The sequence below is a fragment of the Triticum aestivum genome, chromosome 2B (assembly GCF_018294505.1).
Source record: "Triticum aestivum cultivar Chinese Spring chromosome 2B, IWGSC CS RefSeq v2.1, whole genome shotgun sequence".
NCBI lineage: Eukaryota > Viridiplantae > Streptophyta > Magnoliopsida > Poales > Poaceae > Triticum > Triticum aestivum.
In genome coordinates, this window is record NC_057798.1 from 229,441,066 (window position 1) to 229,513,154 (window position 72,089).

Consider the following 72,089-nt stretch of genomic DNA (forward strand, 5'->3'; position numbering starts at 1 on the left):
AAGAAATTGTTGTGGTCAAGTACAGCCTCGAGAACACGCCTGACAACAATGCTACAGGAAAACACTAGTTCAGGACACGTGGCGACAAGGACACAGCAGCTGGATAGTTCAGCAGTAGAACTCATCATCAGGTCTTCCAGTTCACACGGCATGACTTTGAGAACTTCATCTCCACCGCGGACATGGTTCTAATTCAAACAGAAACCATATTTTATTACTACCTCCATTCAGAAATATAAGATGATTTTCGATATTATACTCCATATATGACTACATATACGCACAGAAATGAGTGAACAAAGACACTAGAACATGTCTTCAAAGGCATGAGAGCAGAGGGATTACATGCAATATCCATAACACAAGTTACTGAGGCAAATATACCCTCTTAAAAGGTAGCATTGATGTTCATAAAGTACTCCCTCCGTCCCAAGATTCTTGTCTTAGATTTGTCTAGATACGGATGTATCAAGTCACATTTTAGTATTAGATACATCCGTATCTAGACAAATCTAAGACAAGAAATTTGGGACAGAGGGAGTAGTTGAAAGTAATCTATAAGAAATCAGTGTCAACCTCTCGCATGTTTTGGTCAAAAGAGGAATTTAGAACTGTCATTTGGCACACTAAAATCACATGCAAGATCACCCAGAAAGTTGTACTACTAGTACTAGTACTGCGTGTTAGATGAAAAAACACGATCAAGATCGAGAAAAAGATCGTCAACAAGAGACATTACCTGGACTTGCTTAATGAGGGATCCTGGAGAGGGGGGCTTGGACAGGGCGATGGCTTTGAGCTTGTCTGCGGTAGTCTCGGCGGGAGCTTGCGCTTCTTTGTACCATGAGCCTCGACAGTTTTGGCCAGAGCCATAGACATCACATCGGCCGGTGCTCCGGCGTCCATCTAAGAGAGGAAGCTGAGAGAGAAGAGTGAAAGGAGGAACGGGATGAGGGAGAAGCGAAGCGAGTGGGGGTTTTCTTCAAGAGAGGAAGCTAAGAGAGAAGAGTAAAATGATGGTTGCTTCGTCCGTCCAACTTACTGCTGGAAAGGAGGGGGTTTTATGATTTGACGGCTCATTGGGCATTACTGTGGCGGTTCGATCGGGGTAGTCTACCGTCACTCTATTACGGAGTAATTTAGTGCATGGCTGGTGGACCCAGGTGCTGGTTGTCCCACACGTCGGCGAAAGTGAGTAATTTAGTGCATGGCTGGAGGAGGATCCGCATGGTAGAGCGTGTCCACTGTTTTTCATTTTGAAGAAAAAAATGATTACAGCAAGCGTTTCCACTCTTACGACGGAGGAGTGCGAAACACGGCAACCACTTGAACATACACAGTGCTCCTACTACTAGGCATGTGCAGTGGTTCCTACGTCAGTACTACACAATCTTGTTGCTAGTGTAGTAAGATATGACGATAACAAATGATGTTGTGCGCATGTCAATTACTCCTATATGTAACATAGTACCGCTTTTTTGACTGTCCGGTCGAGAATGAACGGTGAGATCAATGTTAACAGAACTAGGTCCACAGCGCACGGAGAGTACGATGCTACAGTACTCCACGAAACATAAACCATATGAAGCACATCCAATAGTGTTAGACAGGGTGTATGAAGGGTGCACAGGATGGGAGCAAAAGTTCCCTTCTTGACCCACTTTTGGGTGTTTGGCAGAGTGCATGAAGGGTGCATGAGTCCACACTAGTAGGTTGACAAAAATACACGAAGAGGAAACAACTATATTGAGATGAGAATGCAACCAAACACACCCACATGCTTTGTGCTACAGTGACTGATCTGCACCATCTGAGTTTGATCCAACAGTCATGTTGCGCCGAGACATGGACATGCCCATGCAGAGGGCGCCTAAACACCACCGAAGTCCCTCTGCTTCTCGAGGCGCACGACGTTGGTGATGCAGGGTGCAACCACCCGCAGAGCCTGCTCCCGGACGATGGGAGCCAGCTCGTTAAAGACGGCGTCCAATGGCACGAATGGATTCCGGTGACGGAGCCCTAAAAGGATTCGCCCGGCAACGGCGATGGCAGCCCGCAAGCCCTCCTTGTCCAGCTCAGCCCCCACCATCGCGCGGAGACGTCTCAGCTCCTCGGAGATATAGGTGAAGAAGGAGACCAGGTCAGGAAGCCGCAGCTCATTAAAGTCGACCAAGTGGTCGAACGGGTTTAGCCCGACGGCCAGCATCGTCACGCTGGCACAACGGTAGGCATCACGCAGCTACAACACATGCGTGGCAACTTGGTTCACCAAGTGGCTGAGGCGATCCTGGACCTCGTCACGATTGGCCCGCTCACGCTCCAGCCGGCTCCCCTGACGGCCTATCGTATCTCCCGCTTTCTGCAGCAACATCGCCGATGCCTCGAGCATCTTTGTGGTGGACGCCTGCCGCTTTTGAAGCTTCGTGAACTCCCGCACATAACGAAGGAGCATGGCACTCCTCTCCTCCTTGAGCTCACGAAGCTCCACGTCCTTGGCCCTGAGCTCCGCATCCTTGGCATGGAGCTCCTGTGTCAGGCGCCTCACCTCGGACTCCATGATCTGCTTGCCGCCATGGCACCAGGTAGAAGCAATGGGGAGAGGAAGCAAAGGGGGAGAAACGGCTGAAAGGCAATGCAATCTACGGGAAGGCGGAGGGAGCCAGCCGAGGAGCGGGGAATCTTTTGGTTTTCACCACGGTAAAACACTAGTCGACGACTTCTCACATCATGGAGCAGTGGGTTTTTACAGGCGGAGTCATCGTGACTAATTGCTGCCGTGCCTGCTCCCATCAATCAAAAAGTTAAAATCCTGTCGCGCCTGCTCTCGTCAATCAAAAAATTAAAAATCCTGCCGCACCCAAACACGAGAGCAGTGCCGCGGTGGATATTTAAATTTACCTGCCGGCAAGTAGATAAAAAAAGGGGTGAAAAAACAAATGTGGCGGCGGCCTAGCTAATCGGTCGAACTAGCCTGACTAGCTAGCCACCGTGCTTCACTGATGTACTCAGTGGAAAAGGTGGTCTTTCGTGATTTGATGACTCATTTACTTGCTTCGGCCTACGACCGAGGAGGACCCAGAAAACGCGCGGTAGGGCGTCCCACGTCAGGAAGAATATATGCGTGCACCACCCGGGAGGACCCTGATACCGCGCGGTAGGGTGTGCCATGTCTCGGCACGGAGGAAAAATGTGCGTGTAAAAATATATTGTATCAGACGTAGTACCTATGGTTCGACCTCGGGACCCAGCCAGTCGGTCGAAAACAGCCCACTAGCCATACAGCTTCATCATGCAAACGTGGCACGGTTAGCTCTGTCTCGACCAGCCACAATGTCTCTTGTTCTAGGCGATTCTTCTATTTTCCAAGCTTTTTTTTAGTTGTAATAACACCACGACAAGCTAGCGCCGCTCTTCGTGTGTGCCCGTGCAAAGGTTAGACGATGGAGAGAAGAGAGATTTAAATTGCAGACCTGGGACCCACCAGTAAGCGAGACAACGGTCATGCACGTGTTGACGAGGCACTCCCTCTACTCTACTCAACGCAAGTGTGCTGTATAAAATCAAGTTATGGGACAAAGCCAACAACCGTTCGTTTTTTCAGGCTATCGACTTACTCTTTGTAGTCCAGGTTGCCAGATCGAATCTCGTCTTTCAGATTTGTTAGTTTTAGGTCCAAATTTGATTAATGACAAGTGGGACCCCCGTGTGTTGTTCCAATATTTCAGTGTAGGATGGTTTTCTTGAACAAACACTTTGCGCGGTTAGACAAGTAACAGCATGAGTTACACGTATTTTGCAAGTTTACGAACAAAAATGACAGCGGCATAGAATATCACATCCACCCTGCAGCTTACATACTATGGTGATACGAGTTTTTACACCGTTGCAAGTGAGATCCAATGGCTTGGGAGTAGTCTTTGTAATTATGCACAATTTCCAAACTCTCCAAAGGTTTTTTTGCAAATAAAACATTCAGGCCTCATGTGTGCCGCTGCATCTTCGATCCAATGGCTCCCCGATGCTCATATTAGGTGCTCCCCATAGCTTCCGCTGCGGTGATATGAGCATCTAGGTCGTATGACCAATGATCAGATGGCACATGCGTAGTACTTGTACTTTCTGCGCATTTCCCAAACTCTATCAGCCGTATATTGCAAAAACATTCAAACCTCCTACTGTGGGCCGTTAGATCTCAGTGAACTCGTATCACCATAGAATCTACGGTGCGGGAGCACCTCATACTCTCCCGTGCGAGAAAACATAAGGTGCTATCGCAGCTTGGATGCTACGATGATACAAGCTTGGAGGTCGTTTGATCTGAGATCCAATGGCATCTGAGCAGTCTTTGTGCTTGTAAGCAGTGGTTGAACTCTTTTGGGGCTTTTCTGCAAAAAACCATTCGAACCATTGAGGAGGTGTTGGGTCATAAATCCAACGCCTCCAAAGAGCTTGTATCATCAAAGCATCTAAGGTGTGGTGGCACATGATACTCTTACATACACAAGAATATGATGTCCTCCTTCATCTTAGATGCTACGGTGATACGAGCTTCGAGGTCGTTGGACATGGGATCAAAGGGCATCTAAGTAGTTTTTGTACAAATTGTGTGCAATTCTCAAACTCGTCAAGGTTTCCTGCAAAAAAATTAAGACACATCATGTGAGCTGCTATATCTCAGATCTACAAGCTCCAAGCAACTTGTATCGGCATATAGCATCTAAGGTATGGGGGCACATGATATTCTCCCGGGGAGGAGGGGTGGGGGTGCACAACCAATCGGTGGTTGGGAGGGTGGGGACAAATATAATCCAAACAACCCTAAATAGAGATCCACAATTTTATCTAAGGTCGAGCGGTTGACCCTCGACAATCATAGCTCCGCCTAAACACAACATTTGCATGAACTGTAATACTAGACTTAATATTCATGTTTCAGAGCCTCAGCATTTCAAGTCGAAATATCTGGCGGCCAGAATTCCAGCCCTAGGAAATTCCCCTCATGTCCCCGGTCCATAGTGACTACCGATGAACAACGGAGGGATGCTTTAGTAACTAGACAATGTTACCTACCGTGCCAAGCACGGTTCAATTCCCTCGGTCGCCGCTCGTCAAGGTCACCCGTCAACTGCATTGCCTAGTACTACTACTACTACACCAAGATGAGCACAGAATTGAGCCCGTTTGTTCGTGCCTAGTACTTGAGTTAATATATCAGGCAATGCACTGGTACGGAGGGATTATCCTTTTACTCAAAATTTGGTTGTTCCTTTACGGTTTATAGGGCTTATCTCAAAATTTTAGTTTTCCCATTTTATAAGTCTCAATTTGGTTGTTCCCCATCACATGTTCAGATTTCAAGGTGCAATAAATCATTACATGCAAGTATTAAGAGAAAATATGAGAATGCGTGTACTTTATGCATGTATGCATTGCAATTAATGCATTTGTAAACACAATTTTTGAGGAAAACAAGCGCATTAATTGAGTGGTTTTGCAAACTACAACAATTGTTCCACCACTCACCATCTACTTTGGTTGGTGAGATTTTGAATTGAGCCCTATAAACCGGAAAGGAGGTTCAACTAATCAAAATGTTTGACCAAATCCTTTCTTAAGAAATACAACAGGACAGATGTACGGCTTGAAAATTTATTGCATGATGCAGGTTATGATATTGTTTCGAATCCTGGATCTTAAATTTCAGAAAATCCAGAAGTGAGCATAAATTCTTGAAACTGAGCATGGTCACGTGATATGGCACAAATATTACTTCGTAAGTTTTTTCTTCAATCCGAGACAAGCTGCTTATGACAAGTTGCACAAATGAAGAGCCAAGGTATTTTGGAACAAAGACATGTCACATTAAGGCGAACGCTTTCACTATTGAAACCGTGGGTGTTTACGTGCCGCCACGAGTCCTCGCTTCTCATCGGCAGGTGCCGTCCCAGCAAGCGTGTGAGTCGATGGGAGGCGTGCGAGCAGACCGTTGCGCCGGCTGTCAGGGAGGCGTGCGAGCAGACCGCTATGCAGACTCACCGGGAGGCGAGCCCTTTGACCAGGCTCCGCCGCCCATCGTCGTCCCAACTGCTCCTACTTTTAATGTCGCCAGCGCCGCAGTTTAAAATCAACCCCGCACTACCCGGTATCGCTACAATCCTCTCTCTTCCTCTCCGATTCTCCTGTCGTCTACTTCCAACTAGCCTGACCTAAACGTACGCCATGCCGCATCATGATGGTCTGCCCTTAGTGTTCCAGTTTCATGAGGAAGACACCCAGCCGGAGTCTCAAGAACATAAGGCGCTTTGGGGACGAGCTTGAACTGGCCTTGCGGGAAGACACCGCGCCTGTCCTCGCTCCCGTTCCGGCTCCCGTCGCCCCGACTGTGCCAGCGCCCATCCTCGTGGCATTGATGGGCTGGGAGCCGCACATTGTCGCCGAGCTTGATGCCACGGGGTTCCATGAGGTCCCCGCCGACTTTCACGCGCCCGTGCACCTGCCAGCGCATGCGCCTGTGCGTGCACTAACGCGCATGCCCATGTCGGTGCCCGTGCACCTGCCAAAGCATGCGCCTACGCGTGCACTGATGTGCGCGCCCGTGCCGGTGCCCGTGCACACGAACGTCTCCGCCGTGCCGTTGACAGCGCATGTCCCCGCGCGGGTGCCAGTGCCCCCCTCAGCGGCATGGATGGCCGTCGTCGACCGCTTCCTTGCACCAAAGCCAGTCGCCTCCTCCCGCCAGTTGACTCGCTCCGAAGTCCAGAACATTTTGGCCTTCCTTGAAGCTAGGCCAATGTCTAGGAGTACGCAAACAACGGTGCAAGACGCCGCCGTCGCCGTCGATCAGTGGCCCGACGACACACAGAGCACGGCAGAGGAGCCGCTTGCCACCGCGAGACGCCGCCGCCGCCGCCGCGTAATCTAAATTTGCCATGAAAAACATTCGGATTTCCATGCTTAAAATCCGAACGTTTATCATTTCCGTTTATTTTATATCGATCGTCGTATAATTTAAAGTCGGAGTCAGACTGAACGAAATGTATGGTTTGATCGATTGAATGTTCTGATAGAGCCGTATCAAATTAAATATAAAACGTCATCAAGCCACATGTATTCCTTGTCATCCAACGACCTAGACTGCTTCAATGTCGAGCGCTCAACACGTTTAGCGTGCAGTTAATTTCATGCCAAAAATAGTGTTAATCACATGACAACACGCAAATAATATTCTAGTAGTTAATATCCGCATGCACTTAATATACTTCCAAATTAACGTGCATTGCACGTACACACTGACTAGTGCTGCTAGTACGTGAAACTGGTGCCGTGACTTGTGAACGCGTCTAGATATGGTCAACGGCAACATCGCCCGCGAGTTCTTCCTGTTTGCCCGTGTGTCTAAACGCAGAAGGGGAGGAGAGAGAGAGAGCACACATGGAACCCACCAGTAAGTGAAGGCAAATAGTACTAAAAATAATATTACATGTTATCCATTAATTAGGCCGTGGTAATATAAAAACATTATGTGAACAAAGGGGGTACAACAAACATTGCTATTCTACGTATATGTTGCCTATTGACGTGCGGCTTGAAGGCCCGGTCGCATGTTCAATCAACGTCCTTTATTTTTTAATTTGTATATGGGTCCAAATTTGTTTCATGACATGTGGGCCCCTCGGTGTGTAGTTTGTAGCACTTTAATTTGTGGGTCGAAATTTGTTCCATTCCAAGTGGACTATCGGTGTGTAATTTTGTAGCTTATTTATAATAATTAAAGAGAACAACATAGTTTTTTTAATAATACCATGGTGCGACGTTGAAGGCGAGAAAGGATGTGCGAGAGAGCGATGACCGAGCCAGAGGGAAATCAACTAGGGGAGTTGCATGGGTTGCGACGGTGTTTGGAGTAGTTGTGGGCCGAATGCAACGAAAATATAATCTAAACCGACCGGAATAAATGCCTACACAAATTAATCCAAGGTTGGAGTGCCCCTCGCAATGTAAATATCTCTGGCTTTGCGAGGGATGGAGAGGTAGTAGCTTCAACATGTGGAAGATACGGTGTGAGAAAGTGAGGTCAGTCGAGAGACATATAGATAGAGGGACAAAGTGAGTGTGATCCGACATTCATTGAACAAATATATATGCTCCGGAGAGATATTGTCCGATTGAGCTTTTGGCAAGGGTGAGGGCTGTAATATAGAGCTTGAGATATGATCCAGTCACAGACGTGTAGATATATTTTGTGCATGGGAGGAAGCAAGGTCAACCGATCACATAGGGTCGCCGTGCGATCGAAAGAGTGAGATGGGTTGGAGAGAGTGACCTAGATAGACGATGTGCATGAGAGAGTATACAATGTGAATAGGTCGAATTAAGCTCAAACATGGTGATATATCGTTTTTGTCCGAGAAAGAGCGAGGTCAATCAAGACATACAGAGAGAGAGAGAGAGAGAGAGAGAGAGAGAGATTGAGTGAGCGTGGCCCACCATGAGGTCGAAAGAGTGGCGGCGGCTTGGATGGACTGACCTAGATAGACAATCTGCGTGAGAGAGTATAGAGTGTGTCGATCGAGGCCCGAACAGGGAGATATATCATTTGTGTGTGAAAGAAAACGAGGTTAAACGAGACTCAGATAAAGAGAGCTAGATTGAGCGAGTGTGGCCCGCCATGCGGAAGAAAGAGTGAGACAGTCTCGAGGGAGTGACCTAGATATACAACGTGCGTGCATGCGCACGAGAGGTTGGGGGGCTAGATAGGCAATGCATGTATTTAGCGCGAGAGGGTGAGAGGGAGAGGGGGAGAGAGAGAGCTCGGCATGGGGTGCAATGACAGGTGTGTGAGGTAAATACATTTGGTAACAGGAGTGGAAAAGGGGGTTGTGTAGTTGAGAGACTTAGAGATCGAAACATGGAGAGAAAGAATGAACGTGTGTTGGAAACCGATAGCTTCCTAAGGTGGTTAGGAGAGGAAGGCTGACCGATACAGGAAGTATGTAGTGTTTGTGCGGGGGGGGGCTAAAAACAACATTTGAATGTATATAGTACGAGACTTAATATCGATGTTTCAATTCGGTGTACATTGTAAGATTTGAACCGAGGACCAGGCATACGGGTAATTATTTCGAATTCGTGCCATACTAAGTTTCGAAAAGTTGACATTGACTCAATTTGTTGTGCTATTTTGTAGGTCATATGTTTGAATCCATCCAAAAGTTTTCTCACTACCATGGTGTTCATCATATACATATGAATTTGTATTAAAAAAGTAGCATGGATATAGTGAAATGCGAAATCCACGTTAGAATTGGAGATCACCACGTGACACACACTCTAATTCAAATAACTAACTACGTGACACACACTCTAATTCAAATAACTAATTATGTGACACACTCTAATCCACGTTAGCGTGGGTACCATTTTGATTTTTTTTCAAATAACTCATTAATTAATTTATAGTACTCCCTCTGTTCACTTTTATAAGACCTTGAAAACATTTCAGACAATGTGCAAAACAGTTCATTTTAAGTTGTCTGAAACGACTTACAAAAATGAACCGATAGAGTATCTCGTTTCGAATGACTAATTATTGCAAGGAAAACACGGGCATGGTAATACATACAGATTCGTTTGCAAATGAAAGAAGATTCGTTTGCATTCACAAATGTAGGCGCACCAGGCAGACCAGGGTCGTGTCGGGGTGGACGCTACTTCGGTGCCTTAAAGGCAACTGCCCTTGGGTGACTGACATGTGGGCCAGCCACCTGTTGGGCCCACATGTCATGGACACAAAGGCAGGTGCCTTAAGGCACCGAAGCATAGTCCTGTCGGGGTGGTCGCGTGTGTCGGACGGACGCGTAGCACCCCCACCCCCCCAAAAGGACGACGACAATATAAGTTCGCGCTTCCACGTTTCGGATTGAAATATCTGGCGGCCCCAATTCCAGCCCTGCAAAATCTCTCTTCTCCACTGTCCCCTTCCATGCCCAGATTGCTCAAATCCCTAATTCGCCGCCATCCCTCAAATCACCCCTTGTCTCGTCTCTTTCCCCACCGTTCCCCACCTCTGTGCCGGACGACGATGACGAAGACGACGGTCGCGCTTCACCACCGTACCGGAGCTACCTCATCTACGCCCTCATCCACCGCACCGGTGGTCCACCGACAATGTCAGCCGCCGCAACCGACGTGCCTCGCAGACACCATTTTCCACCGCATCAGGTGCGCTTCACCGACGCCGTCTCCCAGCTCACCGGGGCTACTTCACCGAGCACATCGTCGCACCTCCGCCCCCCGAGGCCGTTGGGGCTTCACCAACGGTCTCATCCACTGCATCATAGCGCTCCGCTGCCACTCAAGATCTGCATCCGTGCGCAGCCAGCCAACGCCAGCGCATCACCCTCAACGGCTCTGAAGTGACCCGCACTCTAGCTAGGCGAGCATGCCCAAACGCCGACCCGAACTAGGTATCCACACATCACTCCCTTGTGCACTATTCCGACGATGTTTGGATATCCTTTCACTACTCTCTTAGCTTACACGCCTATGCAACTCTGACTTTAACTCTTATTTCTTCTAGAGATATCATCTGAAACAAGCAAATCCATTTTTTAGTGAAGCATGACGGCGCTACGGGATCTGGTACACATCCTGCACACCCGTATAACCTTGTAAGTATCTGTCCTCCGGTACAACATCAAGGTCGATTCCTTTTATTTGATCAACCATTCGCCGTGTCAAAAATGCAGAGGGGGATGCAAGGAGCACAAGGCATGCACATCCAAGCAAGTGGTAACATGGACTTGTACATGGAACATCCCAAGCGCAAGCAGAGCTGCAGTGAGCCTGTACAATGAGCTAGTGTAAGTCCCTGCATTTCATTTAGTTCGTACTGGCATTCGTGTATGATTTGTGTGCAGTGGCTGATCCATGAATTCAAGTTACCAGGGGCGAACATTTAACTTAAAAAATATGAAGGCACTTGCACTCCGGAAATCAGCATAACTTGAGAAATGTGAAGCTACATGCACTTTGAAAACCAGCTAATGATCCAAAGTAGTTCAGATTATAAACACTAAATGATGCAAGCACCAAAAAACACAAAATGCAACATGGTGTACAAGGACTACAAACATGGTCTGTACCTGTTTGAATTATTCGTTCTCTAGCTGAAAATATCGAAGTGTAATTGCACGTATAACCAGTGTGCAAACTGCATATCAATATATCTATCCTGCACAAGTATGCCAATAGTTTCAAACAACAGATTAGAAAAGTATTTATGCTATGTTTTCATGATACGGGGACTTTCTGGTAGATGGCCTCGATGTTTCCTCAAGCTATGAAAATGCACTATAATTTGCTTGTCATCAATGCCTGCAAATCTCTGTCTCTCTCAACATAGTAGATCATCATTAGACACTAAATCCTTCAATGAGCTTGCAAAATGCTTGCATTAGATCCCTCATTAGACACTATATGTTCATCACCAGGAGCATGTAAAATGTTTGCATCAAATCCTTCATTAGCAGTTTGTTCATTAGACACTTCAGGATCAAGAACAACATGAGCTTGCATGTTTGCACCGGAAACTTGATTAGATACATCAGATTCAGTCAGTTCATTATTGATTGGGGGGGTTATAAAATAAGTAGAAATTGGTTTCATTTTCTCATAGATTCCCTACAAACAAGCAGTTTTACAACACCGTCAGGTTTAACTATTGGCCAGAAATTGAAGAGTTGAATTAGATATAATCAGGGATGTGATGTACCTGCTCGTTGCGCATGCTACTCTTGCAAGCTGCGACTGTCCGTTTGCGCAAGCTCGATGCCATGCCCGTGCTACCGCCGCTGCCTCCCACGCAGGCTACACCCAGGGTTGGATCTTCATCTTCTTGTCCTTCCATTCGCTTGAAGCCCGGCGATCTCCCTCCAACGAGGGCGCGAGGAAGTGCTGTGTCAGTCTGTCCATCGGCGGCTAGGTTAGGAGCGAACCAGACTGGAGGCTGGAGCGAATGAATTGGGATTTTTCCTGCTGTCGATCGATATGGGAGGCGCTCATTTGGGCCACGAGCCTGCTATAGGGCCCGCCTTGCACTTATGTTATTGACCCATCCAAATTGAAACATTTTTCTTCATTTTTTACATTGCCTTCTCGTGCGTTGGGACGAACAAAACTAGCCTGGGCCAACCTGGACGACTCATAGATTCATCAAAATAAGCAAACAACACATAGAAAACAGAATATGTCAAAAACAGAACAGTCTATAGTAATCTGTATCAAACGTATAGTTCTGGAACTACAAAAATCCTGCCAAATTAGGAAGTCCTAAGCAATTAGTGTACCAATCCAGAGCAAAAAGAATCAGATCAAGAGCATGTTTCTGTGAATTAACAAAACTAATTTACTGGGTGCAAAAGTTTCTGATTTTCAGCAGGATCAACACAACTATCACCGTAAGCTATCCTAAAGGTCTTACTTGGCACTTTATTGAAACAAAAGCTATAAAACATGATTACTACAGTAGCATAATCATGTGGACACACAAAAACAGTAAGGATAAATATTAGGTTGTCTCCCAACAAGCGCTTTTCTTTAACGCCTTTCTAGCTAGGCATGATGATGACAATGATGCTCACATAAAAGATAATAATTGAAACATAACGGGAGCATCATGAAGCATATGACTAACACATTTAAGCCTAACACACTTCCTATACATGGGGATTTTGTGAGCAAACAACTTATGGGAACAATAATCAACTAGCACAGGAAGGTAAAACAAGCATAACTTCAAGACTTTCAACACATAGAGAGGAAACTTGACATTATTGCAATTCCTACAAGCATAAATTCCCCCTCATAATAATTTTCAGTAGCATCATGTATTAATTCAACAATATAACCAGCACCTAAAGCATTCTTTTCATGATCTATAAGCATAGAAAATTTACTACTCTCCACAGAAGCAAAATTCTTCTCATGAATAGTAGTGGGAGCAAACTCAACAAAATAATTATCATGTGAGGCATAATACAATTGAAAACTAAAATCATGATGACAAGTTTCATGGTTATCATTATTCTTAATAGCATACAAGTCATCACAATAATCATCATAGATAGCAACTTTGTTCTCATAATCAATTGGAACCTCTTCCGAAATAGTGGAATCATCACTAAATAAAGTTGACACTCTTCCAAATCCACTTTCATGTTCATCACAATAAGATTCAACATCCTCCAAAATAGTGGGACTACTTCCTAAAGTTGACACTCTTCCAAACCCACTTTCATCAATATAATCATCATAAATAGGAGGCATGCTTTCATCATAATAAATATTCTCATCAAAACATGGGGGACTAAACATATCATCTTCATCAAACATAGCATTCCCAAGCTTGTGGCTTTGCATATCATTAGCATCATGGATATTCAAGGAATTCATACTAACAACATTGCAATCATGCTCATCATTCAAAGATTTAGCATAAAACATTCTATAGATTTCTTCTTCTAGCACTTGAGCACAATTTTCCTTTTCATCATACTCATGAAAGATATTAAAAAGACGAAGCGTATGAGACAAACTTAACTCCATTTTTTTAGTTTTATTTTATAAACTAAACTAGTGATAAAACAAGAAACAAGAAGATTCGATTGCAAGATCTAAAGATATACCTTCAAGCACTCACCTCCCCGGCAACGGGGCCAGAAAAGAGCTTGATGTCTACTACACAACCTTCTTCTTGTAGACGTTGTTGGGCCTGCAAGTGCACAGGTTTGTAGGACAGTAGCAAATTTCCCTCAAGTGGATGGCCTAATGTTTATCAATCTATGGGAGGCGTAGGATGAAGATGGTCTCTCTCAAGCAACCCTGCAACCAAATAACAAAGAGTCTCTTATGTCCCCAACACACCCAATACAATGGTAAATTGTATAGGTGCACTAGTTTGGCGAAGAGATGGTGATACAAGTGCAATATGGATAGTAGATATAGGTTTTTGTAATCTGAAAATATAAAAACAGCAAAGTAACTAATGATAAAAGTGAGCGTAAACGGTATTGCAATGATAGGAAACAAGGCATAGGGTTCATACTTTCACTAGTGCAAGTTCTCTCAACAATAATAACATAGATAGATCATATAACAATCCCTCAAGCAACCCTGCAACCAAATAACAAAGAGTCACTAATAGCAAAGAACAAATGAAGAGATTATGGTAGGGTACGAAACCACCTCAAAGTTATTCTTTCAGATCAATCTATTCAAGAGTTCATACTAGAATAACACCTTAAGACACAAATCAACCAAAACCCTAATGTCACCTAGATACTCCATTGTCACCTCAAGTATCCGTGGGCATGATTATACGATATGCATCACACAATCTCAGATTCATCTATTCAACCAACACAAAGTACTTCAAAGAGTGCCCCAAAGTCTCTACCGGAGAGTCAAGACGAAAACGTGTGCCAAGCCCTATGCATAGGTTCATCGGCGGAACTCGCAAGTTGATCACCAAAACATACATCAAGTGGATCACGTGAATATCCCATTGTCACCACAGATAAACACGGCAAGACATACATCAAGTGTTCTCAAATCCTTAAAGACTCAATCCAACAAGACAACTTCAAAGGGAAAACTCAATTCATCACAAGAGAGTAGAGGGGGAGAAACATCATAAGATCCAACTATAATAGCAAAGCTCGCGATACATCAAGATCGTGCCATAGAGAGAACACGAGAGAGAGAGAGATCAAACACATAGCTACTAGTACATACTTGCACCCTACCGGAGGGGGAACCCATCACCGGTGGCCATCTTCATCATCCCGGCGCTCTCCATGACGAGGAGGGAATAGTTCAATATCGTTACCGACAAGTCTATTTACTCGTTCCGTAATACATCATCCTGCAACTAACTCATTAGTGACTTTGCTTGCAAGGTTTCTTATGATGTGTATTACCGAGAGGGCCCAGAGATACCTCTTCGATACTTGGAGTGAAAAATCCTAATATCGATCTATGCCAACTCAACAAGCAACTTCGGAGATACCTGTAGACCATCTTTATAATCACCAAGTTATGTTGTGATGTTTGATAGCACATAAGGCATTTCTCCGGTATCCGGGAGTTGCATAATCTCATAGTCGAAGGAATATGTATTTGACATGAAGAAAGCAATAGCAATAAAACTGAACGATCATAATGCTAAGCTAACGAATGGGTCTTGTCCATCACATCATTCTCCTAATGATGTGATCCTGTTTATCAAATGACAACACATGTCGGTTAGGAAACTTAACCATCTTTGATCAACGAGCTACTCTAGTAGAGGCTTACTAGGGACATGGTATTTTGTCTATGTATCCACACATGTATCAAGTTTTCGGTTAATACAATTCTAGCATGAAGAATAAACATTTATCATGAAATAAGGAAATATAAAATAACAACTTTATTATTTCCTCTAGGGCATATTTCCTTCAAATCCATCACCGGTGGCCATCTTCATCATCCCGGCGATCTCCATGACGAGGAAGGAGTAGTTCACCCTCGGGGCTGAGGGTATGTACCAGTAGCTATGTGTTTGATCTCTCTCTCTCTCTCTCTCTCTCTCTCTCTCTCTCTCGTGTTCTTGATTTGGCATGATCTTGATGTACCGCGAGCTTTGTTACTATAGTCAGATCATACGGTGTTTCTCCCCCTCTATCTCCTTGTGATGAATTGAGTCTTTTCCTTTGAGGTTTTGTTATGTCGGATTGAATCTTTGGATGTGAGAGCACTTGATGTATGTCTTGCGATGGGATATCCGTGGTGACAATGGGATGTTCTATTGATCCACTTGATGTATGTTTTGGTTATCAACTTGCGGATTCCCATGGTGACATTGGGGTAATCTATGCATAGGGGTTGGTACGCATTTTCATATTCCTTTCTCCGGTAGAAATCTCGGGATGCTCTCAAAGTTCTTTGTGTTGGATTGAATATTATGAATCTGAAGTTGTTTGATGCATATCGTATAATTGACCCACGGATACTTGTGGTGACATTGGAGTATCTAGGTGACATTAGGGTTGATTGATGTGTGTCATATGGTGTTATTTTAGTACGAACTCTAGGGATGTTTGTGACACTTATAGGAATAGCCCAATAGATTAATCAGAAATAATAACTTTGAGGTGGTTTCATACCCTACAATAATCTCTTCGTTTGTTCTCCGCTATTAGTGACTTTGGAGTGACTCTTTGTTGCACGTTGAGGTATTGTTATATGATCTAATTATGTTATCATTGTTGGGAGAACTTGCACTACTGAAAGTATGAATCCTAGGCCTTGTTTCCAAGCATTGCAATATCGCTTTCGCTCACTTTTGTTATTTGTTACCTTGCTTTTTTTATATATTTTCATATTACAAAAACCTATATCTACCATCTACATTATGCTTGTATCGTCATCTCTTCGCCGAACTAGTGCACCTATACAATTTACCATTGTATTGGGTGTGTTGGGGACACAAGAGACTCTTTGTTATTTGGTTGCAGGGTTGTTTGAGAGAGACCATCTTCATCCTATGCCTCCCATGGATTGATAAACCTTAGGTCATCCACTTGAGGGAAATTTGCTACTGTCCTACAAAACTCTGCGCTTGGAGGCCCAACATGAGTTTACAAGAAGAAGGTTGTGTAGTAGACATCATGGATTTATGATCAGCTTATCTATGAATATTATTTGAATCTTCTCTGAATTCTTATATGCATGATTTGATATCTTTGTAATTCTCTTCAAATTATTGGTTTAGTTTGGCCAACTAGGTTAGTTTTTCTTGCAATGGGAGAAGTGCTTAGCTTTGGGTTCAATTTTGTGGTGTCCTTTCCCAGTGACAGTAGGGGCAACAAGGCACGGATTGTATTGTTGCCGTCGAGGATAAAAATATGGGGTTTACATCATATTGCTTGAGTTTATTCCTCTACATCATGTCATTTGACTTAATGTGTTACTATGTTCTTCATGAACTTAGTACTCTAGATGCAGGCAGGAGTCGGTCAATGTGTGGAGTAATAGTAGTAGATGCAGGCAGGAGTCGGTCTACTTGACACAGACATGATGCCTATAGTTCATAATCATTGCCCTAGATATCATCATAACTTTGCACTTTTCTATCAATTGCTCGTCAGTAATTTGTTCACCCACCATATTATTTGCTATCTCGAGAGAAGCCACTAGTGAACCCTATGGTCCCCGGGTCTATTTTCCATCATATAAGTTTCCGATCTACTATTTTGCAATCTTTTACTTTTCGATCTATAAACCAAAAAACACAAAAATATTTTACTTTTTGTTTATCTGTCTCTATCTATGACGCCCGGATAATTAAGCTACAGTGATCCCACGCTAATGGTGCCACGTCACCACGGTTACTGCTGCTAATCTATCGTTAGATCAAAATCGGTCCTAAATTCAAATTCAAAGTTTAGTAAATAATAAAAGTTTTCAAACATTAAAATAAAAATGTTCGGTCTGTATTAAATATTACATAGATAAATATGGTGTAGTAAACACATTTTTATAAAATGCCTAAATGATTCAAAATGATTTAGAACAGGAAAGTAAATAAATAAAAGAAAATACAAAAGAGAAAAACTAAACTAACAAAAAAAAGAGGAAAAGAACCTCCCCGGGCCAGCCGACCCAACTGGCCGGTCCATTCGGCCACCGGCCCAACTGGGCAAAGGCCCAGCCGGCCACTCCCTCTCCTTATCCCCTCACCCCGCAAACCCTAACCCACTCCCCGCACCCACACCCCACTCTCCCCACGACGCCCCCTCCTCTCTCCCGATCTGGATCGGGATCCAGAGGAGGCCGACGCCGCCCGACGCCGCCCCGTCCACCCCTCCTCCCCGGCCGGCCTCTGCTTCCTCCCGGCGCTGCCCCGCCATCGCCGCCTCGACCCCGACAACGTCGCCCGAAGCGTCCCGGACGCTGCCGGACTTCCCATTCTACGCACGACGTCCCCGTCACCCCCCTCGACCCTGTCGCCCTCGACGGCCATCACCACCATCCCGACGCCGTCGCCGGAGCCACCGCGCCGTCCCCATCGCCGGAGCATGCCGTCGTCGAGCCCTCCCCGAGCTCACTCTCGCACACCTGCAGGGCCCAGTGAGCCACCACCCCTCCCTTCCTCCTCTCCCCTCGATCTCTGTCGCCGGCTCCGTCCACCCGCGTGCTCATGGCCGCGGCCTCGTCTAGCGCACGCGCGCGCCGGCTCGCCATGCCTCCCCTCATCCCGCAGCTGCGTGCTGCAGGAGGCGCCGCTCCGCCCCGCCCCTGGCCACCGGCCCCTCGCGCCCTTAGCCTCCTCCCCTGCTGCTGCAGCCTCGAACCACCGGGCCGCGCCTGCTTCCGCGCACCCGTGCCGGCCCCATCCGCCTCTGCTCCACAGCTCACCGGAGCCCGCCTCCCCTGGTGGCCTCGGGCACGCGCCCGCGCGCAGCCGTCCCTTGCGCTCGCCACCGCCGCGAACTGCGGCCCCCGTCAGTCGGCACCCGGGTCCGGCGCCCCTAGGCTCCGTCCGCCGCACCCAGGTCAACCTCGACGGGTGCCCACGCCCGTGCCCGTTTCCCGTTACCCGCGCGCCCGTTTGGCCCCTAGGGCCAATGACATGGGGGCCCAGCCCCAGAACATTTTTATAAAAAAATGAATTAAAAATAAATAAATCATTAACTAATTAATTAGTTAATTAATTAAGTTAATTAATTCTGTTAACTAAACTAATTAAACCTAATTAATCTACTAACTAATCTACTTAACCTGTTAGTTAATTAGACAGCCTATGACATGTGGGACCTAGTGGTCTGTTGACTAGTCAAAGTCCATAGTTGACTGCTGACGTCATGATGACGTCATAAAAGCAATTTCGATTTGAAATAATCTATTAATTCTAGAAAATGATTTAAAACTTTAGAAAATAATATAAAATAAACCGTAGCTCGGATGGAAAAACTTTGTACATGAAAGTTGCTCAGAACGACCAGACGAATCCGGACACGCAACCCGTTCGTCCGCCACACATCCCTAGCATAGCAAACATGGAACTTTCCCCCTTCAGTTCGTCTGTCCGAAAACGCGAAACAACAGGGATACTTTCCCGGATGTTTTCCCACTTCGCGGGTATCACCTACCACTACGTTAGGTCACCCCTAGCACCGCATATTGCCGCGTCTTGCTTTGTGTTACATTTTGATTGCTATGTTATTTATTGTGTTCCCCCTCCGTTACTTCTTTCCGGTAGACTCTGAGACCGGTGCCGATGTCCGTGTGTTCGACTACACCGAAGACGACCCCTCTCTCTTGCTAGAGCAACCAGGCAAGCCCCCCCCCCCTTGATCACCAGATATCGCCTATTCTTCTCTATACTGCTTGCATTAGAGTAGTGTAGCATGTTACTGTTCAGTTACTCCTATTCTGTTGCATAGCCTGTCATTGTTGCTACAGTCATTGATACCTTACCCGCAATCCTAAATGCTTAGTATAGGATGCTAGTTTATCACCATTGGCCCTACATTCTTGTCAGTCTGCCTTGCTATACTATCGGGCCGTGATCACTTGGGAGGTGATCACGGGTATATACTATACATACATACATACTGTACAGATGGTGACTAAAGTCGGGTCAGCTCGATGAGTACCCGCAAGTGATTCTGATGAGGGGGCTGAAAGGACAGGTGGCTCCATCCCGGTAGAGGTGGGCCTGGGTTCCCGACGGCCCCCGACTGTTACTTTGTGGCGGAGCAATAGGGAAGGTTGAGACCACCTAGGAGACAAGTGGGCCTGGCCCTGTTCGGCGTTCGCGGATACTTAACACGCTTAACGAGATCTGGGTATTTGATCTAAGTCTGGCCATTTGGTCTATACGCACTAACCATCTACGCGGGAGTAGTTATGGGTATCCCGGCGTCGTGGTATCAGCCGAAGCCTTCTTGACGTCAGCGACGGAGCGGCGCGCGCCGGGTTGGACTGCGTTAACGCAACTTCCTTTGTAATGGAGGTTGCTAGGTCTGCTCACCGGCCGCGTACGCAACGTGCAGGTGTGCAATGGGCGATGGGCCCAGACCCCTGCGTGCATAGGATTTAGACCGACGTGTTGACCTCTTTGTTGTGCCTAGGTGGGGCTGCGACGTGTTGATCTTCCGAGGCCGGGCATGACCCAGGAAAGTGTGTCCGGCCAAATGGGATCGAGCGTGTTGGGTTATGTGGTGCACCCCTGCAGGGAAGTTAATCTATTCGAATAGCCGTGATCTTCGGTAACAGGACGACTTGGAGTTGTACCTTGACCTTATGACAACTAGAACCGGATACTTAATAAAACACACCCTTCCAAGTTCCACAGACAACCCGGTGATCGCTTTTCCACAGGGAGACGAGGGGAGGATCGCCGGGTAGGATTATGCAATGCGATGCTACTGGAGATGCTACTTGGAGATGCTACTTGGAGCTACTCTCTTCTACATGCTGCAAGACGGAGGCTGCCAGAAGCGTAGTCTTCGATAGGACTAGCTATCCCCCTCTTATTCTGGCATTCTGCAGTTCAGTCCACTGATATGGCCTCCTTACACATATACCCATGCATATGTAGTGTAGTTCCTTGCTTGCGAGTACTTTGGATGAGTACTCACGGTTGCTTTCTCCCCCCCTTTTTTCCCCTTTCCTTTCTTTCTGGTTGTCGCAACCAGATGCTGGAGTCCAGGAGCCAGATGCCACCGTCGACGACGACTACTACACTGGAGGTGCCTACTACTACGTGCAGGCCGCTGACGGCGACCAGGAGTAGTTTAGGAGGATCCCAGGCAGGAGGCCTGCGCCTCTTTCGATCTGTATCCCAGTTTGTGCTAGCCTTCTTAAGGCAAACTTGTTTAACTTATGTCTGTACTCAGATATTGTTGCTTCCGCTGACTCGTCTATGATAGAGCACTTGTATTCGAGCCCTCGAGGCCCCTGGCTTGTATTATGATGCTTGTATGACTTATTTATGTTTTTAGAGTTGTGTTGTGATATCTTCCCGTGAGTCCCTGATCTTGATCGTACACGTTTGCGTGCATGATTAGTGTACGATTGAATCGGGGGCGTCACAAGTTGGTATCAGAGCCGACTGCCTGTAGGAATCCCCCTTCCACACTCTTTGGCTGAAGTCGAGTCTAGATATTGCAAAACTTTTACTAACATGGCTGTGCGGCCCATGGGCCCACATCGCCATTTGGGTGGTATTAGGATCTTTTACTCCTCGATCTTTACTCCGGGATTCTAAACTCTCTTCTATTCGGGTTAAACAATTTTTACTAAAATCTAACTTTAGGTTCTTGAAAATATTTTTCTCCGGAGAGCCCCTTCAGTCCAGATGATCGCCGGCTGCACCAGAAGATTTCGGAGATACTCTCTGATTTTCTCTCGAGACCTTGTGCTCGTTGCTTTTGCAATTCCCTACCACCGAAATATCCCTATGGATAAATACTTACACCTGTCGTGCTTACTTTTATTCCCAGTCGATCTTGTTATTACAAGATACCCCGAGAATATTTTGTGCCTACTGCCTTGCAGTTCTTTGCCACCTGAATACCCCTAAGAATAATTTCTCGCACCTTCCGAGTATCCGCTCATCCCAGTTGTTCAGGTGTTTCACAAAAGCCTTTGAAATACTATTCAATCTTCAAAAAAATCCTTAGCAGCTTTATTGCTCTGCAAATACTTGTCTACTAGCATTATGGATGCTTCCCATATATCTGGCAATATTCACTAGTATCTTTTGACACCGTCATTTTGATCCTATTGATTCAACATGTGTGCGAGTGCACACAATCATCTATCAACCCTTCTAAATTATCTTTCCGGCTCAGACATCATTTTTGAACATGAGCTGGTTCTCGACCAAACTATTTGACGCCAATTGTGCCTCTGGTCTATCCAAATTATCCATCCTTGATCAGAGCGACTGCCTTTGATCCTTTGTTTTGGAAATCGTAAGTCCTTTGTTATCTAAGCATCGAATTATTCAGATGTTCTATAATATGATGCACGTGCCTTCTTCTTCCTTTGGTTGAGTACTGATGCTCACATCAGATCCCTTGTGGACCATCGGTTCCTTTGTTGGAATTTATCCGACAGTGTCCTTCATATTGAATAACCTTGAGAGCCTTTCCATGGGTATATAATGCTTTTGGTAAATTGTATCATCTGCTTTTGAACAATGCTCTACTTTTGAGCTCGTATTATTTACCCCGAAGTTTGTGGTATATGTTCCTAAGATGCCCTGCTATGCCTTCCTTAATATGTGTGAACTCGGAAGTTTTCACGGGTCATACTCATCTGGTATTTCACCAAGTAAAACTTTCAACACTAATGCCATTATCGAAACGAGAAGTGACTGTAAGGTTATGCTTTGGAGAAGTGGGAGTCAACCTTGAACCTTTGTGTTCATGCCCATGGACACGAAGTAGATCCTATCATGGAATCTTCTTGTAATAATAACTATTTCCTTGATATAATATCCTTGGTATCGGTGAATTGATCCTTTGCAATCGTGGTTCCGACCATATGTTCTTCTTTGATCCCATTTCTCGGGCAAGTTTAAGCACTTGTCTTCTGTGGATCAATACACCGTCCAACCTTTACTTTGATCTTTCGTCGAGTATTACACCCTGGTATCTCGAGATCATCACGGGACTGCATAACTTCTTATGAGTTCTCCATCAAGTACTACATCCTCACTGATTCCAATTTTTCACGGGCTTTGAGTTATTAAACACTCAAAGACACCGATAACTGAAGCGAGTCCACACTACGGTTCAACAACTTTTAGTAATCTTCTTTACTTACGATTTTGTACCCGATCACGCCATTCCTAGCCTGATTGGCTATATCATTGTGCTAATTTTTAACTGTGCTACCGGGTCCTTCTCGGAGCACAAATTTCGACGGTGAGCTAATCTTACAATCGATCTTCCTCGTCATATCGTTTGTCCTTGAGCAGCAAGCTTGATTTCGAGTTTGTGTCGTACCCATGGTCCCAATGACTTTTGGCTTCATCATTTCCGTTGACTTGATGTCATCACCGATCAGTTACATCTTCTCGAAACCTCTTGACAAATGTGTCGTGATCATCATCAACATTCTGAGGTCTTCCAAGATATCTATCGAATTCTTGATGAGAAATAGCATCCTTTGCCCTTGATGGTTTGGGTTATCATCCACAACATTATTGCATTCCCTCCAACACAAAAATTGTTCCTGTTTTGTGTTGTACCTTGAGTTCCTTGTTATCCAACTTATGTTATGATTCTACCGCGGAGTATTACCATCTTTGATGTCAAGAATGTTGTGAGGATTGCTCCACCTCTTAAGAATTCTTGCTATAGTGATACTCCTCATAATCACCATTCTTTCTTGGTCCTCGCGTTGATCCCATACGGGGTACCAACAAGTGAACGGTGCTGTTTGGATTCTGCCTATCTAGCAACCCTATTGCTTTGAAGTTAATGGTCGGTCGTTCATTCTTAGACTATTGATTATTGAATCACCATTCCAGGTTAGCCGTGCAACCCAACCCATATTTCGGGCGCACCTTTCAACCATTGTTAAATTGTGTATGTTTTCCTCAAGCATACATCAATATATCATTTTGATCTGACAAATGTTATCTCCTTGTTCACGTAATGGTGGAAATCCATCCTTTGGAAATTTTGGTGAATTGTCGCTGAGTTCATCAGCCACCTCCTTGTCCTCTCCTTGGGTTAATGATGAACTCTTGTTAACGGAAATCACTTCATAGTTCATTTCCCGAGAATCTTACAGTGTCATCCCGTCAATTTGTGTTGCACCTTTCTTCTCAGGCATCCTGAGTCTGAGGTATCCTGACACCAATCAGATCTGAATCTCGGTCAGATATGATGGTTGAAATATATTTTCAAGAATTATAACATTGGTCCCTATATGCCCCGGTAAGGTGATGTCATGCCTAGCACACCTGACCAGAGGACCTAGTGTTATAGTTTCCTTTTTAACCTTGTTTAATAAGTTTATCCTGATGGATCCTTTGTGTATCCAAAGTCTGTCCTTTGCTTAAAGGCCATGTCAATGCTATCTCGAAGCATGTCTGTGGTGCTCTGATTTTCAACAAGAACATTTGAAGCCCAATGCTAAATGTTACTTGCTCACTTATCCAAACACCGTTGTATGGGTAATGTCATGAAATTTCTCTCCCCTTACCTAAAGAGATTTCTACTTTAAATCCTGTCATGGATATCATGCCCTGCTTGTCTGTGGGAAAGATATACCCCGGGAATATGTGTGTATACACATTTTCCCTTCCATTGTTCTGTTTAAACCTGATAACCACTTTTCCTTTCCATTGATTTGTTTAAACCTTCTTGTGGTCTATATGATCTAAGCAGTAATATTCTCCTGCTTATGTAAACACCTCAGTGTACAATTCTGACAACAAGACCCTGTTACTATTGTTGATGACATTCCGGTAGCCACCGATGGGTGATAACTTTGCCAATTGGTTCGCCCCATTCAACAAGCAGGAAAATTGCTCTTCGTTCCCCATCCTTGGTACCAACATTTTTGCCGGCATACCTAACAAGCTATTCACTGACATGCCTCCCTGTCGCGGCTGTGCAAGATGTCACCACCCTTCCTACTTTCAACCCACATGGTGGGCCCATAACCCACAGATCCACTGGATCGAAACCTGACTCTCCTGTACACCCCCTATTCCCAAGGTTGTTCCTCGCGCGTGGCCTCATATGTAATTCATGAGCCACCTTCAGGTCTGATATCGGACACAATACTTATTCCCGTTGTTTTGACCCTTTCACGCCCTATAACAGGCATCAAACGATTGCCTGCCCGCTCGAAACTTCCCAGGATACCTCCTTACTTTGCTCTTGATATTTTCTTAAGTTTCGATTCGAGAGTTACTTTCCGCCACCTTCCTTGATGTTGTCGACCCGATAGTCAACCTTGCCGAGGTCCGTTCTCCCAGAATGCCCACCCTTTATTCTTTCATAAGTACGATGGAGTTCCTGAAGAAAGGACGCTGACTTCATCATGATGACCTGAAGCAGAGAACTGAAGACATCAATGTAATGGGTCGACCTCTTCGAGAAGAGCAACCAAAGATGAGAAGATTCGTTAGGATTTTGTAACCAGACCTTTCCCCCTAGTCCCCCTCTTAAATATCGGGACGAGATTTCTTGTAGTGGAGGAGAATTGTGACGCCCGGATAATTAAGCTACAGTGATCCCACGCTAATGGTGCCACATCACCACGGTTACTGCTGCTAATCTATCGTTAGATCAAAATCGGTCCTAAATTCAAATTCAAAGTTTAGTAAATAATAAAAGTTTTCAAACATTAAAATAAAAATGTTCGGTCTGTATTAAATATTACATAGATAAATATGGTGTAGTAAACACATTTTTATAAAATGCCTAAATGATTCAAAATGATTTAGAATAGGAAAGTAAATAAATAAAAGAAAATACAAAAGAGAAAAACTAAACTAACAAAAAAAAGAGGAAAAGAACCCCCCCGGGCCAGCCGACCCAACTGGCCGGTCCATTCGGCCACCGGCCCAACTGGGCAAAGGCCCAGCCGGCCACTCCCTCTCCTTATCCCCTCACCCCGCAAACCCTAACCCACTCCCCGCACCCACACCCCACTCTCCCCACGACGCCCCCTCCTCTCTCCCGATATGGATCGGGATCCAGAGGAGGCGGACGCCGCCCGACGCCGCCCCGTCCACCCCTCCTCCCCGGCCGGCCTCTGCTTCCTCCCGGCGCCGCCCCACCATCGCTGCCTCGACCCTGACAACGTCGCCCGAAGCGTCCCGGACGCCGCCGGACTTCCCATTCTACGCACGACGTCCCCGTCACCCCCCTCGACCCTGTCGCCGTCGACGGCCATCACCACCATCCCGACGCCGTCGCCGGAGCCATCGCGCCGTCCCCATCGCCGGAGCATGCCGCCATCGAGCCCTCCCCGAGCTCACTCTCGCACACCTGCAGGGCCCAGTGAGCCACCACCCCTCCCTTCCTCCTCTCCCCTCGATCTCTGTCGCCGGCTCCGTCCACCCGCGTGCTCATGGCCGCGGCCTCGTCCAGCGCACGCGCGCGCCGGCTCGCCATGCCTCCCCTCGTCCCGCAGCTGCGTGCTGCAGGAGGCGCTGCTCCGCCCCGCCCCTGGCCACCGGCCCCTCGCACCCTTAGCCTCCTCCCCTGCTGCTGCAGCCTCGAACCGTCGGGCCGCGCCTGCTTCCGCACGCCCGCGCCGGCCCCATCCGCCTCTGCTCCACAGCTCACCGGAGCCCGCCTTCCCTGGTGGCCTCGGGCACGCGCCCGCGTGCATCCGTCCCTTGCGCTCGCCGCCGCCGCGAACTGCGGCCCCGGTCAGTCGGCACCTGGGTCCGGCGCCCCTGGGCTCCGTCCGCCGCACCCAGGTCAACCTCGATGGGTGCCCACGCCCGTGCCCGTTTCCCGTTACCCGCGCGCCCGTTTGGCCCCTAGGGCCAATGACATGGGGGCCCAGCCCCAGAACATTTTTATAAAAAAAATGAATTAAAAATAAATAAATCATTAACTAATTAATTAGTTAATTAATTAAGTTAATTAATTCTGTTAACTAAACTAATTAAACCTAATTAATCTACTAACTAATCTACTTAACCTGTTAGTTAATTAGACAGCCTATGACATGTGGGACCTAGTGGTCTGTTGACTAGTCAAAGTCCATAGTTGACTGCTGACGTCATGATGATGTCATAAAAGCAATTTCGGTTTGAAATAATCTATTAATTCTAGAAAATGATTTAAAACTTTAGAAAATAATATAAAATAAACTGTAGCTTGGATGGAAAAACTTTGTACATGAAAGTTGCTCAGAACGACGAGACGAATCCGGACACGCAACCCGTTCGTCCGCCACACATTCCTAGCATAGAAAACATGGAACTTTCCCCCTTCGGTTCATCTGTCCGAAAACGCGAAACACCGGGGATACTTTCTCGGATGTTTTCCCAGTTCGCGGGTATCACCTACCACTACGTTAGGTCACCCCTAGCACCGCATATTGCCGCGTCTTGCTTTGTGTTACATTTTGATTGCTATGTTATTTATTGTGTTCCCCCTCCGTTACTTCTTTCCGGTAGACTCTGAGACCGGTGCCGATGTCCGTGTGTTCGACTACACCGAAGACGACCCTCTCTCTTGCCAGAGCAACCAGGCAAGCCCCCCCCCCCTTGATCACCAGATATCGCCTATTCTTATCTATACTGCTTGCATTAGAGTAGTGTAGCATGTTACTGTTCGGTTACTCCTATTCTGTTGCATAGCCTGTCATTGTTGCTACAGTCATTGATACCTTACCCGCAATCCTAAATGCTTAGTATAGGATGCTAGTTTATCACCATTGGCCCTACATTCTTGTCAGTCTGCCTTGCTATACTATCGGGTTGTGATCACTTGGGAGGTGATCACGGGTATATACTATACATACATACATACTGTACAGATGGTGACTAAAGTCGGGTCAGCTCGATGAGTACCCACAAGTGATTTTGATGAGGGGGCTGAAAGGACAGGTGGCTCCATCCCGGTAGAGGTGGGCCTGGGTTCCCGACGGCCCTCGACTGTTACTTTGTGGCGGAGCGACAGGGCAGGTTGAGACCACGTAGGAGACAGGTGGGCCTGGCCCTGTTCGGCGTTCACGGATACTTAACACGCTTAACGAGATCTGGGTATTTGATCTGAGTCTGGCCATTTGGTCTATACGCACTAACCATCTACGCGGGAGTAGTTATGGGTATCCCGGCGTCGTGGTATCAGCCGAAGCCTTCTTGACGTCAGCGACGGAGCGGCGCGCGCCGGGTTGGACTGTGTTAACGCAACTTCCTTTGTAATGGAGGTTGCTAGGTCTGCTCACCGGCCGCGTACGCAACGTGCAGGTGTGCAATGGGCGATGGGCCCAGACCCCTGCGCGCATAGGATTTAGACCGACGTGTTGACCTCTCTGTTATGCCTAGGTGGGGCTGCGACGTGTTGATCTTCCGAGGCCGGGCATGACCCAGGAAAGTGTGTCCGGCCAAATGGGATCGAGCGTGTTGGGTTATGTGGTGCACCCCTACAGGGAAGTTAATCTATTCGAATAGCCGTGATCTTCGGTAACAGGACGACTTGGAGTTGTACCTTGACCTTATGACAACTAGAACCGGATACTTAATAAAACACACCCTTCCAAGTTCCATAGACAACCCGGTGATCGCTTTTCCACAGGGAGACGAGGGGAGGATCGCCGGGTAGGATTATGCTATGCGATGCTACTGGAGATGCTACTTGGAGATGCTACTTGGAGGACTTCAATCTACTCTCTTCTACATGCTGCAAGATGGAGGCTGCCAGAAGCGTAGTCTTCGATAGGACTAGCTATCCCCCTCTTATTCTGGCATTCTGCAGTTCAGTCCACTGACATGGCCTCCTTACACATATACCCATGCATATGTAGTGTAGTTCCTTGCTTGCGAGTACTTTGGATGAGTACTCACGGTTGCTTTCTCCCCCCTTTTTCCCCCTTTCCTTTCTTTCTGGTTGTCGCAACCAGATGCTGGAGTCCAGGAGCTAGACGCCACCGTCGACGACGATTACTACACTGGAGGTGCCTACTACTACGTGCAGGCCGCTAACGGCGACCAGGAGTAGTTTAGGAGGATCCCAGGCAGGAGGCCTGCGCCTCTTTCGATCTGTATCCCAGTTTGTGCTAGCCTTCTTAAGGCAAACTTGTTTAACTTATGTCTGTACTTAGATATTGTTGCTTCCGCTGACTCGTCTATGATCGAGCACGTGTATTCGAGCCCTCGAGGCCCCTGGCTTGTATTATGATGCTTGTATGACTTATTTATGTTTTTAGAGTTGTGTTGTGATATCTTCCCGTGAGTCCCTGATCTTGATCGTACACGTTTGCGTGCATGATTAGTGTACGATTGAATCGGGGGCGTCACACTATCATATCTCACTTTTGCAAGTAACCGTGAAGGGATTGACAACCCCTTTATCGCGTTGGGTGCAAGTTGTTTGATTGTTTGTGCAGGTCTTGGTGATTTGTGCGTTATCTCCTACTGGATTGATACCTTGGTTCTCTAACTGAGGGAAATACTTATCTATACTTTGTTGCACCACCCTTTCCTCTGGGAAAAACCAACGCAGGCTCAAGAAGTAGCAGCCTCCCAGGCTTGTGGGCCCATTATGGATCTCCTAACCCTAATCTCAGCTCCATAAATACCCAAATATTCCCTGTATACCAGAGGGCACACCAAAAATGCTTTTCCACTGCCACAAGCTTCTTTTATCGTGAGATCCCATCTTGGGGCCTTTTCCGGCACTCTACCGGAGGGGGACTCGATCACAGAGGGCTTCTACATCAACCTTGCTGCCCTTTCGATGATGTGTGAGTAGTTTACCACAGACTTACGGGTCCATAACTAGTAGCTAGATGGCTTCTTCTTTCTCTTTGATCTTCAATACAATGTTCTCCTTGATGTTCTTGGAGTTCTATTCAATGTAATCTTCTTTTGCGGTGCGTTTGTTGAAATCCGAGTGGATTTATGATCAGATTATCTATGAATATTATTTGAGTCTCTGTGAACTCTTTTATGCATGATTAAGATAGCTTTGTATTTCTGTCTAATCTTTTGGTTTGGTTTGGCCAACTAGATTGATTTGTCTTGCAATGGGAGAGGTTCTTTGTTTTGGGTTCAATCTTGCGGTGTCCTCACCCGATGACAGTAGGGGTAGCGAGGTACATATTTGTATTGTTGCCATTAAGGATAAAAAGATGGGGTTTATACCATATTGCTTGGATCTATCACTGTACGTCATGTCATCCTGCTTAAGGCGTTACTCCGTTCTTCTTGACTTAATATACTAGATGCATGCTGGGATGGCGGTCGATGTGTGGAGTAATAGTAGTAGATGCAGGCGGGATTCGGTCTACTTGTCACGTACGTGATGCCTATATTCATGATCATTGCCTTAGATATCGTCATAACTTTGCACTTTTTTATCAATTGCTCAACAGTAATTTGTTTACTCACCGTATGCGTTCTTTCAAGAGAGAAGCCTCTAGTGAAAACTATGGCCCTCGGGTCTATTTCTCATCATATTATTTCCAGATCTATAAAAACAAAAACCACAAAATAACTTTTTGCGATTTATTTATCTTTACTTTATTTTGCACTTTTATTTATCTTTTATACCTATCTCTATCAGATCTCATCCTTGCAAGTAACCGTGAAGGGATTGGCAACCCCTTTATCGTGTTGGGTGCAAGTATTTGTTTTGTTTGTGTAGGTGAAACTATTGGAGACTTGTGTGTTCCTCCTACTAGATTGATACCTTGGTTCTTAACAGAGGAAATACTTATCTTCAAGGAAAAACCAACACAAGCTCAAGAAGTAGCAATCTACCTCGAGATCGTCAGATGTGTTCTAACTCTAGGGCTAGGTGAATGAGATTGCGTTGATGTCTCCTCTATGGGCTAAACCCTTTGGCTTATATGCACGACATGTAGGGTATCTAGGGTTGCAAGGTCGGTATCCTAACGTGGAGGCGGTGGGAGAAGTCTTGGAGTATACAACAAGTCTTCGGTAGTTGCGGTCTTGATCATGTCCCCAGTGTGGGGCTTTCGGAGTCCATCTTGAGAAGAATGAGGGCCCATTGGCGCAACCCGAGGAGCATGGGTCGGCTAGGTTAGCACCCCCAAGACACCGTCACTTTTGCTCTTGTTTTGGACTCTAATTTGCATGATTTGAATGAAACTAACCCGGACTGACATTGTTTTCAGCAGAACTATCATGATGTTGTTTTTGTGTAGAAATAAACGTTCTCGGAATTGAACGAAACTTGACGGAGATTTTTATTGAATAATTAAAAAAAATACTGGAATATAGATCCACCAAGGGGGCCACCTGTTGTCCACAAGACAAGAGGGTGCACCCTGATGTCTTGTGGGGCCCACAAGGCTCTGTCTGACCTAATTCCAAGCCTATATGTTTCGTCTTCTCAATAAAAAATAAGAGAAGAAGTTTCAACGCGTTTTACGATATGGAGCTGCCACCACCTCCTGTTCTTCACCAGGAGGGCTGGTCTGGAGTCTGTTTGGGCTCCGGTGAGGGAGATTCGTCGTTGTCGTCATCATCAACCCTTCTTCATCAATAATTCGTTGATGCTCACCACTGGGAGTGAGTAATTTCTTTGTAGGCTTGCTGGGCGGTGGTGGAGATGGATGAGATTTGTCATATAATCGAGACAATTTGTTAGGGCTTGATCCCTAGCATCCATTATATTATGAGATTGATGCTGCTATGACTTTGATGTGCTTAATGCTTGTCAGTAGGGCCCGAGCGACATGATTTCAGATCTGAACCCTTTATGTTTTCATCAATATATTTGAGTTCTTGATCCTATCTGCTAGTTGTATGCATTTTTTATTATGCTAAACCGTAGACCCCAAGGTGACAATAATTGGATACTCTCTGGGGATGACTGCAATTTGAGGAGTTCATGTATTCACTATGTGTTAATGCTTTGATCCGGTTCTTCATTAAAAGGAGGCCTTAATTACCCTTAGATTTCTTTATGGATCCCGTTGCCACGAGAGGGTAGGACAAAAGATGTCATGCAAGTTCTTATTATAAGCATGTATGACTATATACGAAATATATGCCTACACCGAATTGATGAATTGGAGCTATTGTGTATCATTCTAGGTTGTGACTATTACATGATGAACATCATCCATACAATATCCATCACTGATTCAATGGCTATGCTTTGCTTATATTGTCTTTGCTAAGTTACTATTGTTGCTGCTACTGTCACAGTTGCTACAAAACTATCGTTGCTACTGTTACTGTTACTATTTCTACTGCTACTGCTACTACCGAACTATCATATTACTGTGCTACTAAACACTTTGTTGCAGAGAAATAACTTTTCAGGTATGGTTGAATTGACAACTCAACTGCCAAGGCTCATAAATTTCTTTGGTTCTCCTTGTGTCGAATCAATAAATTTGGGTGAAATACTACCCTCGAAGACTGTTGCGATCCCCTATACTTGTGGGTCATCACTCCCTCACCCGTCGAATTTAACCAACAAGTGGACTCCTGGTGCGAATCATCACTACAACCCTCAAAACACGCTGCAAAATGCGTGGATCCTACTGCCCATGAGCACTTGCGCGCCCTCCCTCCTCAACAAATCAATGACGACAAGGATTCATAATGCGAGTGCACCGACGATCCGCCGCCGACAACCGAGAAGACAATCACCGATTCAGCCGCTCGCCGAGAAGATGAGAACGAGAGAGAAATGGGGGAAGTGCAACGTGGTTTCCATAACTCGAACAGGCGCACTCCTTAAATTGAAGACGCCGGGTGGAACTAGATGCAATTGGGCGGCTCGCAACGATTGGTTCCCTGTGCAGTGCTTTCCAGTGGCCCACCGGCCATGGAGTAAACGGCTAGAAGAAAATGTCCATGCACACCGAAAAGCCCACTACCCACGACGCCTGCACGCCTCGCCCGCGAAAGAAACCAACAACGAACAATACGAGTCACGCACTCTAAAACGGACATCATCGAGTGCGTTCCATTTTGTTGCAAAAAAGATGTGGTTCGCCGGATACATTTTCCGTTTTTCTACTACAAGATATATTTTTGATGGGGATTTCTGTTGCAAGATATCATCGGTAAATTTAAAGCATGCGCTTTTTGTTTGTCTTTTTCTCACGTATATTGACAGAATAGAAAGTGGGGACAACATTGCGTAAATAGATGCCCCATCCCTATTTTAAGGGCCTACTAGGTTCGTAATGGTGAGTAGAGTGATTAGGAATCTATGGACCTATACTAACCTTTGCTTAACTATTTCAGACACTTACGCAACAACCCAAAATGCACACATCTCTAAATCGATGCCACAAAATCCACGGGCAAGAGCGTGGTAACAGCTAGCTTATAATAATATAGAAAAAAAAGAGGAGTGATGACAGCTGGATCATGATGGTGCATAATTTTTCTGATTCAGATCCTATAACTTTTCCCTTCCAAGCTCTCGTATTTGGTGTCACGCTGGAAAAAGACGCAACAAGCCCGAGAAAAAAAAACACTCGTATTCGAGTAACCACATTTCTCCAATTTCGGAAGTGGCAAAGTTTCCACCTCATTATCACCAAGAGCGCAAAATCATCGTCAGCTATCCATCGCAAGCCTCCTGGATTCGTCTCGGCGAGGCAGTAGCACCAGCACACAGCACGAATCCGGCCAAAGCTGTGTGCGACCCGTACCCGCACGGCCGACGGGAGCGTCTCCGCCTCCGGTCAGCCCGGCCCGGCCCGGTCCGGGCCCGGCTTAGGCCACCTGTACGGCTCTACCCCTGCATCCTCCGTTGGTCTCAACAACGCACCCCTCTCACACCGTCGTCCTCGCCAACGCCAGCGCCAGCGCCTCCATTCTCCCACTCCTTCCATTCCACCCAGCCACGCTCGCCGCCTCGCAGGAGCTCACGGCTCGCAGCCGCCTCGTCGTCCTCCTGCTGTCCGCCGGAGGAGTGTGGGCTGGCGAGGCGTGGCGTGCAGTGGAGATCCATCCCAGCCGTGAGATTGGCCTCTCTTCTTGGTAAGTGCGCCTAACTTCGTCCGACGGATTGTCAGCTGCGTGGCACTGTGCTTACCCGATCCATCCACCCATCCATACACCCACGGTTCGATGGATCTTTTCGTTGCTGCCTGCGTGCGTGCAATCGAATCCAAATCCTTTTCGTTTATCTCCTCGTCAGTTGGTAACACGGAGATTTGTTAGCTGCGTGGTGCTGTACTAATCCGATCCACCCACCCATGGCTGGATTATGTCTTCTGTTTTTCGGCGCGCGAGATCGATCTCAGTTGACCGTGTATGACTTTGAACCCAAATTGCGGGTGCACTTTTTTCTCCCTCCCCCCATTTTTTTTGGGTGCTGATCAGTGTGGATCGACCATATCCTGTAATTTGTGTCAAGTGTTAGTAAAAATGCTGGTGAGCGAAGTGACTGCAAAATGCAGCCGTGGTTGTCGAAAAATAACTTTTCTGGGGTTTGCTTCGTCGCAGTAATACCGCCTAGATTTGGATTTTAGAGTAAGAAATGTTTGAATGCAGAAGTAGTTTATGCTTTTGCACACATTATGTTTGCTGGACTTTTAAACTCTGGTCGTCCTTACTGCTCATTTTGGGGAAGTTTTTATCCATTTCCTAGCAAATGTGTAATTCAAAACTATACATGTTAATAACCATTGGTAAATTAGACATTCAGACACCGTAGGTACAAACAACTGCCAGGAGCAATATCTACAGAAGAGGGTACCAATTGATACTAACCCAATACTCTGTATTGTTGGAGCCTAAATTGTTGTATGGTTTGTTGGAGCCTCAATTGTTGTGGGCTCAATCCCCAGGATTTTTTAGAACCATGCACTGTAATGCAAATCAATGTTCTAATACTACCTTTTACATGATGTCTTTGACGTAATACCTGTTGCCTTGTCCGTGCAATGATCATTGTGACTTCTGTTCCCTAAACTGTGGCTTCTATTCTCTATGTTCCGTACTTCTGTATATGAGTGTTTCAGCTATGCTATGCTGTTGTCAGTTGCTAAGTTTTAGTCGGATCATAGGTGGTCCAGACTCATGCCTAAATGTTGTTTCCTGGTCCATTTCCAGTCAGAAAACTGGTTGAATCCATCGATACTTCTACTGGGATAGTTTGCCTTCTTGCTAGCTTGGGAGTTATAACTTCTTATTTTATGAACAATTGTAGTAGTACTCGATTCAATTGGTTCTAGAAACTTCTGTCACTTTTTGAGGCTGCAACAAACTCCTGAATTTTCTATGCACTGCATATGAAACAACAGGCTAACAAATTTAGCATGTGTAGGTTTTAGGCACCGTGAGTTGCTTTTCTTTTCCTGTTTAGGTTAGCCAGTGCCCACAAAGTTCCAGTTTAAATATGGGAGGAATGATCTGCTTGGCCACTTGTAGCTCGGCAGTTGGCAGCTGATGTTGCTATAGTTCAACATGGCACTAGCAGATGGCTGCCCTGCAGCCAGTTTCAATGATAACAACACTTTTAGATGTAGGTCGTTATTCAAGAGGTCCCCAAGACAAACATTTTAACCAAAACTCCAGTAGAAAAGGTAACTGAGTTATGTGTTAGCATATATGTTGTGAGTTACATACTTTGATTCTACTGTTCACCAGATCTGGTACCCCGGCTTGGCGAGCACTCCCCCCTGCCCCCTCGTTCTGATGCAACTTTTTCTGATCTCCCGTGTGGCCTTCTCCAGCCAGAGATCCCCTGTCAACATCCTCGTGATCAATGATCCATTCAGTTTATTGTGAATTTATTTGCTGTGTATGGAGTAATACCACTTGATAATCTAGTATTCCATATATATGGGATGATTTGTTGGACTAGAACCCCAACTGTCATGGAAACATTCTGCAGGATTTTCTAGAACCGCGAGATATCAGCGTAATAAACACTTGTTTGTTCTTGGCCCATGTTTCCTTGTCCAATTTGTTTTTCATACAAATGCAAAAGGATGATCTGTTAAGACTTTAAACAATGTCTTTGGCATATTACACAATATCACCTGGTTCATGCAATAACTCATTCTTACTGTATTCCTTCAATTGTAGCTTTCTGAGTCAGGATCTTCGGCGCCCATGTGCATCCTCTTCTATTAGCCTGAAAAAGGTACTCCCATGTTTTCACAAATTGTGAAAAAAATATCTCTAAATTGTGCAAAAAATATCTGTGCTAGCAAAACCTTGTGCTAGAATATGGTAGTTTATTATCTGTACAAAAATGCAAAGAGATAAATGACTAATGTATCAACTATGCACGTACATTTCTCATACAGCTCAGAAATATACATATTTTGACTCAATTATTTGCTATAGCCTGGTACACATATATTCGTACAATGTGCGCATATGATTTTTTACTCAAATTTCGAAATGTACAAGTGCTTTTTACCACATGTGAGCATACACACCCTAAACCACTCATGTGTTTATTATTCTATTCTCTGTATGTTCCGCACTTCGTGTTTTGAGCTATACTGTTATCAGCTACTAAGTTTTAGTCAGGTCTTGGAGATGGTCCTGGTCCAAACTCATCTACGCCTCATTTATCTCAGGAAACTAGTTGAAATCAATTGATACTTATATCAAAGTAGTTTTCCTTCTAGGCTTCTAGCTAGGTACATAGTTGTTACTGTTAACTTTATTTGTTTGGACAGCTACTTTCTTTGGCATATTTTGTACTGTTAGTAAATAAGTTTCTCGATAGTTCTAGTAGTACTTAATTCACTATGTTCCAACAAACACCTTAACTGCTATATGCTTCTTTTGTGCAGTATATCTGTGAATACTAAGACACAAGTTGTCCTTTGATTTTGGTCTGGCTAAAGCCAATTTTATATCCACCAACTTTCATGGTAAGACTATTTCCCTTCTTATCTGCATGAAAAGTATATTGCAGATTTATCCTAGTTTATGTTCTGCTGTTCAGATGAAAGTTGACAAAACATGGACTAATATACTGTGTCCTTTGCTATGTTACAGATGAATTATCTTGAAATCAAGAACGGAGAAGAATATCTGGTAAATCTGTTTGTTCATGTATATATATTATATCGGAGCTATGGTTTACATATCATGGATTCCAATCTTATACCTCCGTTTTTTTTTTCTTTTGTGTGCGCAGATGGATCCTATTCAAATCAAGGATAACGAAGGGAATCCTGAAGAGATGCTTGTTGACCAGCCGCATTTTCTAGAACCCATATGTCCAGAGGAAGTCAATGAAGATACACGAGTATACCCTCGTGTAGGGGATGAGTACCAGGTGGAAGTTCCAAATCTAGCAACAGAAGAGGAACGCATGAAATTAAGGTCTTTGCCAGTTGATGGTAGCAGAATGTTCGGTTTTGAGTATCCTGTAGTGGTTGGATTAACTATTCCAGTCACATGGACCCCAAATACAAGCACTCATGTTAAAGGAGAGTGGAGGGAATTTTCAGGACACACTTTGTGTGCTTCAGAAGATGATCATAACAGCCACATCAGTGCAATTATCCCAAGAAGTTTACCTCAACAAAGCATTTATCCAGATTGTCAGCGCTGTAAAGTTGAATATGATGATCATGGTAAGAAATTCCCAAAATCTACTGGGCAAGATATGTACTGCTTGCCGAAAAGCGAAGTTTTAAGCTGTTCTTGTGTAAAGAGGGAGGTCAGTGATTATATTCCATTGCCTGGAATGTCAAGATACGTCTGGTCTGTTGAAGAGGAACAGACTTTACTTCTTGGTCTCTACATTTTTGGCAAAAATCTTGTTCAGGTGACGAAATTTATAAAGAGCAAGACAATGGGAGAAGTTCTATCCTACTACTATGGAGAATTTTTTAAGTCTGATGCATATAAACGATGGTCTGCATGTAGAAAAGTAAGAAGCAGGAGATGTATACTTGGGTTGCGTATATTTTCTGGTTCCAGGCAGCAGGAACTGTTGTCACGTTTGCTTGCTGGCGTAGCAAGGGAGGTTCAAGATCCTTTGCTCGAGGTGTGTTGAACTTTAATTTCCTCCTTTTTGTTCCTATTCTTTCACTGTGTTAGATCCTTTGAATCATTGGCACATGGAAAGCCGATGTTTTGGGATGGGCTTCCTTTCATTAGCACAGCCACAATATTTTTCCATGGTACGATCATTACAATCATATCTCTTCTGCTTTTGAAGAAGTCCTGGAATTTTGTATACTTTATCACCTCTATTTAATTATGTTGTTGTTGTTGTCGTCTTACTTATTTTCTGTAGGATGCCCCTGCATTTTCGCATAACATGTCTTTGCATTGATGTTCACCAATACCAGTTTATGCTCCTGCTAGTTTTTTTTTGAGAGGCTGACAATTATATATTACCATCTGCAGGTCTTCAAGACATTCAATGAGGGGATATCTGACTTTGAGCAGTTTATTTTATGCTTAAAGTCCACAGTTGGTGCACAGGTTCTTGTAGAAGCAGTTGGAATTGGCAAGGGAAAGTATGACTTGACTGGATTTGCATTAGATCCTAGTAGAAACCATGCTATTTCGGGCCGTGCAGAAATACCTATTGGCAAGGCTTGCTCATCACTTTCGTCTGGAGATATCATAAAATATTTGACTGGTGATTTCAGACTAAGCAAGGCAAAATCTAATGATCTATTTTGGGAAGCTGTCTGGCCTCGCTTACTTGCGAGAGGGTGGCACTCCGAGCAGCCGAAAGATTCCTCACTAGTCGGTAAGCAGGCCTTAGTCTTCCTCATTCCAGGTGTAAAGAAATTTTCCAGAAAGTAACTCGTCAAAGGAAATCATTACTTTGATTCTGTCAGCGATGTGTTGAGAAAAGTTGCATCTGAACCGAGGCTGCTTGATTTTGGAGTTGAAGGTGATAATAATGGAGGTGAGGTTAAGATTGCAATTGGATGGATCAATGATGTTGAACCTGACAAAAGCACACTTGCTGACAAGAAACCTGCTTCGTATATCCGGCCCAGTGAACCAGGGTGTTCCCCCGAGCTTATGAAATTTACTGTGGTGGACACTAGTTTTGGTCAAGGGGAAGAACCATGTAAGGTAAGGTCACTAAGAAATCTACCTACAGATGCCGGTCATGGCTACAGTTCTTCACCACATTCTGGCGATTCTGTCAGTGTGAACTCAGAAGAACATTCAGATTCAGAAGACAGTTCTGAACCTTATGAAGATCTGGATACCAATCAGAGGGAAACTGATGCAAGCTGTGTTGACAAGGAGAGAAAAAACAATCCCCCAACTGGTGATAAGATGGCTGCTGATGTACTTCATAAGATTTCTTCCTTTCCAGGCAGAGTCAATGGTCACGTTTCAGTTGATCAATGTGTTGGCACAAAGAATAATGTCTGCTCTTCGGCTGGAACAGTTCTTCCTGTTGGTAATCAGAGGATACATGCTACTAATTCTTCAACTGAAATTAATTTTCAGTTTGATCCAAGAGTAAATCCTGAACCTCAAGTTTTCTTAGCACCTATGCCAAAGAGAAGAAGGTTAGTTTCTTTCAAGAATGAAAGAACTGGTCGCAAAGGAACTGCTGTCAGTAAAAGGCATTACGGGAAGCAAGCTGACACCCCAGTGCAACCTGTGCCTAAAGCAAATGAAGCAAGTGCAGGGGCCAACCCTTTTGTATGGAGCACAATTTCAAGCTCATCAACCAACATAACCTTTGGCACTAATAGCAATCACACATATTGCGGACAGCTTCACAATGTGCCCCCTAATGTTGAAGTGGTTTACAAGGAAAAAGCTCAACGTAAGCATGTTATTGATCTGAATATCCCTCAAATGCCTTCTGATTATGAGTCGACTACAAGTTATATCCAAACTCCATCTGACAATAATGCACTAATCATGGACATACCTATGCATCCCTCAGAAACCAAGGAGGCGGATGACTGCCTGCCAGATATCAATACCTCTAGTAATGCAATCTTGAGCGAGCAGCTTTCTTTCAACTCGAGGAGGCAGAGTACCAGAAGCCGCCCACCAACATCCCGAGCTCTGGAAGCTCTTGCATGTGGCTTTATGGGGAAGCAGAAAGGTGGGGAGGGAAATTTCCCATCTTCTAGCAGGAGCAGCAGACCTGTCCGACGACCACGAAGATCAACTGATGTTACAGTTCCATTTCCTTCTGATGGTGTCGGGAGTGCTTCTCATTTTAGTGACCAAGCCATCACTGTCAATGAGTGGTGCATGAGTAATAATCAGTTTCAAATACTTCACAGCGCCCCCTCAAATAACTCCAGTGAAAAAGGGACTCTTGAATTGTTTGGGGCAGACAACTCTACTGATAAAGGAACTCGTGAAATTGTCTGGCATTCTGTAGATGGCATGAAAACGAGTAAGGAGCTACATGCGCAGCAATTGCGTTGAATTGTTCAACCTTCACAGAATGACTTTGTTGCTGGTTAAGAGAATTCCATGATCTTGTGGTCAGAAAGCAAAAGATCACAGATGCCAATCTGTCAAATCTCTGTTTTGGGTTAGGAAACGAATCGAAGAAGCTTATACAGATAATTGTGAATTTCAGCTATAGTTCGGTGCATTTCCGGATGTTTGGGCTTGATTCTTGTCAAAAATATATGAGCCTGAACTAACATGTGATGGATGTTTGCCGTCATTCCTTTTGATACCAGAAGTGAAGGGAAAAAAGATGAAGAAAATGGCGAGTGCAAGAATCGTGCCCTCGTTGTAAGGATGCCATCTCATGAAGCTTTTACTTCGTTTTATTTATGTGGAGATTTTTCTGATGAGTTATACCCGTACTATTTACCTTTTTTTGCCTGTACTATGTGGAGTTTCTAGAAAACTGCGTAATCTTGTGCCCATATAAGAACCATAGTTTAGCTGAACTTTGAAGCCTTGCCTTGTCCCGTAATTCAAAAAGGAGAACGCAAAATAGATATGTTCATTGCATATTTGTTTAATTTATTTTTTTGCTAGTGCTGTGTTCCAAATGTTCAAAATTTCTGTAGCTTTTGTTCTTTTAGTTTGAGTTGTAGGTAGTGACAGTATGGGGCTAGATTTGCTCAGCCGGCTATTTTGGCTCTGTAACATTTACTAGTTGTGGAACCGCGCTTGGAATGTTGGCTGAGGAGAAAAACACTCAAACATCCATTATTGATGCGTCCTAGTTCTAGAGAAAAACTACATTAAGGAGTATTTTGGCACTGCTTTTACTCCCTTCGTTCCTAAATATTTGTCTTTCTAGAGATTTCAACAAGTGACTACATACGGAGCAAAATAAGCGAATCAACACTCTAAACTATGTAGTCCTTTGAAATCTCTAAAAAACAAATATTTAGGAACGGAGGGAATATGTCGCAAAACCTATGTTTCGTAAGACCAATTGTTGATCAAACACTAAACAAATACGTATAAATAAGGGGCATGCTACGCAAACACTAAACAAATACATATAAATAAGGGGCATGCTACGCGTTGGCCGGCGGAGACCAATTGTTGATCAAACACTAAAACAAATACGTATAAATAAGGGGCATGCTACGCGTTGGCGGGCGGATCCTCAGCAGATGACTTGTCCTCATTATTGCAACGAAGACCATGTTGCAGGAAAATATTTGCAACAGAGGTTGTGTTGCAGATTTTTCTCTCTAGCTTTTTGCAACATGGATGATGTTGTAGATTTCTTTTTTCAACAAAAGATGTTGCAGCAGTAGCACTAGCATTGCTGTCGTCGCCGTTTTGTAACTCCGCCGTTGTTGCAAATATTCATCGGCATGCGATGGGCACGACTTGGCAGGCACGCGCGGCTTCCGCTGTGCGAGGCCGAGTTGACGGTGTCACGTCGCTGGTCCTGCACCTGCTTCGCCGCCGCCGACGGAAACCTCCTGCCGGGCTCTCACCGTGGCGGAGGCGGCCAAGGGGGTGCACGCCGTCCACCAGGGAAGGCTGCGTCTTTGTCGCAGTCTTTCTTGGGTTCACTAGACAAGGCTCTTCCCTGCCAGTACCTGGGCGGCATCGATGGCCACCGCATGGGTCCGGCCACCCACTCTATTCGCTCCGCCATGGTCGGGGAGCCAGCGCCAACAGAGTTACCTCCTAGTCGGTCTGCAACATACCATTTATTGCGGTTTGCTTTCTGAAACAGGTGACCAGTTGCAGGAAAAGGATGAAGGATGTGGCAAGCGTAGGACGCGGCGGACGTAAGAAAAAAGATCGGTCGGTTGAACACCAGCTTTTCCCATAAATAAATCATAAAACGCGTGGATGCCTTATAGTAGTATAATTCAATGGAGGGTGACAGATATACACCAAATGTGGCACTGCTTTTAATTGTCCGAAATAACAAATTTATGGTGCCTAAGCCTTAGTTGGCCAGTGAATACATCAACAGTAGTCCAAGTCCAAAGAATAGTTGCATGGCACATGTAGGCATCGAATTCAACATACAAATTTTACAGGCAAAACTGCCTCTGTTTTGTCTCCAGGGGAAAACTTTCCTCACAGCAAACTGCCGTGGTAACTAGTAACTGCATGGCCTGTGTCGTGTAGCCTCCTCTCCCCTCGGCCACTCATGGCGTCTACGGGTATAAACTCCGGCTGTGTCTTCCTCAGCAACTATCACATCCACGAGACGAGACCACCATATGCTACGGACGGAGGCAGAACTGGGGTGCTACCTCGGAAGCGAAGGCATGGTCTGCAGAGGCCCTTTGCCGGCGTCGATCCGGCCGGAGCCCGACGCGAACTTGGCCGGGTCGATCCGGGCCGAGCCCGACGCGAACATCTTCCTGTCGATGGACAGGTAGCGGTTGGAGCCGAAGGTGCCGGTGCTCTCCATGGACCGCATGTACTCGGACGCGTTGTTCTCGATGATGAGCGCGTCCTCCAGCTCCCGCGCGATGTCCTCCATGCTCGGCCGGAAGGTCGAGAAGGACTCGGTGCACGCCGTGGCCACCTCCAGCACCCTCCACATGGCCTCCGAGCAGTACTGCCCCTTTATGCCGGGGTCCACGATCTCCTCGATCCTGAAGTCCCGTATGTATGGCTTTGCCTGTGTAACAACAGAGATCACTGTAAGATTGCATAAGCTGATGACACTTTAGAGTTCTGATGAAACTGAAGTTTACTGTTTTCCGTTTTCCTCGAACTACCAGCAGCTGCAGATGAAAATGCATGGTTTCTGATGGTGTGCAGTGAAAACTTACCCACTCGACTAAGCTCCATTCGCTCCGAGGCCTCTGAACGTCGAGAGGCTCCCTTCCGGTCACGATTTCTAAGAGAACCACCCCAAAGCTGAACACGTCGCTCTTGGTCGATAACACCTGAGTGGAATAGTATCTAAAAGATATAGAGCACTCACAATCAGAGAGATTGTAAAGCAATGAATACATAACATGCAATGCACAAAAATAGTACTGTACTATCAATACAGACAGGTTTGTACCAATATTTCGCATGGTGAAATCAATGTGCAAACTTACTCAGGATCCAAGTATCCAGCAGTGCCTCTCACTTCCATTGATGCAACACTGTCGCCTTCTTGAGGCGCATACTTTGAAAACCCAAAGTCGGCAACCTTGCCACACATGCTCTGATCCAGAAGTATGTTGCTAGACTTAACATCTCTGTGTATGATACAGCGGCCAGCAAAATTGTGAAGGTATACTAGTCCTGAGCAAGAAACAAATTTATGTTAAGTTGTAATAACTCAAAAGAAGCATTTGCAATTTTGCAATATCAAAATATTTGAAGAGGAAGAATGAAGTTGAAGTAGTGTGAATGGCCGTAAATTACATAAGAACAATTAGTTCAAATCCTACTGTAGACAATATCAAGAACTTCTCCAAAAAAAAAACATTAACTACACTACTAACCTCTAGCAGCGCCAATGCAAACTGATATTCTGGTTGGCCAATCAAGAACTTTTCGTTTTGATGCCTCACCTAAATGAAACATAAATCAGAAAAGAAGGATCTTAAGTTGAAAAGTAGCTAAATCTTCACAAAGCTTTATACCGTAGAGGCGATCCTGTAGTGAGCCATTGGACATGAGTGGATAAACCAAAATCTGTTGATCCTTTTCACAGCAATAGCCAATTAGAGGGACCAAGTTTTCATGCCACACAGTAGAAAGTAGCCGTAACTGTCAATCGACAAATTCAATCGTTAGAGGAACTTTGCGCGCAAACTGTGTCAATTGACAAATTCAGTCGTTAGGGGAATTTTGCGTGCAAAATGATTATTTTAGTACAAAGATACTGGAATAAACAAACTAACTGGAGCAATTGAACATTTATGTTAGGGGCTGTGGCCAAATTACAGGTTATAAGGATGCAAGTGGCATGCCGCTAAGCCCGCAAAACCTCACAGCAGGTATACAAATCGTACTAAGTAACTGAAATGGCATCAACGCACGACTCGGGCGACATACAGCATGAAGCGGGCTTATGCGGGTTGCTGCTTGCATAGATTATGAAAAATCACCGGAGAGAAGAGTGTTGTGGAACCTGAACAATATTATTCTTGTATCCAAAAATAAGATCAACCTATTGCCGGCACGATTTCTTTATGGAGGTGTGTGCAGAATCTGCCATTACCTCATTGTTAAACTCGCGTGTTCCCTGAGTCGATGCAGGTGAACGGACTTTTACTGCGACTTGTTGGCCATGTGTTAGAGTACCTTGATAAACAGCTCCAAACCCACCCCCTCCTATCAGTTTCTTGAAGTGATTTGTTGCGCTCTGGATCGATTTGTAGGACAACTGTTGTACTGCAGGATTTGTAGTTATATGGATGCTGCGTTCTTCAAAAACAGGATCTGCATTGACCATTATGAAGAAACACATTCATTTGCTCGTTCCATATTTTCCTCATTTCACTAATCTAGCAAGTTATACACAGCAGCAAAATAAAGGTTTCTGATACCATGCACATGCACAGATGAACTCAATGATGCACACAAAATGAAGAGTTGCGCAACATGAATTAACTACACACGTAGGTGTGCACAATATCTAATACTCCCTCCGTTCCGATTTACTCGTCGTGGTTTTAGTTCAAATTACTAAAACCACGACGAGTAAATCGGAACGGAGGGAGTAGCTGTGTGTGGGAGCAGGGGACATACTTGTTGTAGAAGCACAGTCTGATTTCTGAGAGCGTCGTTCGCGTTTGTTGAAACAAGTGAAGAACAATCCAAGTGCAAAAGTACATGCCAAAGATCCCCCAGCAAGACCGCTAACAACAAATGTTCTCTGATTGGCAGCTCCAGGTGGACTATGGTACTCTCCAGCAGCACAGCCTCCATCGCTTTATGATTTTCATATAGCAATTTCAGCAGAATTATGTCACCGTTAATCATGACCAGATCAAGGTGAACATCAGAACAGAAATCTCACCTGAAATCCAGGTTGGTAGACAGGCCATCAGGTAGCTGATTGCTCAACAAGGGGTTGCACTTCACTGACCTGGATCAACAACCAAGCTTTGATTAGGTCTTTTTTATCAAGGAAAGGAAATCATACTTAGAAGCATTCAAGCATATCGAATAGAAACAAAATAGTTTTTCTAAAAAAAATAGAAACAAAATGATCTGAACTGAAAGTGCGTGGATTGGGTCTATACAATAACATTTAATTTGAGTGATGCCTAGGATCCAACTAGTAAGCCCCAGGGTGAGTTTGTTCTGGACAATCACATTTTATGGTAAGAAGTGGAACAAGGCAAACACGCTTACAGCTTCAGCAGGTGAGTGAGAGCAGAGAAAGATTCCGGAACAGACCCAGTGAAGTTATTGCCCTGCAGATCACTGCACCCACAAGTAATAAGAACACATGAACAATCTATAGAACAAGGCACTGAACATTCAAAGAGAAAAGAGGCACTGAAGCATACATCTCAGTTAGATCCGTCAGGTTACCGATCACGGCAGGAATTGGCCCTTGTAGTTCCTTGGAAGAAAAGTTCCTGTCCAGACACCAGCATATATCAGATTGGTTGTAACCGCACACCACCTCTGAGACTCAATATCTCTAGGCTCTTAATTCATATGGTAAAATAATAAACAGAGGCACATATATGCCAGTAAAAAAAAAGGGAAAGAAAAGCAGGGTATGAACATTGTCACTATTCCATGGGCACTTACAGCTTAGCTACGACCTGGTTGCCATCTAGTAATCGGCAAGAGAACCCTTCCCAGGCAGATGGGGAACACGGGTCTCCTCCATTCCATGACTTGAGCATCTCATGTTCTGGGTTGTTTTCCCATAGCTCTTCCTTGAGTCGCTTCGCCACATCCACTGCACAACAAGGTCAGCAAGATTAAGCATCGGATTTGGCAGTGAGCAGCAAAATTAAGCGTGCTGGTCACGTCAATCACATGCAGAGGACTTTGCCACCGAAATTTACACTGATTCAGCCAATAGGTCGAACAAACCAGCAGCAAGACCACACTATGCAGTCATGGCTACCGAGCTGTCCAAGAACTGGAAATCTGTCCCGAAATTAAGACTGGCCTGGTTCGGTGATCGACCGGTAGTTCAGGGGCTGTGCCGCCCTGGTATACCTTGGGCGAGTCCATGGGGCGACGCGGCGGCGGCGGCGGAGGTGATCAGGAGCTGCGCGGAGAAGACGAGGAGGAGGAGGGGGAAGCGAGCGACCATATCTCGGGCCCGGCAGCAACCATGCGGGCGTGGCGGGCGACGGGAGTGCTGCCGCTGCCGGCCGGCCGAGGGGGGAGAGGAGTGGTGGAAAGGGTCAGCACTGGGCGGGCGGCTAGTTGGCGCTTTGTTTTGTATAGTTTCGCCGCTTGTCTGCTGGTGCTCGGCAGCAGCACAGTCGGAAGGGTGACGCGGCCGTCGACAGCGACCGCGCGCTTGCTCTGTTGTTGCGCTCTGCGGGCGGCACTGTTTGAGTTCGTCATCGCCGGATATTCTTAGGACATGTATCCTTCTCGGAGCTCAACGCTACGGTACATGATTGACCATCAACAAGATTCCTTGTTTATTTGTTTTGCCTTTTCTTTGTATGTAAGGGCATCTAACAGCATCCATCCAACTGATGATATAGAATAAGGCATCCAAAAAATGTTTTCAGGAAGGAGAGAAGATTTCAGAGTACAGGGAAATTTTCTGGCGTATCAAATGATGTAAAATAGGGCACCAGAAAACATGAGCTACGGATAGAGTTTAAACTTTGTAACATCATCATACACATAATCAACACATATCAAATTGAACTTCAAAAGCAAAGCATAGTGCATCACAAACACAAACACAAACCCAAACCCAACACAACTACAAGCATAGCACATAAATGCATAGTCACTCAAATGCCATTGCCTTCATTATTATCACTTGTGCTTGCATCTTCAATTCTTCATGGGTTGCTTCCTCTTCATTGGCACCATTGGCTTCATTGTCTTCATTTGCATCCGAGGCACCATCCATGTCACCCATGCCTCCTTCCATGGCACACATGAATCCTCCCATGCCACCTCCCATAGAAGGCATGAATCCTCCTCTCATGCCACCTCCCATGACACCCATGAATCCTCCCAATGCCGCTACCCATGGCACCCATGTCTCCTCCCATATCCTCTCCCACCATGCCCATGGACCTCATCGCCAACACTTGGTCGTGAGAAAGCCCAACATATGATTTTGCCTTCTCATTAAGACCACATGTGCCCATGGGCGTAAACTTTTGCTCTTGTTCCATGGCTTGGATGTGTTCTTCCATGGCCATCTTCCTTTCCTCAACTATCACCTTCCTCTCCTCAGCCACAACCTTCGCCTTCTCGGCTGCCGGCTCCTTTCCTGCGCCGCCGCCTGCCTCTCCTTGGCCACCGCCCTCTCGTCAATTTCTTTGAACTTCAACATTTTCCTTTCTCGACCATCTCTTTTCTTGCATTCATGATGACATCCATTGATTCCTTAATTTCATTATCTCCTCCATTCTTTGCCTTATTTTGCCATTCTTTCTTCCATCGGGCCTTTTTGTAGGAGCAACCGAGTTGAGAGTGGAGCTTCTTTTTTCCTTCCTCGCCACTGGATGCATTATCACCGTTCTCCTCCTCCTCCTCCTCCTCCTCATCATCATCATCATCATCATCATCGTCATCAACTATTATTGCATCTCCAACTGAACTCTTGGAGTTCTTCCTTGGAGCTTCATATTTATCGTGGTTCTTCCACTTCTCCTCATGTTCAAGCTCCGTCCAATAATAATGCAAAGTGAATGGTTCGCCTTTCTTTGAGCCTTTTTTTCTTTTCCCTTGTATAAATCTTGAGCAATGTTGGTCTACATACACAATTGAGAAAGCAAGTTAGCCACCAATACATATAAGAGATAAAGAAAAAAATTATTGAATTTGAGTAAACAATCACCTTATTTCCATCATTTGTACCACTTGGGTTCACACGTTTAACTTGTGACAAGCAAGCCGACCACTTTTGACAGTTGGTGACCATCGATGGCGGAGTGAAGCTTGCAGTCGTTCGTTACCACTAGTGTTACGTGCATCGAAGAACTCTTTGATACACTTACAATAAGTGTTCATTGGTTTCTCCACACAGACAATCGAATCATGACCAATTTCCTTCCATGCTAAACATAGCAACTTGTCTTCATCAGCATGGTAGCTTGTTGTTCTTCCCATTGGAGTTGCATTAAAAAACTCCTCATCCATGTCAATACGAGGCTCATCAAGTCATCATATTGTGCTTCATGTTCTTGAGAGAGAAAATCTTGAAATGCAACATTCGTGTGTTGCAAAAAAGTTTACATCATGGACACTACATACACCGAAATTAAAGAATATAGACACGCATCACATGGCAATTGTATTAAAATAGTAGAATGCGTGACAAAGATTGAAAAACCAAACAAAATAAGTTCTTATATCTTTTGGACACATCATCAACATGTTGTGTACGCCAGAGGTTGTGGCAATGGGTGAGACCGACTCCTCCATGCTTGGTGGTGGGATGGAAGGGGGAGAGGGGGAGGGAACCACTGGAGCAGCTACTTCAGTCATGATATCACTACTGCAGGATCCTGCTAATGCGACACTACAATCAGAGACCCTTCAACGAAACTGTGTGCGATGCATTAATCACAAATAGTGATGTAAAAAACCGTCAAGAAAGATGCAAAACATTTGCGATGGTGGATACATCAAACACCGTTCAGATTTTAGATGCGTGTGCGATGCGGGGCATTCGGTTGATCCATACGAACTATTTGCGATGAGACAAAACAACAGAAACGGGTAGCCAGATCAAGGTGTGTGCGATATACGACATATAGTTCACACCGATAAACTGTCTGTGATGAGGCGGAACAATAGAAACGGGCAGCCAGATGAAGGTGTGTGCGATATACGGCATACAGTTCACTCGGATGAACTGTTTGTGAATAGGCAACACAAAAAAATGGTCAGCCAGATGAAGGTGTGTGCGATATTCGACATACAGTTCACGCGGATGAACTGTTTGCGTTGAGCCAAGAGAACAGAAACGGTTCAACTTCACAGGTTGTGTGTGATACGCGACAAACAGGTCTGTAATCGGAAATGTGTGGGATGACCGATAACAACACAGACGATTCCTCTTAACAAGACGTGTGTGTTGTGAGCAAACGATTGCTGGTATACAATTGCGAGTGATTGATGAAATCATCACCGACGGGTTCCATTGTTTAGTCTGTGTGCGATGTGATTTGCTCTGTCTACAGAATATCAACATATATACTTATAAGAACAACATTGCATAACCAAATTAAGCATACAATTACATAAGTGACTACACACATAACATTTCCACACACCAAAGTAAGCAATTGCATGCATACTAAACTAGGATAAATGAGCATCTAATCATCTACATCTTGTTGCGACAACGCTTGCCATTGCTCTGCTTCCGGCTGGATCCCTAGCCATTTTGGGGAATGAGGCACTTCCTCATGTCAACGATCCGCGTGAACATCTCGTAGCTCGTGTACGCCTCCTTGGTCGCGTACACGACGTGAGCTTTGTCGAGTTTCTTCATCCAGGCCGAGTGTCAGGCATGCTTGTCCTTGTTGCAGGAATCCTTCATGTCTCTGTAGTAGGGGTCGATGATGGCCTCGGCGAGGTGAACCAGTGAGTCCTTCTCATGCTCCTTGCTACCCCAGATCTTGTATTGGCCCTTGATACATCCATTTTGCATCATGTTTACCTACTGTTATTTATGTTGCTTTATTGCATAATAATGCTTATTGGAGTAATTATAATGCATTTTCTCTCATAATATGCAAGGTTCACACAAAGAGGGAGAATTCTGGCAGCTGGAAATCTGGACCTGAAAAAGCTACTTCAGGCCACCTATTCTGCACAACTCCAAATGAGCTGAAACTTTACGAGGAATTTTTATGGAATAAATGAGAATTATTGGAGCCAATAAGTACCAGAGGGGGCCCACCAAGTGGGCACAACCCACCTGGGCGCGCCAGGGAGCCCAGGCGCGCCTTGGTGGCTTGTGCTCCCCTTGGCCCACCTCCAGTGCCCCTCTTCTGGTATGTAAGTCATTTTGACCTAGAAAAAAGAAGGAGAGGACTTTTGGGACGAAGCATCGCCGTCTCGAGGCGGAACTTGGGAAGGAGCACTTTTGCCCTCCGGTGGAGCGATTCCGGTGGGGGAACTTTCCTCCCGAAGGGGGAAATCATCGTCATCATCATCACCAACAAATTTCCCATCTTGGGGAGGGCAATCTCCATCAACATCTTCAACAACACTATCTCCTCTCAAACCCTAGTTCATCTCTTGTGTTCAATCTTTGTACCGGAACTATAGATTGGTGCTTGTGGGTGACTAGTAGTGTTGATTACATCTTGTAGTTGATTACTATATGGTTTATTTGGTGGAAGATTATATGTTCAAATCCATTATGCTATTTAATACCCCTCTGATCTTGAGCATGATTATCATTGTGAGTAGTTAATTTTGTTCTTGAGGTCACGGGAGAAATCATGTTGCAAGTAATTATGTGAACTTGATATGTGTTTGATATTTTGATGATATGTATGTTGTGATTCCCCTATGGTGTCATGTGAACGTCGACGACATGACACTTCACCATATTTGGGCCTAAGAGAATGCATTGTGGAGTAGTTATTAGATGATGGGTTGCGAGAGTGACCGAAGCTTAAACCCTAGTTTATGTGCTATTCCATAAGGGACCGATTGGATCCAAAAGTTTAATGCTATGGTTATAATTTATTCTTAATACTTTTCTCGTAGTTGAGGATGCTTGCGAGGGGGTTAATCATAAGTAGGAGGTTTGTTCAAGTAAGAACAACACCTAAGCACCGGTCCACCCACATACTAATTTATCAAAGTAGCAAACACGAATCGAACCAACATGATGAAAGTGACTAGATGAAATTCCCGTGTACCCTCAAGAACACTTTGCTTATCATAAGAGACCGTTTTGGCCTATCCTTTGCCTCAAATGGATTGTGCTACATTTCTGCACTTTTGTTACTACTACCGTTACTTGTTTGTTACAAATTATCTTGTTATCAAACTACTTTGTTACTTAAAATTTCAGCACTTGCAGACATTGCCTTGCTGAAAACCACTTGTCATTTCCTTCTGCTCCTCGTTGGGTTCGACGCTCTTACTTATCGAAAAGGCTACAATTGTTCCCATATACTTGTGGGTCATCAGCCCTAGATGTCGACAAGATTTTGGCAGGCAATTCCCAAATTCTTGAGCACCTTTATATCATTGGTGATGTCCACTGTAGCGAACATGTAGTGGGGGCTGTCGACAAACCTAGCAAAATGCTCGCGAGGACTTGCAACCAGAAAGTAGTGGTAGATGAGGACGTGATTGCACATGCACATCTAGGCGATGGCGACCTCGGGACGAGACCCGGCACGAGCGCGGGTGTACTCGAGGTCGAACCCGACCACCTTGTACTTCTCCTTAGAAAGAAACAACTTCATGATGTGGATGGAGTGCTTCGCCTAGACCGGGTTGTTGGTGTACACCACCGAGAGCTCCCTGAACCTTATGTGGGTGTCCACCACGGCATGCATGGTGAACTGCTGCTCCTCGTCGGCAGCCACTCGGAGCGCCATTGGAGCCGCACAGTACCCTCTAAGAATTTGTCGTGGTGGGTGTGCTTCTTGCAATAGTGGGGCGCCATCGAAAGGTTGAAGAGACACAAGGGTTAAATGTCCACTGTAATAAATGGGGGTCGGCCGGCTTGTAATCGTCATGTCTTGTCACCGCGTTCATAGAAGAGGATTCTAGTGCACGCTTGAGAACCCCACACGCATTTCGTTTGACCACGAATGGGCTCGAAGAGGCGCCAAATGTATCGTTGTTGAGCCTATTCCCGCGCAACTGCACCGTTCACCGTGCAAGCTTCTCGCCCGGCTAGTTTGGCCACACATCGGCTAGAAGAGGGGAAAATCGTGGGCGTTTACTGGCACAAAGCTTTGTAAAAACGAAGTGTGTGGAATGACTTCGATCATCATAAGTTAACCCATGGGTGCTGAGGTCAAAGTTACACAGAAGGGTGATGATGGACACTCGAGTGCAATAATTAATTCTACGCTCTACAGGGCACACAGTTGAAGAAACCAACTGTGTGCAATAATGTCGAAGATCGCAGTCGAGTTAGCTATACAGATCGTTTGCGATGAGACCGACAAGGGAAACACATTCAAGAATGGTTAATAAAATCTAAGCCCATTGCATATTAAGGTCAAAATACTACGGATATACGAGTCTCATACAATGTCATTTCAATGATTGTACCACAAAAGCTCGAAATATTACAAGGTTTAAATTCCAGAGTTATATGGCTCAAATTCAAAGATTACAAGGTTCAAACTGATATTAGAAATGAAATCTAGCTCATCAGCTGCAAACGCCCGTGCTGATCCGCTGAACATGGATATAAGAGCGGTTCAAACTAATATTACCACTTGTAAGGCTGGTTTCAAAAACTCATAATTTTTGCAAAGGTATCAGCCACTGATAAGTCATGTATGGGTTTGACACGATGACTTCCGATTACTCTGTCATCTGAAGCTCCAAAATGAAATTCAGCTTTTTTAGAGCCTATTCCATTCTGCCGCAGCCGACGCCACTGATCAACAAACCATATGATTACAATCTAGAAAAATGTAGTCTTCTTCATAAGAGGTCGGAGTGGATGAAAAATTCCCTTAGAAAACTAGTATAGATGAAGCCAAAGGATAAATGCTTATGGATTGTAACCATATGGACCAAGCAACCAATATGGGGGGGGGGCATGTATGTACTGAAGTCCTCCAAAATTCCTTCAAAAATCATAGTACATTGTCATTGTAAACTTAGGAAAAGGTGTCAAAAATTGAACTCCCTTATGGTTAACATTTAACAGGAAAGGAACATCATCTCAATATATAGCTTCTCTAGGCACGGAAAGTATCTCAGCAAACTGACAACTTAGTCCATGTTGGGGCCGATAGATTCTAGTACCAAGACCTTCACTCTGCGTAGATTCAGAGTCAAGCTTGTTGGAATCATTTTCTGGATGACAGACGCACATACATCTTCAAAATCAGAAATGATGTTAATTTCAAGAAGGAGAGGTAGAAGACGACTGTTGTACCTGAACGGGTGTGGATCCAATAACAAGTTCGGAGTATTTGTCAGACGAGTAGCCCACCACTGTCAATTTTGGTGCAGAAATGACATTGATTCTTGTTGGACCTTCTTGATCAACTACAAGTAATCTCTTAAGTGAAGGTGTGTCCTCAATGACCATACCGTAGTACACATTTTGTGATGTCTTGTTGTAGCAGCAACACACATAAATAGTCCGGAGAGTCATGGAGGTGATGTGGAAACTACTTGATACATCTCCGTCGTATCTATAATTTTTGATTGTTCCATGCCAATATTCTACAACTTTTACATACTTTTGGAAACTTTTTATACTATTTTCTTGGACTAACATATTGATCCAGTGCCCAGTGCCAGTTCCTGTTTGTTGCATGTTTTTTGTTTTGCAGAAAATCCATATCAAACGGAGTCCAAATGCGATAAAAACTTACATAGTTTTTTTTGAAATATATGTGAATTGGAATCAACGCGAGACGATGCCCGATGGGGGCCACAAGGCATGGGCGCACCCCAAGGGGTAGGGTGCGCCTTGGGCCCTTGTGGTCACCCCGTAAGGTAGTTGGTACCCTTCTTTCGCCACAAGAAAGCTAATATCTGGAAAAAAATCATGTTATAATTTCAGCCCAATAGGAGTTACAGATCTCCGGGAATTTAAGAAACGGTGAAAGGCCAGAATCTGGGAGCGCAGAAACAGAAGGGAACAAAGAGAGAGAGAGAGAGAGAGAGAGAGAGAGAGAGAGAGAGAGAGAGAGAGAGAGAGAGAGAGAGATCCAATCTCGGAGGGGCTCCCGCCCCTCCACCGCCATGGAGGCCATGGACCATAGGGGAAACCCTTCTCCCATCTAGGGGGAAGGTCAAGGAAGAAGAATAAGGATGGGGGGATCTCTCCCGTCTCTCCCGATGGCGCCAGAACATCGCCGGGGCCATCATTGTGACGGTGATCTACACCAACAACTTTGCGTCGTCATCACCAACTCTCTCTCTCCCCCTCTATGCAGCGGTGTAACACCTCTTATCCCAGCTGTAATCTCTACTTGAACATGGTACTCAACGCTATATATTATTTCCCAGTGATGTATGGCTATCGTATGATGTTTGAGTAGATCCGTTTTGTCCTATGGGTTGATTGATGATCATGATTGGTTTGAGTTGCATGTTTTATTATTGGTGATGTCCTATGGTGCTCTCCGTGTCGCGCAAGCGTGAGGGATCCCCGTTGTAGGGTGTTGCAATACGTCCATGATTCGCTTATGGGAGTAAAGAGCACTTGATACCTTATAATGCTATGGTTGGGTTTTACCTTAATGATCTTTAGTAGTTTCGGATGCTTGCTAGAGTTCCAATAATAAGTGCATATGATACAAGTAGAGAAAGTATGTTATCTTATGCCTTTCCCTCATATAAAATTGCAATAATGATTACCGGTCTAGTTATCGATTGCCTAGGGACAAATAACATTATTATGAAAAAAATCTCTCTACTAAAACTAAATTAGTTGTTTCTTTATCTAAACATCCCCTACTTTTTATTTATGTGCTCTTTATTATCTTGCAAACCTATCCTACGACACCTACAAAGTACTTCTAGTTTCATACTTGTTCTAGGTAAAACGAACGTTAAGTGCACGTAGAGTTGTATCGGTGGTCGATAGAACTTGAAGGGAATACAAATCCTACCTTTAGCTCCTCGTTGGGTTTGACACTCTTATTTATGAGAAAGGCTACAACTGATCCCCTATACTTGTGGGTTATGAAGACCTTTTTCTGGCGCCTTTGCCGGGGAGCAATAGCGTGGGGTGAATATTCTCGTGTGTGCTTGTTTGCTTTATCACTAAGTAGATTTTATTTGCTGTTCTAAGTTGTTATCTATCTTTATTTATGGATATGGAACACAAAATACCAAAAAAAGGTGTACTTGCTACTCATGGAGATGGGGAACCTCCTAAAACCCTTGATGCTCATTATGTGAAGGATATTAAATGCTACTTTAATAATCCTGAGAAAACCCCATTCAATTATATAATGGGAGACACGTGGATCAATGTGAATACTTTAGGGATTATCGCTTGACTCAGAAAGGGAAACTCTTATGGGATCAAATTCATATGTTGCATTGGTATGCTCACAATTTATGCTTGAGATATGATTATACTTGTTGCTCTAGGATGAAGGCTCCACACCTTACCTTTTCATGCAAATTTAATGATAATAAAACCTTGGATTCTTATGCTAATGTTAGATGTGATTACTATGATGTGGAATGAATAGAAGAATTTGTTGCTTTTAAGGGTGCTTATGAAATTGAATCTTTGTTTAAAAAGTATGAAGCTTTTGATGATGATGTTTATAGGCCTGAAAAATTTGCTATACTTAAATATTGCTATGAGAATTATGAATACAATGCTGATATTGATGTGTTTATTGAGAAAGTCTCTGCTGTCCAAGAAGAGACTAATATTTTGCAGGAATCTATGGAAGAAGAAATTGATGACACTTTGAGCTCATTAGATGAAAAATATGATGAGGAGAGTGAAGAACAAAAGGAGGAAGAACGGATTAGCAACCTGTGCCCACCTTCTAATGAGAGTAACTCTTCAACTCATACATTGCATAATTTCCTTTCATGCTTATTGATACGTCTCCAACGTATCTATAATTTTTTATTGTTCCATGCTATTATATTACCCCTTTTGGATGTTTATGGGCTTTATTTTACACATTTATATCATTTTTGGGACTAACCTACTAACCGGAGGCCCAGCCCGTATTGCTGTTTTTTTTTGCCTATTTCAGTATTTCGAAGAAAAGGAATATCAAACGGAGTCCAAACGGAATGAAACCTTCGGGAGCATGATTTTTGGAATGAACGTGATCCAGAGGACTTGGAGTGCAAGTCAAGAAGCGATCGAGGCAGCCAGGAGATAGGAGGGCGTGCCCACCCCCTATGGGCGTGCTCCCTGTCTCGTGGGCCCCTCGGGCAGCCACCGACGTACTTCTTCCTCCTATATATACCCACGTACCCCAAAAACATCCAGGGAGCCAACGAAAAACAATTTCCACCGCCGTAACCTTCTGTATCTGCGAGATCCCATCTTGGAGCCTTCACCGGCGCTCCGTCGGAGGGGAATCGACCATGGAGGGCTTCTACATCAACACCATAGCCCCTCCGATGAGTTGTGAGTAGTTTACCACAGACCTTCGGGTCCATAGTTATTAGCTAGATGGCTTCTTCTCTCTTTTTGGATCTCAATACCATGTTCTCCCCCTCTCTTGTGGAGATCTATTTGATGTAACTCTTTTTGCGGTGTGTTTGTCGAGATCCGATGAATTGTGGGTTTATGATCAAGTTTATCTATGAGAAATATTTGAATCTCCTCTGAATTCTTTTATGTATGATTGAGTTATCTTTGCAAGTCTCTTCGAATTATCAGTTTGGTTTGGCCTACTAGATTGATCTTTCTTGCCATGGGAGAAGTGCTTAGCTTTGGGTTCAATCTTGCAGTGTCCTTACCCTGTGACAGCAGGGATTGCAAGGCACGTATTGTATTGTTGCCATAGAGGATAAAAATATGGGGGTTATATCATATTGCTTGAGTTTATCCCTCTACATCATGTCATCTTTCTTAATGTGTTACTCTGTTCTTATGAACTTAATACTCTAGATGCATGCTGGATAGCAGTCGATGTGTGGAGTAATAGTAGTAGATGCAGGCAGGAGTCGGTCTAGTTGTCACGGACGTGATGCCTATATACATGATCATGCCTAGATAATCTCATAATTATTTGCTTTTCTAACAATTGCTCGACAGTAATTTGTTCACCCACCGTAATACTTATGCTATCTTGAGAGAAGCCACTAGTGAAACCTATGGCTCCCGGGTCTATCTTTTATCATATAAGCTTTCAATCTACTTTTATTTGCATCTTTACTTTTCCTATCAAAATTATAAAATACCAAAAATATATTTATCTTATCATACTATCTCTATCAGATCTCACTTTCGCAAGTGGTCGTGAAGGGATTGACAACCCCTTTATTGCGTTGGTTGTGAGTTCTTTGTTTGTTTGTGTAGGTGCGTGGGACTTCTGAGGAGCCTCCTACTGGATTGATACCTTGGTTCTCAAAACCTAAGGGAAATACTTACGATACTATTGCTGCATCACCCTTTCCTCTTCAAGGAAAACCAACGCAAGCTCAAGACGTAGCAAGAAGGATTTCTGGCGCCGTTGCCAGGGACGTCTTCGCTCAAGTCAAGACATATCAAGTACCCATCACAAACTCATCTCCCTCACATTTACATTATTTGCCATTTGCCTCTCGTTTTCCTCTCCCTCACTTCACCCTTTCCGTTTTATTTGCCCTCTCTTTCCCAATCTTCTCCTCTCTCTTTTGCTTGCCTTTTTCTGTTTGCTTGTGTGTTGGATTACTTGTTGCCATGGCGCAAGATAATACCAAATTGTGTGATTTCTCTAATACCAATAATAATGATTTCCTTAGTACTCCGATTGCTCCTCTTAATGATGTTGAGTCTTGTGAAATCAATACTGCTTTGCGGAATCTTGTTATGAAAGATCAATTCGCCGGCCTTCCTAGCGAAGATGCCGCTACTCATCTAAACAATTTTGTTGATTTGTGTGATATGCAAAAGAAGAAAGATACGGATAATGATATTGTTAAATTGAAGTTATTTCCGTTTTCACCTAGAGATCATGCTAAAGTTTGGTTTTCGTCTTTGCCTAAAAATAGTATTGATTCTTGGAACAAGTGCAAAGATGATTTTATCTCTAAGTATTTTCCTCCCACTAAGATCATCACTCTTAGGAACAATATTATGAATTTTAAACAACTTGATCATGAGCATGTTGCCCAATCTTGGGAAAGAATGAAACTGATGATTCGCAATTGCCCTACTCATGGTTTGAATTTATGGATGATCATAAATTTTTTTTATGCCGGTTTGAACTTTGCTTCTAGAAATCTTTTAGATTCGGCTGCGGGAGGCATGTTTATGGAAATCACGTTAGGAGATGCTACAAAACTTCTTGATAATATTATGGCTAATTATTCTCAGTGGCACATCGAAAGATCTTCTAGTAAAAAAGTGCATGCTATAGAAGAAATCAATGTTTTGAGTGGAAAGATGGATGAACTTATGAAGTTGTTTGCTACTAAGAATACTCCTCTTGATCCCAATGATATGCCTTTGTCTACTTTGATTGAGAATAATAATGAATCTATGGATGTGAATTTTGTTGGTAGGAATAGTTTTGGAAACAATGCTTATAGAGGAAACTTCCCTAGTAATTCCTCTAATAATTATGGAAATTCCTACAATAATTCTTATGGCAATTTTAATAAGATGCCCTCTGATTTTGAGAATAGTGTGAAAGAATTTATGATTTCTCAAAAGAATTTTAATGCTTTGCTTGAAGAAAAGTTGCTCAAAGTTGATGATTTGGCTAGGAACGTTGATAGACTTTCGCTTGATGTTGATTCTCTTAGACTTAGATATACCCCTCCTAAGCATGATATCAATGAGTCTCTCAAAGCCATGAGAATTTCCATTGATGAGTGCAAGGAAAGAACCACTATATGCGTGCTAAGAAAGATTGCTTTGTAAAGGCGTGTTCTTCTAGTTTCCATGAAAATAATGATGAAGATCTTAAAGTTATTGATGTGTCCCCTATTAGATCTTTGTTTTGAAATATGAATCTTAATAATAATGGGACTGGAGATGAGTTAACTTTAGTTAGAAGGCGTCCCAATAATTTGGAGTTTTTAGATCTTGATGCTAAATTTGGTAAAAGTGGGATTGGAAAGGTCATGAATTTAAATAGCATTGAACCCACTATGTCGGATTTCAAGGAATTTGATTATGATAATTGTTCTTTAGAAGGTTGTATTTCCTTGTTGCAATCCGTTGTTAATTCTCCTCATGCTTATAGTCAAAATAAAGCTTTTACCAAACATATCGTTGATGCCTTGATGCAATCTTATGATGAAAAACTTAATTTGGAAGTTTCTATACCTAGAAAACTTAATGATGAGTGGGAACCTACTATAAAGATTAAAATTAAAGATCATGAGTGTTTTGCTTTGTGTGATTTGGGTGCTAGTGTTTCCACGATTCCGAAAACTTTATGTGATATTCTAGGTTTCCATGATCTTGATGATTGCTCTTTAAATTTGCACCTTGCAGATTCCACCATTAAAAAGCCAATGGGAAGGATCAATGATGTTCTCATTGTTGCAAATAGAAATTTGGTGCCCGTAGATTTTATCGTTCTTGATATAGATTGCAATCTTTCTTGCCCTATTATTCTTGGTAGACCTTTCCTTAGAATGATTGACACGATTATTGATATGAAGGAAGGGAATATTAGATTCTAATTTCCATTAAGGAAAGGCATGGAGCACTTTCCAAGAAATAAAGTTAAATTACCTTATGAATCTATCATGCGGGCTACTTATGAATTGAGTGCCAAAGATGGCACTACTTAGATCTATCTTCACTTTTATGCCTAGCTAGGGGCGTTAAACGATAGCGCTAGTTGGGAGGCAACCCAATTTTATTTGTGTTTTTTGTTTTTGTTTGTATTTAGTAATAATTTTGCATATACCTTCTGTTTAGATGTGTTTTTATGTTTTAATTAGTTTTTGTGCCAAGTGGAACCTATAGGATAACCTATGGTGATAGTTAATTTGATTCTGCTGAAAAACAGAAACTTTGCATGCACGAAATTAGTTTTGTTAAATCGTAGAAACGTGCTTTTGCATTTATTATTTTTTCTGATGATCAATAGATAAATTTACCAGGACTTCCTATTTTGGTAGGATTTTTAGAGTTCCAGAAGTTTGCGTTAGTTATAGATTGCTACAGACTGTTCTGTTTTTGACAGATTCTGCTTTTCGTGTGTTGTGTGCTTATTTTGAAGCATCTATGGCTAGTATTAAGTGGTATGAACCATAGAGAACATGGAATACAGTAGGTTTAACACCAAAATAAATAAATAATGAGTTAATTACAGTACCTTATGTGGTGGTTTGTTTTCTTTCACTAACGGAGCTTATGAGATTTCCTGTTGAGTTTTGTGTTCTGAAGTTTTCAAGTTTTGGGTAAAGATTTGATGGACTATGGAATAAGGAGTGGCAAAAGCCTAAGCTTGGGGATGCCCATGGCACCCCAAGATATTCAAGAGTAGCCAAAAGCCTAAGCTTGGGGATGCCCCGGTAAGGCATCCCCTCTTTTGTCTTCGTTCATTAGTAACTTTACTTGGAGCTATATTTTTATTCGCCACATGATATGTGTTTTGCTTGGAACATCGTGTATGATATTAGTATTTGATTTTTAGTTTACCACAATCATCCTTGCTGTACACACCTTTTGGGAGAAGCCTACTTGATTGAAATTTATTAGAATATGCTATGTGCTTCACTTATATCTTTTGAGCTAGATAGTTTTTGCTCTAGTGCTTCACTTATATCTTTTAGAGCACGGTGGTGGCTTAATTTTGTAGAAATTGCTAGTCTCTCATGCTTCACTTATATTATTTTGAGAGTCTTTAAGAACAGCATGGTATTTGCTATGGTTATAAAATTGGTCCTAGAATGGTAGGCATCCAAGTTGGGTATAATAAAAACTATCATAGGAAGTGAATTGGATGCTATGATCAATTTGATACTTGATAATTGTTTTGAGATATGGAGGTAGTGATATTAAAGTAATGCTAGTTGGGTGATTATGAATTTAAAGAATGCTTCTTTTGAAGTTAGCAAGTCCCGTAGCATGCACGTATGGTTAAAGTTGTGTAACAAATTTGAAACATGAAGTGTACTTGGATTGTGCATCCTTATGAGTGGCGGTCGGGGACGAGTGATGGTTTTTTCCTACCAATCCATCCCTCTAGGAGCATGCACGTAGTACTTGGTTTTTGATGACTTCTAAATTTTTTCAATAAGTATATGAGTTCTTTTGACTAATGTTGAGTCCATGGATTATACGCACTTTTACCTTTCCACCATTGCTAGCCTCTTCGGTACCGTGCATTGCCCTTTCTCACCTTGAGAGTTGGTGCAAACTTCGCCAGTGCATCCAAACCCCGTGATACGATACTCTCTATCACACATAAACCTCCTTATATCTTCCTCAAAACAGCCACCATACCTACCTATTATTGAAGGAAATATGCCCTAGAGGCAATAATAAAGTTATTATTTATTTCCTCATATCATGATAAATGTTTATTATTCATGCTAGAATTGTATTACCCGGAAACATGATACATGTGTGAATACATAGACAAACATAATGTCACTAGTGTGCCTCTACTTGACTAGCTCATTAATCAAAGATGGTTATGTTTCCTAACCATAGACATGTGTTGTCATTTGATTAACGGGATCACATCATTAGGAGAATGATGTGATTGACTTGACCCATTCCGTTAGCCTAGCACTTGATCGTTTAGTATGTTGCTATTGCTTTCTTCATGACTTATACAAAGTTCCTACAACTATGAGATTATGCAACTCCCGTTTACTGGAGGAACACTTTGTGTGCTACCAAACGTCACAACGTAACTGGGTGATTATAAAGGAGCTCTACAGGTGTCTCCGAAGGTACATGTTGAGTTGGCGTATTTCGAGATTAGGTTTTGTCACTCCGATTGTCGGAGAGGTATCTCTGGGCCCTCTCGGTAATGCACATCACAATAAGCCTTGCAAGCAATGTAGCTAATGAGTTAGTTACAGAATGATGCATTACGTAACGAGTAAAGAGACTTGCCGGTAACGAGATTGAACTAGGTATTGGATACCGACGATCGAATCTCGGGCAAGTAACATACCGATGACAAAGGGAACAACGTATGTTGTTATGCGGTTTGACCGATAAAGATCTTCGTAGAATATGTAGGAGCGAATATGAGCATCCAGGTTCCGCTATTGGTTATTGACCGGAAACAGTTCTAGGTCATGTCTACATAGTTCTCGAACCCGTAGGGTCCGCACACTTAACGTTACGATGACAGCTTTATTACGAGTTTATAAGTTTTGATGTACCAAAGGTTGTTCCGAGTCCCGTATGTGATCACGGACATGACGAGGAGTCTCGAAATGGTCGAGACATAAAGATTGATATATTGGACGACTATATTCGGACACCAGAAGTGTTCCGGGTGATTTCGGAGAAAACCGGAGTGCCGGAGGGGTTACCGGAACCCCCCGGGGAAGTATTGGGCCTTAGTGGGCCTGAGGGGAGAGAGAGGGCAGCAGCCCAGGAGGTGGCGCGCCCCTCCCATGGGGAGTCCGAATTGGACTAGGGGAGGGGGGCGCGGCCCCTCTTTCCCTCTCCCTCTCCCTCTCTTTCCTTCCCCCTTCCTCGTTCCTAGTTGGACTAGGAAAGGGGAGTCCTACTCCCACTAGGAGGAGGACTCCCCCCTCCTTGGCGCGCCCCTAGGGCCGGCCGGCCTCCCCCCTTGCTCCTTTATATACGGGGGCAGGGGGGCACCTCTAGACACACAAGTTGATCTTCGTGATCGTTCCTTAGCCGTGTGCGGTGCCCCCTCCACCATATTCCACCTCGGTCATATCGTTGCGGTCCTTAGGCGAAGCCCTGCGTCGGTAGAACATCATCATCGTCACCACGCCGTCATGCTGACGGAACTCATCCCCGACACCCTGCTGGATCGGAGTCTGGGGATCGTCATCGAGCTGAACGTGTGCTGAACTCGGAGGTGCCGTACGTTCGGTACTCGGATCGGTCGAATCGTGAAGACGTACGACTACATCAACCGCGTTGTCATAACACTTACAGTTACGGTCTACGAGGGTACGTAGATAACACTCTCCCCTCTCGTTGCTATGCATCACCATGATCTTGCGTGTCCGTAGGAATTTTTTTGAAATTACTATGTTCCCCAACAATTATGGCATTTCCATAGCCATTCCGAGATATATTGCCATGCAACTTTCCACCGTTCCGTTTATCATCATGACACGCATTACTTTTGTCATATTGCCATTGCATGATCATGTAGTTGACATCGTATTTGTGGCAAAGCCACCATGCATATTTTGTCATACATGTCACTCTTGATTCATTGCACCATCCCGGTACACCGCCGGAGGCATTCATATAGAGTCATATCTTGTTCTAGTTTCGAGTTGTAATTCATGTGTTGTAATTAATAAAAGTGTGATGATCATCACTATTAGAGCATTGTCCCCAAGAAAAAAAGAAGAAAGGCCAAAAGAAAAAAAAGAAGAAAAAGAAGAAAAAGAAAAAAAATAAAAAAAATAAAAAAATAAAAATAAAAATAAAAAGGGGCAATGTTACTATCTCCTTTTCCACACTTGTGCTTCAAAGTAGCACCATTTTCTTCATATAGCGAGTCTCATTTATTGTGCTTCAAAGTAGCACCATGTTCTTCATATAGTGAGTCTCATATGTTGTCACTTTCATATACTAGTGGGAATCTTTCATTATAGAACTTGGCTTGTATATTCCTACGATGGGCTTCCTCAAATGCCCTAGGTCTTCGTGAGCAAGCAAGTTGGATGCACACCCACTAGTTTCTTTTGTTGAGCATTCATTTATAGCTCTAGTGCATCCGTTGCATGGCAATCCCTACTCCTCATGTTGACATCAATTGATGGGCATCTCCATAGCCCGTTGATTATCCTCGTCAATGTGAGACTTTCTCTTTTTTTGTCTTCTCCACACAATCCCCATCATCATATTCTATTCCACCCATAGTGCTATATCCATGGCTCACGCTCATGTATTGCGTGAAAGTTGAAAAAGTTTGAGATTATTTAGGTACGAAACAATTGCTTGGCTTGTTATCGGGGGTGTAGAATTTGGGAACATTTTTGTGTGACGAAAATGAAGCATAGCCTAACTATATGATTTTGTAGGGATGAACTTTCTTTAGCCATGTTATTTTGAGAAGACATGATTTCTTTGATTAGTATGCTTAACGTATTACTCTTTTATTTTGAATCATTTGGATCTGAATATTCATGCCACAATAAAGAAAATTACATTGAGAATTATGCTAGGTAGCATTCCACATCAAAAATTCTGTTTTTGTCATTTACCTACTCGAGGACGAGCAGGAATTAAGCTTGGGGATGCTTGATACGTCTCCAACGTATCTATAATTTTTGATTGTTCCATGCTATTATATTACCCCTTTTGGATGTTTATGGGCTTTATTTTACACATTTATACCATTTTTGGGACTAACCTACTAACCGGAGGCCTAGCCTGTATTGCTGTTTTTTTTTGCCTATTTCATTATTTCGAAGAAAAGGAATATCAAATGGAGTCCAAACGGAATGAAACCTTCGGGAGCGTGATTTTTGGAACGAACGTGATCCAGAGGACTTGGAGTGCAAGTCAAGAAGCGATCGAGGCGGCCAGGAGATAGGAGGGCGCGCCCCCTATCTTGTGGGCCCCTCGGGCAGCCACCGACGTACTTCTTTCTCCTATATATACCCACGTACCCCGAAAACATCCAGGGAGCCAACGAAAAACAATTTCCACCGCCGTAACCTTCTGTATCCGCGAGATCCCATCTTGGAGCCTTCACCGGCGCTCTGTCGGAGGGGGAATCGACCATGGAGGGCTTCTACATCAACACCATAGCCCCTCCGGTGAGTTGTGAGTAGTTTACCACAGACCTTCGGGTCCATAGTTATTAGCTAGATGGCTTCTTCTCTCTTTTTGGATCTCAATACCATGTCCCCCCCTCTCTTGTGGAGATCTATTTGATGTAACTCTTTTTGCGGTGTGTTTGTCGAGATCCGATGAATTGTGGATTTATGATCAAGTTTATCTATGAGGAATATTTGAATCTCCTCTGATTTCTTTTATGTATGATTGATTTATCTTTGCAAGTCTCTTCGAATTATCAGTTTGGTTTGGCCTACTAGATTGATCTTTCTTGCCATGGGAGAAGTGCTTAGCTTTGGGTTCAATCTTGCGGTGTCCTTACCCAGTGATAGCAGGGGTTGCAAGGCACGTATTGTAATGTTGCCATCAAGGATAAAAAGATGGGGTTTATATCATATTGCTTGAGTTTTTCCCTCTACATCATGTCATCTTTCTTAATGCGTTACTCTGTTCTTATGAACTTAATACTCTAGATGCATGCTGGATAGCGGTCGATGTGTGGAGTAATAGTAGTAGATGCAGGCAGGAGTCGGTCTACTTGTCACGGACGTGATGCCTATTGTCGGTGTCAAAACCGACGGATCTCAGGTAGGGGGTCCCAAATTGTGCGTCTAGGCGGATGGTAACAGGAGACAAGGGACACGATGTTTTTACCCAGTTCGGGCCCTCTCGATGGAGGTAAAACCCTACTCCTGCTTGATTGATATTGATGATATGGGTAGTACAAGAGTGGATCTACCACGAGATCAAGGAGGCTAAACCCTAGAAGCTAGCCTATGGTATGATTGTTGTTCTTCTGTCCTATGGACTAAAACCCTCCGGTTTATATAGACATCAGAGAGGGATAGGGTTACACAGAGTCGGTTACAATGGTAGGAGATCTACATATCCGTATCGCCAAGCTTGCCTTCCACGCCAAGGAAAGTCCCATCCGGACACGGGACGAAGTCTTCAATCTTGTATCTTCATAGTCTTGGAGTCCGGACGATGATGATAGTTCCGCTATCCGGACACCCCCTAGTCCGGGACTCCCTCAGTAGCCCCTGAACCAGGCTTCAATGACGACGAGTCCGGCGCGCATATTGTCTTCGGCATTGCAAGGCGGGTTCCTCCTCCAAATAATTTATAGAAGATTGTGAACACCAGGATAGTGTCCGGCTCTGCAAAATAAATTCCACATAGCACCGTAGAGAGAATAATATTTACACAAGTTCAATCTGCTGACGTATTTTGTGGCATGACGTCACACCACAACCAAGCTTTTACTCGAATCATTTTGATTATACCACCTCAGCGTGTTTAGCGAAGCGGTTTCTTTGGCACGTCTTGTCGAAGCAGAGATCGTGTTCCCCTTATTCCGGGATTCCCATCAATACGGACGTGGGTAACCCAACCGCGCCATTGATTGCGGCGCTTGGGAGATAAGCGAGTTTCACCAGGCCGGTGGGGACGCATAGTTTCGTCCGCCCATATATAAGGGGATAAGGATCCACCTTTTTACCTACGCCTTCTTCCTCCTTTGCTTATCCATCTCCGTGCACTCGAGCTCCAGCGCCCAAGTCCGCACATCTCACCTCGACCTTCTCCAGCCATGTCCGTACTGGGAGGCAAGTGGATGGCCTCCTCCATTACGGAGGGGCACATCAAGAAGCTGCGCAGCGCCGGATATCTGTCCAGCGACATCGCGCACCGGCTCCCCGATGAGGGGCAGCTCATCCCCATCCCCAGGCCCCATGAGAGGGTGGTATTCCTTCCCCATTTCCTCCGCGGACTGGGCTTCCCACTCCACCCCTTTGTCCAGGGGCTCATGTTCTACTACGGCCTGGATTTTCACGATCTGGCCCCAAATTTCATCCTCAATATCTCGGCATTTATCGTCGTGTGCGAGGCTTTCCTCTGCATCCATCCCCACTTCGGCTTGTGGCTAAAGACCTTCAATGTCAAGCCGAAGGTTGTGAAGGGCAGCCAAGCGGAGTGCGGAGGCGCCATGGTGGGCAAAATGCCCAACGTCACTTGGCTCGAGGGCGCCTTCGTGGAATCCATCAAAGGGTGGCAATCGGAGTGGTTCTACATCACCGAGCCGCGTGACCCTGAATGGGCAGCGGCCCCCGAATTCAGATCTGGCATCCCCATGCAGCTCACCTCCTGGAAAGAGAAGGGCCTGCTATGGGGTAGTTCGGAAGAGTTGACCGGACTCCAGTCCTGTCTCTAAACCCTGGTGAACAAGAAGCTCAAGCTTGTCAACGTGATCCAGGTCATGCTCGTCCGTCGGATTCTCCCCTGCCAACAACGGGACTTCAGTTTGTGGGAGTTTGATCCGGCACAGCACCAGACCTTGAGTGGGCTCTTCGATACTACATACAAAGATGCCCGGAGGGTGCTGTTCAAGGGCGCCGAAGCTCCCGCATCCGCTACCGAAGATCGCGGATTCAGCTCGCAGCGTCCGGCTGGCGAGGTAAGCCATATTATCCTTTATGGGACACTTGCTTTTCATGTTTTGACTTTATGCGGGATCTAAACTCCCAATACCTTTAACAGGCCTGGCAGGCGATGTCCGCACAGGTTAACTGTCCGGCTCCCCTTCCAGAAGACCCAGCGGATGCCCGTTTGGCAGGGCTACTGGTCCCGGCACTTTACGTAGTGCCGGAGAAGAAAGCCAAGAAGAAGGCCACGGGAACCCGAAGGAGTTCCCGGTGTCAGGTGGTATCGGACTCATCGTTCGATGACTCTGAGGCGGACTCCTCCCACGAGGACGATGAGGAGAAGAAAGAGGCCTCTCCCCCAGCGGGGGGAGAGAAGAAGAGGAAGGCCTCCCCAACGAGGGAGGCCGAAGGGTCCAAGAAGGGAAGGACCCTTCCCCCGGACTGTTCCGCCAACGTCAGCGATGGCGACGAGGAGTGGCCCTCAAGGGCCAAGCCCCTGGCGAGATCGTAAGTATCCGGACTCCTAAATGATTTATAATTTTTCTTTTTGTCGCATGGTGTCTTTCTAATGCCGCATGCAACCCTGTAGTCCGCCCAAGGACGATCTTCCCGCTTCGTCGAGCGGGTCTTTGGGCACGTCGGATATGGATTCTCTTCCGACCGCCTCCACCCCCCGTGATGCTGACGACGCCGAGGTGGGGTCCCTGGAAGGGACCCACCAGGAGGAGGAGGCCCCGGGGGTGCCACAGGGCAACCTCCCGGACTTTGTACCGGACTCCGCACTGGAACCTGTAGTGGTTCCGGAGTCCGACGGGCGGCCCCTTCGTAAGAAGGGCAAGACTGTGACACCGGCGGCCTCCGTCCAACCGGAGGCGCCGGACAACTTGCTGGAGGCGCTCAATGGCGCTTCCATCGAAGAAGAACACCACACTGTCATGAGTGCGGTGATTCAAAAGGTTCAGCTCGCCAAGAGCGGGCTGACCGAAGCCTGCAGCAGCCTTCTAACAGGCTTTGAGGTAAGAATTTTAAGATATGTAATATAATACCGCATAGACAGTAGCCCCTGATGCTCAGCTCGGTGTTCGGAAACAAAAGCCGGACTGAGGATCTAAAAAGATATACGCAGGAGTCTTAAAAAATATGTCCATATGGGAATGCAGGCTGCGTTGCTGACCTCTGCCGCACTGACTGCGGAGGTCAATACCTTGAAGCAGAGCCTCGAGCGGTCCGAGAGCGAGCTCGGCCGTGCCAAGAAGAAGCTCGAGGACAAGGAAGGTGAGTAACACCGTATTAAAGTTGTACCTTACAGAAAAGGATTTGGTTGCAAGAGAAATAACAAGGATAACGTGGGTACTCCAGGGGCCACGAACGAGGTGGCAACCCTGAAGGAGGCGGTGTCCATGGCCGAACGCAATGCGGCCACGGAACAAGCCGAGCGAGAGAAGCAGGAGGCGCGGGTGGAGGAGGTACAACAAGAGCTCCAGGCTCTCGTGGAAAAGCACGAGAGTTTGGAGCGTGACTCGAAGACTCGAGAGTCCGAGCTTGCATCGGCTCTTGAGAGTGCCAAAGCCGCTAAGGCCGATACCCACAAGGCCCTCTAGGAAATCAAGGATTTGAAGAAAATAGCGGCAGGTAAGGCATTCTTCATGCAAAGCAAGCATGTTAAAGTGAATTACCTGTTACTTACCCGAATTCGGAGCTCTCTAGGAGCGTTCGCAGATCTGCCCCGCAGCGTGTCCGATGCTGCCGCTTTCTACAGAGCCGAGGAGGGGAGCTCGACGGAGAAGGTATTCTGGTCTCAGTATGCTGAGGCCGGACATCCGGTGCCCCTTAGCGACCAGCTGAAGCAGCTGGTCGAGCTCCACAAGGTGGCTGAACAGGCCATGAAGGGCCTTATAGTTCGCCTATGGCCCAAAGAGGCCATGCCTGGGAGCTACTTCGGCCTGGTGCGACGGCTGGTGGATGCGTGTCCCTGGGTTGAAGTCGTCAAGCACTCTGCCTGCATTGAAGGTGCCCGTCGGGCCCTTGCCCGTGCTAAAGTGCACTGGGGCAGGATGGATGCTGAGAAGCTTGTGACAGACGCGCCGCCGCCGGGCAAGGAGTATCGCACACCCGAGATGTATTACAAGGGTGTCCTGAAGGGTGCCCGCATTATTGCGGGTGAGTGCTCCAAAGATGTAATATTTGATTAGACTTGCATTTTGTTATCCATTTGCGCCGAAAACTTTGTTCGTATGCGCTAAGCAACGCTTATTGATTTAAAATATTACCTTCTGTGCGGCCGTTTATCAAATCTGAGAGATGGCAAGTCGTCGGCTTCAGCCCCCATGCCACGAGTGCTGGGGTGTTCAGGATAAACTTGAGCGCTCTTGTTCCCATTTTTGGCTCCATCTAGGGAGGCGCTCAACACAACGAACAAGGCAACCGCACTTATAGTGCTTGAACACTCTCACTTAGCCATAGAATTCTATAATTTTAAATTTCGACGAAGCCCCTAGTGTTCGGAAGGCCGAATTCGGGGCGCTATCCACGCCTGGGCCGGACAACGCCGGTTCCTCGCTCTAAGCGGCATAAGTCTTTAGGGACTCGAAAAAACCTCTCGAACAGCGACCGGCTCTCGCCTCATCATGACGGTCAGTTTTAGCTTTCTCCACTGAGGTGCTCGCCCAGCTCAACTGGGGCACAATCGCAGTGGTTCTCCTAGTGCTACCTTAGCCGATATACCGGAACATAAGGCACCAAAACATGGGAGCCAGGCAAACCCAACTATTGACCCAAGACATGATTCGGAGCCGATGCATATAGTCCTATAAGTTCGGGGTGCCGCACTTGTGAAAGTGTTCGCACTTATCTCACCATAATGTGGGGAACTTAAGCCCCTGGTGTATTTAGCCGTACCAAAGTGTACGGATGCAACATGTCATAAATGAACATATGTATAAGAAAGGAATGCAACTATAAGCAAAAAAGGATGCATTGTTTATTCAAAAAATACTGCCTTGAAAGCAGAACGATACAAATAGTGCGATAAGCAAGGGGTGGAACTATTTAGCATGTCCCCCTCTAGGGGTAGGTTGCGGAATGGTGTATAAAACAGGTATAATGCTCATAATGGAGACCACATGGATACTCGTCGTAGATTTTCTCCTTCCCTGGCTGTTGCATCGTGAGTTCGGCAGGTCTGCTGCCGGACATGGCCTCTGGTAAATGGAGTCCTGTGGATAAGAAAAAAAAGGAAAAAAAGATGACACACTTGGGAGCCCCTGGTGTGGTTGAGCCGCACTCTGGGCCTGTTGTGGTCATGCCCCTCCCCCTATGCCCATGGTATCTCCAGAGCGTAATGATGTACACGAAGTACCAGTCTTGCAATTTTGCCAGGGCTGGGGTTGGGGCCGCATTGCTACGCGTGCTCGGAACGTGCCAGGTGGTCTTGTTGTAGGTTACTTCGGGCGCGTTTAGTAGTGTCCGGTCGCTTAACGGCCGGACTCGAGAATTGCCTTAAGAGGCTGCTCTGTACTTCTGCCGTGAGAGCCGCTGTATGTTCCTCCGTCCGGAGGGAGCGTTCAGTGTTTCCGTTGACCGTGATGACTCCTCGAGGGCCTGTCATCTTGAGCTTGAGGTATGCGTAGTGCGGAACCGCGTTGAACTTTGCAAATGTGGTCCGTCCGAGCAGAGCATGATAGCCGCTGCGGAACGGAACTATGTCGAAGATTAACTCCTCGCTTCGGAAGTTATCCGGGGATCCGAAGACCACTTCCAGTGTAACTGAGCCTGTACAATTGGCCTCTACACCTGGTATGACGCCTTTGAAGGTCATCTTTGTTGGTTTAATCCTTGAGGGGTCTATGCCCATATTTCGCACTGTATCCTGGTAAAGCAGGTTCAGGGTGCTGCCGCCGTCCATCAGGACTCTAGTGAGGTGAAACCCATCGACGATTGGGTCTAGGACCAATGCGGCGAACCCGCCATGGCGGATGCTGGTGGGGTGGTCCCTTCGATCAAAAGTGATCGGGCAAGAGGACCATGGATTGAACTTTGGGGCGACCGGCTCCATCGCGTATACGTCCCTGAGTTCACGCTTCCGCTCCCTTTTGGGTATGTGGGTTGCGTATATCATGTTCACCGTCCGCACTTGTGGGGGGAAACCCTTCTGTCCTCTATTGTTCGGCGGCCGGGTCTCTTCCTCGTCATTGCTAAGCAGCCCCTTGTCATTGTTTTCAGCGATTAACTTGCCTGCCTGCTTGAATACCCAACAATCCCTGTTGGTGTGATTAGCTGGCTTTTCGGGGGTGCCGTGTATCTGGCAAGAGCGGTCGAGTATTCGGTCCAAATTGGACGGACCCGGAGTAGTTCTTTTGAATGCCTTTTTCCGCTGACCGGGTTTGGAGCCTCTGAATCCGGCATTGACTGTCGTATCCTCAGTGTTATCGCCGTTAACGTGGCGTTTGTTCTTGTTGCGATGCAACCTGCCATTGTGGTCCTTGGTATCCAGACTGCCAGAATTTTTGCTGAGGTTGTTACTGCGGGCTAGCCAGCTATCCTCTCCCGCGCAGAAGCAGGTCATGAGTGATGTGAGGGCTGCCATGGATTTCGGCTTTTCCTGTCCTAGGTACCGGGCAAGCCACTCGTC

The 72,089-nt window shown here is 45.1% G+C and overlaps 1 protein-coding gene and 1 pseudogene across 1 annotated transcript; one reads left to right on the forward strand and one right to left on the reverse strand.

Moving 5' to 3' along the window:
- The first annotated feature begins 33,346 nt into the window (after nucleotides 1–33,346).
- LOC123044512 (uncharacterized) lies at nucleotides 33,347–40,663 on the forward strand (annotated as a pseudogene).
- A 1,254-nt stretch (nucleotides 40,664–41,917) lies between these two features.
- On the reverse strand, nucleotides 41,918–46,493 carry LOC123041109 (nodulation receptor kinase). The gene is made up of 12 exons (XM_044463812.1): nucleotides 46,262–46,493; nucleotides 45,842–45,995; nucleotides 45,592–45,663; nucleotides 45,434–45,505; nucleotides 45,096–45,164; nucleotides 44,825–45,006; nucleotides 44,295–44,515; nucleotides 43,714–43,840; nucleotides 43,573–43,641; nucleotides 43,180–43,369; nucleotides 42,904–43,036; nucleotides 41,918–42,749 (listed from the first exon to the last, which is right to left on the reverse strand). Exons 1-12 carry the CDS (start codon nucleotides 46,356–46,358, stop codon nucleotides 42,372–42,374), a joined length of 1,764 nt encoding a protein of 587 aa, XP_044319747.1. The 5' UTR covers nucleotides 46,359–46,493; the 3' UTR covers nucleotides 41,918–42,371.
- Nucleotides 46,494–72,089: the final 25,596 nt, after the last annotated feature.

Coding starts and splice junctions, on each gene's coding strand:
- LOC123041109 (XM_044463812.1), bottom strand. CDS start 46,358: ATGGTCGCTCGCTTCCCCCTCCTCCTCCTCGTCTTCTCCGCGCAGCTC. Junction 44,516..44,824: donor AGACTGTGCTTCTACAACAA/GTATGTCCCCTG, acceptor TGGTCAATGCAG/ATCCTGTTTTTGAAGAACGC. Junction 42,750..42,903: donor AATGGAGCTTAGTCGAGTGG/GTAAGTTTTCAC, acceptor GTTGTTACACAG/GCAAAGCCATACATACGGGA.